This window comes from Corapipo altera, unplaced genomic scaffold (genome assembly GCF_003945725.1).
Source record: "Corapipo altera isolate COAL_440 unplaced genomic scaffold, ASM394572v1 56, whole genome shotgun sequence".
In the NCBI taxonomy this organism is placed as follows: domain Eukaryota; kingdom Metazoa; phylum Chordata; class Aves; order Passeriformes; family Pipridae; genus Corapipo; species Corapipo altera.
Genome location: NW_020884896.1, coordinates 8,794,860 through 8,866,230, shown reverse-complemented (window position 1 = coordinate 8,866,230; position 71,371 = coordinate 8,794,860). Strand labels below are relative to the sequence as shown.

The window sequence follows — 71,371 nt, the reverse complement described above, 5'->3', positions numbered from 1 at the left end:
CATAAGCATATGCAATATCATATAAATGCATGTGAACTATATATGTATATATACACACCTACAAACGCATTAGTTTGGTTTGATTATTTACTCTACAAGGATAATTTTTGATGAGGAGTGCTTGTTCTCCAAGAGCCAATAACACTTCTGCCAAGCAGGACAGTGAGTTATCTTGTTTTTGTGGTACATAGGCACAGGATTACCCATTAGATGGCTTGAACACATCTCATTGTGAGTGGTTGATCAAGCCCATTCTCTGTCCTTCTGCTGGGATACTTTTTTCTCTAGGCTTGAGCATAGCTGTACTGAGTTATTTAAACATGTGTCTAACTAAGCACATGCACAGCCCAAATGAGACTGGAATGGGACAAGTCTCTGAGTAGCTGCTAAACCAAGATCCTAATTTGGATCCCAGTGTCAAAAATATTAACTGGGTGACAGCAAATGACACTGAACAAGAATGCAATTCATGCCACCACCTGTAGAAAGCTGGGGGAACTTTGGTCTTTGATTTAGGATCGTATGTTGCTGGATGGGAAAATGGCACACAAATGTTCAGCTGACACTAAAGCAGATGAGAACAGCGGTGTTGGAGTTGGCCTTCTGTCAAGCCAAACTGCAGCTACAGATCCGGCATCCTGCCTGGCTTTCAGATAGGAAACCAACTCCAGACCTCGCAGCTCTGCTCCGTTTTTCTACAACTGGGGGGCTTTTCAGAGCTGTTAAACGTATACATGAGAACCGGCTCTTTCACTTCCTTTTCCAACACCCGAGGTGTAAAGAGGCCGGCACGCAGCCAAGAAATGGGGCTGAGAATCATCTGGGGGTTTCTGAGCATCTGACTGATAGATACCCTTACTTGTATCGAGCACTCCAGGTGCTGGGGCTGGCAGCTGCTGCTGGGGGCCAGCTCTCAGGTTCCTTTAGAGTGTTCTCTGTGCTATGCTCTGAAGCTGAGCTCAGTGATATGAGTGCTTTGGGAAGCTGGCGTGGAGGGACCTGTTCTGTGATACATGCTCTGTCACTTGCACCGGTACTCTGCCAGCCACACTTTGGGAAAGCTGCTCCTGGCTTGTAAGATGTGTATGTTTCCTCTCTGCCTTGCAAGTGTGTGCTTGGGACAGCAATGTTCTGGGACTGTGGGAGGGGTTTCTCCCATCTAATGGATGAACAGTACGGTCCCTTCACTTGTGATATTGTTATCAACGATTCAAAATGAGATAGCAAAAATACTTTCCATGCTGTGTAACTAGCTTCCCAGCAGAGATCCAGCTGCAGATATGATAGTCACACTCTTGTGCTTTCAAGGGTTATCAGTGTGGTTTTGGACACTAATGGAAAGACAGCACTGAGTGATAAAACCCCTCAAAACAACAGCTATAATAAAATGGGACTGTAGTTCTGTTGCTGCTATGAACTTGGTGTATGAACATGAGCAGGTCTTCAGGAGAAAACATCAAATTTCTATCCCCACATATGACAGTCCAACTTTTCAGATGTCATGACAGATGGTCTTTCAAATCCCTTTGCAGCAGGTGTGGCCATAATTCATAACCTGTCTTCCACCTGTGTGTTCATTTTCCCAACCCTTGACTGAAGTGTCCTGAGTCACTGACTCCTCTAATTTGATCCAACACTTTGTGCTTCTGTTCCAAAGCCTGTTAGCAGGCAGGCAACAGCAGCCAGCTTTACTCACGGAGTCCTTCTGGTTTGTGGGGAACTTTCATTTCTCTCAAAGTCAGACTGATGATTCAAGACTAATGAACTGCTGTGAATACTCTGCTTTATCAGAGGAAATAGTTGGAGGCTGAAGTCTTGGTCCCTAACAAGTCTTTGCGAAGATATTAACATGTCTTGCCAAGACATAGTAATTCGCTCGCAGCCAATGTAACATTCCTCAGAGGCCATAAGGCAAGACTCGAAAAAAAGATCACGTGGCCGGGTCCAAGCTGAATTAGCTACTCCAGAGAAACACCCCGAGCATGTGACTTCTTTGCAGACAGATCTCAGGTAACAAATCCCACCAGATTTTGGTGAATCCGTTCATCTATTCTCAAGATGTTTCATGCAAGAAAGAGAAGAATACATTTTCAAAAAAAGAAATGAAAAACTGTCCATACAATGCAGTAGTCACAGGAAAAGAAGTAACCTTAATGACTGGGGTTAAAAAAAAGGAATTGTGGAAGAGGACATTGCACAGCTATGCTTACATTTTGTTTGCTTGCTCTCCTGTGAGAAAAGTCTCAGGAGAAATAAAACAGAAAAATGCTACACATATTCCCTGTAACTGATTATGCAAAATACTGTCCTTCGGGGAGCTGCCTACAGTAGGTTAAACCCGACTTTCAGAAGATGAACAGCAGGTATTCAATTATGGCACTTGAGATCTGTGGGGTGGGGATTATGAGAAGATAGTGTAAGTCAGATGGCTCTTTGGAGACATGCTTTTTATTCAATGACAGGACAAGCCCTCACACTGGTACTCTCACAGGCACTCAAAGTATGTACAGCAAAGGGCAACACAAAGATCCCCAAACAAGCTTCAGCAACAGTGGAGCATGGTTTGGTCTGGGGGAGGATCAGTGCCTTGGATCCTGGGTGTTACCATCCCTGTGCCTCTGCTCAAATGCCATGCAGCTAATCAGTTGTGGGAATAGCCTTGGTGCCTTATAGTTGGGTTACCTCTGTGCCACATGCTATTGCTGGGCTATTTCTCCAGCCTGAAGGGTAGTGGTGATTTTATCAGCAGCTTCAGTGAAAACAGGCCAGCAGGCAGTGCTTTGCATCTCCTACGCTAAAAATCGTTACTTGGTTCACCACTCATTGTTCTGACAGTTGTCTCATTTATTCACTTTTTACATCAAAATCCATTCCTCTAAAGCTTATATTCAGCCTTAAGCTTCAGCATGTGTTAATAGTATTAATCATTCTGGAAATAGCTCTGTCTGCTCTGCTATCAGTAGCTATCTTGAAGACACATTGTCCCAGCTCCACATTGCTTCCTGCTCCCTGGGGGTGACTCTTGAGCAAATAAATAGGTGCACAGAAGGGGAGAGGGGTAGGAGGCAGAAGGAAGCAGAGGGGGATGCCCTTGGGCTGTGCATCCATATTTTAGAGGCTGTGCCAAGGTGCATTTATCTGCAGTGTGATTCAGCCACGGTTCTTTCTGGGGGGGATCTGACCTTCCCCTATGCATCCCATCTGTCCCGAAGGAGGCATAACACAACATGTTCGGGGTGGTAAACATCATCTAGGAACCTAGAAGCCTTCCAAGAAGGATCCTACTGTCACAGGCATCAGGGGCAGATGGGACCTGCAGATAGGAGAGCCGGGTCTTGGAAATGCTCTGGGATCCTGCAGTTCAAATAAGTGTTGATGTTGCTGAGTGACCTGCCCATATGGTTTTGCCTTTTTACTTGCCTGACTTCTATGTATGCATCTCTTCAGAAAAATGAAGGGTATTCCGAAGGACTTTGAAACCTTCTCCTGGATATATTAAGAAATAACACCATATGTGGAATCACCGGCAGAGAAATTCAACTAAGACTAAAAATAGAGGGTTTTTTTTACTTTCTTATTCAAAAAAAATGCTAATGTCCAGTTCTAGGATCCTCACATTTCTTTATCTAATGGACAGTCTACAAATAAAAGCATCCTCTGGGGGAATGTCATGTTCTTTTCACAATTGCCTGAACTCTTTTTTCCCTTCTTTCTGATTCTATAACATCTCACAGCTGACTATGGCAATTGTGGAAAAATACCAGTAACAGTAGTAGGGGTACAAGTAACACATTGCTACCTTCTTTGAATATAACTTAGCAGCTGAAAAACAAATGATGGTTACAAGAATATGACCAGTCCCCTGCCTGCTTCCTGGACCATGGCTTAAGAACTTCAAAATAGTAAAAAAGTATTTCACAGTTAATCAAAAACCTTACATTTATCAAAGTCAATAGAGGTGGCTCTGCCCATGATTGCACACAAAAAACATTCCAGCACAACTGGTAAATCCCTTCCCATGTCTAAGTTTCCCATATTTGAATAGTACAAAGTACTCACAGACCTGATTTTCCATGATCCACAGCAGGTGCCAGAAGAACGAATTTCCGCATAGGGCATTTGGTCAGGTATAGTACTGTTGTACTGTAAGTTGCACATGATGAAACAGTTATTGAATAGAAAAACATGAGGTCACCTTTTGCTATTGATAATCCATGAAAATGTAAAATACATGGGACATAAGCAGGAGTGAATCAGAACACTGCCATGATAATTGTTTAAGAAACATTATGCTTTTATTCACAAATCAATAGAGAAGTCAACAAGTTCATCTGAGATCACTGTGTATGTATTTGAGGCACTTCTGTAGTACTTGCATTTTAGAACACTAGTATCCCATAGCACATGTCAAAATATTGTACTGATAGTTGAAATTAACTTAATTACGTGACTTCTTTGGCACTGATAATTTATTTTGACTCTGTGGTCCTTGGAGTAATACTCTTCCTTCAATTCAGAGTATAGTGTCAGCATTAACAGTGAATCACAGACAAGAGAGAATAATCAACTTGCAGCCTCATCTCTTTTCTAGCTAACATTTTGCCATGAAGCACATTTAAAAAGGCTGGAAATGAACATAAAACTGAAAGTTAACTTAGCTACTTCATGGTTTTCACTACAGCAGCAACAATATCCGTGCCACTGAACAAATTTACTGAGGAAATGATTTTTGCTGTCAACACCATTGGGAAAAAGCCAAAGTCCCTGTTCAATTGACAGCAGTACTGTCCAAGTTAAACAAATTTTAAAAATGAGGATTTTGTGATTCTTTTTTACTCCCTCCAAAAATGTGGTGCATTTCTTGCATCACAGGCTACGACTTCCTGTTCAACTATATGGCTTTTTAACCAAATGCTTTCCTTTACCTGTTACTTGACATTAACCCACCACTCCTCCTCTGGATCCTCTCCTCCCTCTCTGTGCTCCCCTTTCCCTTCTGCTCTTTAAGTTAACATCACTTTCACAAGTTCCCTTTTAATCAGCCCATGCCTGCTGGCACGAGCTGTCAGCAGTATTCATTTCTCTAGGCTCTAGCCTTGTGTTGCATTGCCTTGGCAACAAGATTTAGCAGCAAGGCAACAGCCTTGAACTTGTCAGAGTCTGTTGCAACGCGCCGAGCATGTATTACTCTCCAGCACCTCAGGTTGCTATAACAACTACTAACAATAAAACTCATCTCCTGGCTTTAAATACAGGAACTTCTACAGTCTGTTTCCTGGCAGGACTGCAGCAATATTATGTGATTCCTGGCTGTGCTTGTTTTGCCTTCTTCTTCCTTTTTGCACATGATAGCAGCCTCCAGGAGCAAGGCGCTGAGGCATGGGAAGGAGCTCGGCAATGGGAAGCACAGCCCCTGACAGTGAGCATGGGCACTGCTGGTGCAGGGCTGGAGGAACAAAAGGCCAAGTGACCTCAGGGACAATGCAAGGCACAGAGCCCCAGCAGCAAACTCCAAATGCTCCAGACCACAGGCTGTACCCAGTGACACTCAGCACCTGGTTGCACCAGGCCTTTGGCCGTAGCATTTTGATTTTTCCCCCATTCCTTCAAAATACATCCTGAGTGGCTGGTAACAGCATCCTGGGGAGGACACTGCAGCCATCAGAGAGGCATTTTTGGTATCTATTAGCACAAAGTACTTCCTCCCACCCTTGCAAATATTCAGCTGGCAATACTGATGAGAATAAAGGAGCAGTGCTAGTGTGGAAAGACAGGCAAGGGACCAATGACTGTCGTAGAATTGTGTCTCTCAAGTTGGAAGGGACCCATAAGGATCACTGAGTCTAATTCCCTGCTCCTCACAGAATTACCTACAACTAAACCATATGACTGAGAACATCCTCCAAATGCTCTTTGACTCTGGCAGGCTTGATGTCATGACCAGTTCCCTGGGAAGCCTGTTCTAGAGATCAACCACTATCTCAATGAAGAGCCTTTTCCTAATGTCCAGTCTGAACTTCCCCTGACACAGCTTCATTCCATATTCTTGTGTCCTGTTGCCGGTCACCAGAGAGATCAGGACCTGCCTTTCTCCTGCCTGCTGTGAAGAAGCTGTAGACTGCAGGCTGTCATGACACAGATGTCACAAATTAGGTCTGAATCACTAGTGTTAAGTATTTAAAAAACGTTTTAGCAGAGACAAGACTTTTAGTGCCAGAGGAGCCCTTTATGATCTACATTTTCAGTTAATGAAAATGCAGAGTGAGGATGCAAACTGAGCCAGCATAAAATCAGGAACCATGGAAATTTCTCAGCAGCTCACCCAGTGCCCTGTCACACCTCCTTCCTGTACCTTCATTCATGAGGACAGTGCAAAGCATTCATCCTTTTCCTGTATGTCACATCCATGAGTATCTCGCGCAGACTTAACATCATTCTCACTTTTCCATACCACGTGTCATATTTCTTCAAAGAGACAGAACTCATAACCTGCGACTCAAACAATGGGAAAGCTTGTACAAGAATAGCTCAGGATATAGATCATGTCAAGTGTGCTGAGGGATGCAAACAGGAACAGAAAAGGAGCAGCAGATCTTTCCTCCTGTATGAGTGAAGCCCAGATTCTGCAGCCAGGAAGTACTGCCTGTGATACAGTGATTGGTGGGATGTGGGAGGAGGCTGAGCTGTGTCTGAGCAAAGGTCTGTTTGTTCAAATAGATTTTACAATGTAGAAATGGTGCTTTTCATTTTCCGCAGCACTTGCCAGCCAAAGGACAGTGGCTGCATGTAGCAGGAGAGGCTGGAAGTCTGATCACGCTGTTTTCTACCGACTGCCATCCTGCAGGGCCAGAGGCTGTGATCCCTCAGGGACCCCAAGCACAGGGCACTGCCTGGACCCACAGGGCTTTTAGAAATTACCCCAAACAGGACCCATGTGGGCAATGCTGCTGACAATAAAAGAATCAGTGCAGGGCAGAAAAGTTGAAGGCAAGGAGCATCCCTGGATATGCACAATCTTTCTACAATAATCCTTTTCTTTACCTCACTTGTTTTTTTGGGCTCATGCTTTCTGCTGTATAGAGTTTTGAGCAAACATTCCCTGTACTGAGTTGCTAAGAAGTTGCTAAACTTCTCTGAAGCTTCTCATATTTCATGTTTTATTTGGGGGGAGTTTTTCTCATACTTAATCTAGAGTTTTGGCTTAACAGATAAAAACAACTGATCAAACATAATGAGCCTTTGTTTTAAGGAAAACAGCTCATTTGAAAAGACCAGAGTTCAGTTCTGTAGTTAGATCTAAAGACACTAGTGTCCAAAGACCTGAAATATCATAGATGACGTCTCAGATAGTCCCAAACCTCTCTTAGATATGGGCTATGGATCACCATCCCTTGGGCATGGGAGTAAAAAAATGTGGCCAGGCACCAAACTAAAGCACCCAAGTGCTTTGCATGTCACACCGAGGTTGGTGTAACATGCAGGACATGTGCCAGTGCCCAGGCTTGTGCCCAAATGCTGATTGCAGCCTGGGAATGCAGCACAGCAAATGCAGGTTTGCTCCCATTAGGCCAGTTACAAGGACCTGGGCTACATTTTTAAGGTTTAAAGTTTCTACATTGGGCACACGTAGAATGTTTAATCCCAACTTTTCTGCTTTGTCCTGTTATCTGAGACAGAGAGTAACCCAATACTTCGTGTGTGGACTCCTGCACTCCCTGGAATAAACATCTGTTTCTTGTACTGTGATTCATTTAATATATTACACAGCTTGGGACACGAAATTATTTCAACACGATCCGGCTCAAGGGATTTTTCATCAGGTGAGTGGGCCTCACTTACAAAGGCAGTGACTTCGGGTGGGAGCTGGGGCTTGTAAAATGTGGCCATATATAAATACACATACAAATAAATGTCCACTACACTGAAAATGTTAATTAGAAACAAAATCCATGTCTGATCCCTCACTGGCAATGCCAGAGACTTGAGTGAGCACTGAGAGAAGTGCCACTAACCCAGGCTCTGGCAGGAACTTGCAGGAGGGCTCCCATTTGCCTCCCAAGCAGACAGCAAGAGGAGTGGGACCTATCAGACACCTGGCTCCATTAGTTTTATTGCTGGAGCAGATAAGGAAACATTGTGTAATAGAAATACTTCCCAGGTGTCAGGCCAAAACACAGACAGGTCATTGCACCTTGTTAATGTTTGTGCTAGTGAAGACTTTGAGGAAGAATGGTATTGTAGGAACTGAATAAAAGTCTCTGTTGTGCAATAAGCATGATTTTGATATTTAAATATGGACTATACCCATAAATGTACGCAATTCATCAGCATATACTTCCTTACCTGCATGGAGTTTTATGCAGGCTGAAGAAATGATCTCCTAAAGCACTTAACACCAGTGCTGTACCAGTGACCACTATTGTTTGTTTTGCATACATTAGATCTAGCTTTTTCCATCTCTTTCTATCTAGAACAGGCAAGGGAAAACTAAAGAATCCTGGAAATCACCACAGGTCTCACATTTTACTTGCAAACAGGCAAGTACAGGTGAGCGGGGATCTGTGAGCATTGTTTGGTGTTGAAATGGAGCCAGGCAGAAAATGCAGCAAACATTTCATTTTCATCCCTGTTGTTAAAGGTTTGCAGGCAAAGTCCAAACATCTGGTATTTAACTGAAAAGAGCAGACGTGGAAGTACTCAGATATCTACCTGGCCTGCTGCTGCCTCCCTTTCCTTTCCAAATGCAGCTGCCGGGAACCACCCAACCACGATCAAACTTCCAGTGCTGGCTGCATAAATTGTCCTCCCAAGAAAAACGAAGATAAGATCTCTAGATAGGCTTGTTTCTTCTCTCCCTGCTATCTTTTCCCCCAAACACACCATTTGTTGTTGCAGTTTCCAGTTTCACTGTTTCCAAACACACAAAATTTATTTTAAACGTGATCCAAGAGGACTCGTGCCACATGTTTGAAACTTTCATTTAACTCAGAGCTGAGAGCTGAAAACACAAACAATATTGTGCTGTTCTCAGGCCCTTCCTTGTCTTGGCACATTACAGCACTGATGATATATACCACCAAAACACCGGCATTAATTGTTGTTAGGTAATTTTCTAGGGTGGAATAGGAAGAAAACTGGACTTACAATACTTGCTCTCCCCTGCATGGACACAGGTGTGCCTCTGGGCGGGGAGGATGTGACCCTGCCCAGGCAGCACAGAGACATGAATGCAGCCAAACTCACTGAGGGTCTTTGTGAGTAAAACAACCTGCATGTGGCTGTTTGCAGGACAGCCCCTGGAAACACAAACACAAAGTGGGTGGGTTATTGTTCCAGCAATCCCAGTGCTGTTACACGGATGGGAGAGGCTGTTTGGCCATGCATGCAACCTTGTAAAAGTGTGTTTTGTACCTGTGTTGACAGAGAGGAAGTGATCCCTGGTCTTCACCTCCAACCCCTTATGTATCTCCTAATACATTTCCCAGCTTGGAAGCAATGCTGAGACTGTGGGACTGTGGGACCATGGAAAGGTACGGTCCAGCAGTGCTGGTGGCACTGGTCTCTGTGTCAGGAAAGCAGGGCTGAGAGCATCCTTTCACCTGTCCGGTGACCAGGAGATGTCACAAGCCACTGGCAGATACCACTGGCATCCCCTGTCTTCATCAACAGCTGTGTAGATGCTCAGCCCCCCGCTACAAATCCCCATTTCCTACTGCTGTTTTACACATCCTGCATCACTCTGAGGAGAAAAAAAATCCATTCTAGTCGCAGACCAACACCATGATCTCACCAAGGTGCCAAACAGCTTCTGCCATGAAAAGCCTGTGGGCTTGCTTAAGGTGGGCAGGGATCATTTTGGGAGATTACATTGCAAAGCAGGAGTCAAAATTTCACAGGTGTCCAATAGGAGAAGGTAAAGGAAATGAAAGTTACAACTGCAATAAAGGTATCATGGGTATAGGAGGGTTGATAAGATAAGGCAAGTTCTTTCATGGCTTATTTCCTGGCCTTGATCACTTGATACAGATCAAGATTACAACAGAGTAAATGGCTCTGTCATTTGGTGAGGTTGGTGTCAGGGAATTTTGGTTGCTACTCCTCAGGTCTTTCTCCCTTACCCCTTTCTTTTGTAATCTGATGCAAACACAGCATTATAAAAACATAAAAGATAGCCCAATTAGGACAGTTTAATTCAAACCAAGGTGTATTGAAGTGCTTCCATAAAAGATCTTTGCAGAACTTGCACCATTTTAATTGAGATCAAACAACCACTTAGAAAGGACAGTTCCATCTCTTTAAACATTTCAGAACATATTTCATAGACAGCATTGCCTGATAAATTAATTATTAAAGATTTTACATTATCTACAACAGCAAGTTCATTAGGACCACTTCAAAGCTTCCCAGAGACCCAAAATGCCCAGGAAACAAGCATCAAACATTTTGGCTTAACCGGAAAGCTCACTTTGCTTTCCCTTATTTAACTTACTAGTCATGTATTATTCAAATGAAATAAATAGTGCTGCCGCCCGTGCTTATCTGGGCAAAGCCTTTAGCAGCAATTCACTGGCTCATTCAGCCTGGGTATCCATCAGCCATGGGCCATATCTCAGCACCAGCCCCCCATGCAATCCAGAACTCCCTCAGGGCTCGTCCATGGGCCTAACACTGGTCCTGCTGGCTCAGGCCACCAGTGGTACTGGGATGCTTGCAAGTGTTTAGACCCAGGTCTCTGCAGACAGACAGGACAGCAGCCCACATGGCACAGTCACGGTTCCACCTGTAAAATGGCTGTTTACTGCAGAGGACTTGTCACAAGCACAGTCAGAAGGTGTCTGCAAAATGCTTTTTGATCTGACTACATCTTTTCTTATGAGATCATTACTCTCCTGGAATGAGGTTCCTATGCAGAATACCCGTCAGTTTGTCATTATTAATTCTACTAGGAAGGAAAGCAATTTAGTCTAAATTTTAGTGCTCAATGAGTCAGAACCAGTTAGAAGTCACCTCTGGGTACAAAAGCCTTCACAATGTGGCTCTGCAATACCAGGCGCTCAGTAGCAACTAAGAAGCTCTTGTAGACATCAATATTTTCCCTTCTGTTTTCTGCTTCCTTTAGCACATTTTTAGAAGACAGGAATGCAGACTTTTTTTACCTTTATTAAATAAAGATCTTGATCAGGAAGACAAAATGGGGACACATTTTGGTCACCACACAATGGAGTAAGGTGTTTTTGAGTGGTGGCTTAATTCATTTTAAATTACAAAGAGACATCAATATCACATTGATAGTCTGTCCACAGTGATGCTTGTTACTTCTGCCCTGAGCTGGGTCCAAAGTAGTGAAAGTTAATCAAATTCAATGTCCCTGTTTTGCTCTCCTCTTGTGCTGGGGTTGTAGGGTAACTAAAGGAGGCAGGACAGAGCTGCTCTCATGCTGTAGTTCTCCTTGGACTGGCTGCAGACAGGCAGAATGGTATCTCCAGACCTGGAGGAATTGAGGCAAGTTCTGAGAAGATGCTGAGCTTTCCCCTGCCCTGTCCTCCCTCTGGTACTCTGGGCTTTGCCAGCAGCTTGATTATTTCATGCTGTGCACACTCCCCAGGTCACACTCCCACACAGGAGAAGTATTTTCTTTCCTCCCTGTGTTTGATTGCCACTGCTCCCACGGTCCGTTAGCTAGCTCAAACTGATATAATAATGATTCACCAGCAAAAAACAATCAAACAATTTCACTGGCACAGGCATTAAGACTACCTTGTGTTTAACTACTGTCCTAAATTCAACCAAACTGAAAGCACTGTAGATCAGGAAGGGAAGAGGCAAGACACCCTTAGCTCTGCCCCTGGGAATCAAGCATGGAGAACAATGCCAAGGGGACAATGCCAAGGGGAGACCAGAGTCTTCTGTTCCCGTGGGTACAACATGCCCAAAACAAAAAGAACAGGAGAGGAAAAGGCATCCCCACTTGGAGAGCTGGAAAGGCATGTGACAAACATTTGAAAGTGTTTCAGACTGATCCTTCCCCCTTCCCTGGGCTGGTTCAGCTCTGGCAGGTGCAAGTCTCCACAACCCTCTATTAAGAGCCACAACCAAATGCAAAATCTAACCCCAAATTATTATTATTATTATTATTGTGAGTCAGAGAAGGCTGAAAGGACCACTTCACAACCCTGATTGGATTCAGCTGCAGAGTTCGCCATTGGCAAATTATCTCTGTGATCATCGTGACAACGTTGCAGGGCTTTTAAAATGTCCTGACACGTGCTTTAGTATAAGCATCGCTGGATTCTGGCTGGTTTCCAAGAAATGAATCTCCTCAGCAAATATTCTGCAGGGTGAGCATAATGTGGTCTGTAACACAAATGAAAAACACGGCTGTAGTTTACCCTGAGGGGGACACTGATGTGATGATCTAAATGGGCCTTTCTGGGCCAGATTGCCAGGATTGCAGGAATCCCTTGTGGGCAAGGCTGGAATATAGGGTGAGAATAATTGGGAAACAGCAATTAGCTTCACCCAAGGAGGTTAACGAGAAAAGAAAATTTCCTGCTATATCAGTTGTGGTCACCAGCCTCCCTCTCCTCTCTCTGCCATCCCTCCTCAGGGACAGTCTGCAACCCCAGCCCCATCCAACAACCCTTCCCAATGCTGGGATGCTGGTTGCAGGACAGACCTTTTATTCTCTTCTGTTGGATTACAAGTTTTGCTGTGCTGTGTTATGCTCTAAATTTTATTGCAGAGATCTATGAGACAGAGATCTGCAAAGTGGAGAGAGCCACAGTTGCTCGCTGGGACTGGCTGCAGGGGAGCTGGAATTGCTGAGCCTGGAGAATGGTCAGAGAGAAGAAGGAGCCAGACCCTTTCCAGATGTGCACAGTAAAAGGTCAAGGGGCAAGATGCAATGAGGAAAATCTGTTTGGATATCAGGAACAAACCTTTTTTGCTCCATGGTGGTCAGTGGTAGCATGAGGTGCCAAGGAAGGCTGTGCTTATCTGTTCTTGGACATCCTCAAAACCCAGCAAGACCTGCTCTAGCTTTGAAGATGGCCTTGCTTTTAGGAGGAGGGTTGGACTAGAGACATCCAAAAGCCTCTTTCCGCTGAATTATTCTACATTTATCTCATCCTGGTTTTGCTTTATGCTTCTCCTGGAAATACATGAATAGTTGGGGAGACACAGCCTGGCTCATGTTTGCTCACTAGATGCAGCAGCAAATGTTTGGCAGTCTGCAGGTAAAGCTCTGCAGGCTACAGCATTGGTGTGGACTGAGGGAGAGGAGGAGGAAGGGCAGAGTAGCTGCTGGCTGCACTTTTTCTCCTAGAAAAATGCAAACAGACTGAGGCCCAGGAACTGTTTTCATGAGCTGGTCATGTACCCACACAGTCTTTCCCTACCAGTGGGATGTTGGGTGTAGCCCCCAGCCTGTGCATCTTCAAGGGCCCAGTACTGGGCCCATGCAGCCAATTGAGCACCTTCTCCTCTACTGAGGCCCCAGGATTTGTGAGAGGCCCTGAACTAAGATGGGTCCCACTGAGCAGATTTTCCTCCTCTATTCACCCTTTGCAGAGCCACAGTTAACAGGGGTGCAGTGCTGAACCCCATGGGAAAGGGGTGGCTGCAGCACTGTCACAATGCTGGGGCCAGAGGGTCCCCAGGGTACACACTGCTGCAAGCAAACCTCTCTTGCCTGGACACAGTTACAAAGCACTTTTTTTATTTTGTTGTAGCCTTTCCTGGTGCTGATCTTCTGGTGTCTCCATTTCTGTAACAGCCTCGTGTTTCTCAGCCCACCTCTAAAAATCTGCCGGAGCAGAGCAGGGCAGTGGAAGGTATTTTCATTAGGGACACACATGGATAATGGCCAGATTTTCATAGAATCGTAGAATGGTTTGGGTTGGAAGGGACCTTAAAGATCATCTAGTCTCAACCATGGGCAGGGATACCTTCCACTAGACCAGGTTGCTCAAAGCCCCATCCAGCCTGGCTTTCAACACTTCCAGGGATGTGGCATCCACAGCTGCTCTGGGCAACTCGTTCCAGTGCCTCACCACCCCCACAGCACTGAATTTCTTCCTAATACCTAATCTCAACCTGTCCATCAGTTTGGTGCTGGGGTGGCAAGTCTGTGAATCCCCAGCCCCTTCTCCACCCGCCTCGGGCAGCTCCCAAATCCCAGCGGCCCGAGGCCTGCGGGGCGTGGAGGGCGCGGAGCCGGGTGCGCTCGCTGAGCGGCTACAGACACTCGCAGCCCCTAAACACGTATTTTTGGAAGTTCAAGAGCGAGGAGGGTCGCGGAGGCGAGAGGTGTGGGACAGGGGCTCCGCTCCGGTCCCTCCCGGGGAGGGGTTCGGCGGGGCTGCAGTGCACTGGGGCTGCCCCGGCCCCCGCGGGCTCAGTCGGGCGGCCACGCCGGGCAGTGCGGCTGCGGCGGCACCGTTGCGCGGTGCCCATCCCGATCCCGGTCCCGATCCTGATCCCGATTCTGATTCCGATTCCGATCCCGCTCCCGATCCCGCTCCCGATCCCCGTCCCGATCCCCGTCCCGATCCCGATCCCGGTCCCGCCCCGTGACGCCAGCCGTGATGCCACAGGGGGAGGCCCGGCCGGCCCACGTGGCGCTGACGCGGCGGAGGCGGGCGGGCCGGCGGCAGGTGAGGAGCGGCGGGCGGGGGCGGCCCCGGGCGGGAGCCCCGGGCTGGTGGCACAGAGCGGCTCGTGTGGCCGGGGCCCGGCCGCGGGGGTCAGCACGGCCTGGGCACAGCTTGCCCCTCCGACCAGTCCCTGGCCGGGTGTCCAGGCCCAGGCCCTGTCAGGGCATCCAGCACTGACAGCCAGGCCCAGGCGGGGTGTCCGGGCCCAGCGGCCCTGTCACTCCTGAGTGGGGCTGGGGGAGGCTTTTGGCTCAGGGGGCAGGAGCATCTCTCCTATGAACAGAGACTGCAGGAGCTGGGCCTGTTCAGTCTAGAGAAGACTGAGAGGGGATCTCATTAATGCATGTAAATATGTCAAAGGTGGGTACCAAAAGGATGGTGCCAGACTTTTTGGAGGTGCCTAGCGACAAGACAAGAAGTATGACCATAAACTAAAACACAAGAAGTTCCACCTCAACACAGGGAAGAACTTCTTTATGTTGAGGGTGGCAGAGCACTGGGACAGGTTGCCCAGGGAGGGTGTGGAGTCTTCTTCTTTGGAGTCATTCCTGAACTCTGGACATGTTCCTGTGTCACATGCTCTAGGTGACCCTGCCTTGGCACGGAGGTTGGACTAGATCATCTCTAGAGGTCCCTTCCAACCCTGACAATTCTGTAATTCTGTTTGGTGAGTGAGCAGGCAGATATGAGGGAGAGACAAGCAATGGGGCTTGTGCCTCCATATATAGCTCTGAGTGCTTGGGCTGCCCTGCGTGCAGCCAGCCCAGGCCTGAGAGGCCTGGCTTTGGGGTGGTGCTACTGAATCCTCACTATGCAAGCTTATGTGCTTATTTTGAACAAGGTTATACATAAAAGGGAAAGCGAAGAGGAAATTGTCACAAGGACGAGCATATATGAAGAAAACGGGGCATAAACGCTCAGGGTGATCTAACACGGGCACAAGCAGACCCAGCTGTAGCCAGACCTCCTGGCCTTGCCTCCTGTCCCTGCCATGGCACTGACACACACCTTGACAAATTGGGCCTGATATCCCCCAGCCCTCGCTGGCAGCCCATCGCTGTCCATGCATGTGGGAGGCAGGAGGGGGTGTCTGGTTCCTCTGGCAGCATTTTCACGATTGCTCTTTGTCCTGTGTGTCTGATGGAGTTGCTGCCCAGACAGGATCTGCTCTGAGCTCTTGCACAACTGCCTCCTGCAGTCTGAGTGAGTTGTAGATAATATATATCTAGACAGTGACAGATTTTGGGATCCAGCTCTGACTGTCATCATGCAGTGGTACTTTCCATGTTACTCCTGCTCTGCCTTGGTTTCCCCATGGGAAATGGGGAACAAATTGGCATAAACCAGCACACACTTGCAAGATCTAATCATAAGTCTTGACAATCAAATGCCTGGCCCTTGACGTTCCCTGTTGCCTCATGGTTCACCCTCAGTGCATCTCTAATCATGCCAGTAAACGTAGTGTTAATGCATTTTCAGCTCATTGCTAGGGGATGAGAATGTTTTATTGGGGGGCAAAGTTTGTTAGCCATTTCAGTTTTGCCCTTTGCTTTCTCAGGTACAGTGGACCTTATGAAGGCCAAGCAAAGAGCTGGATGGTATTTTGTGTGAGCAGAGGTGAGCAGCATCCAGATGTGGGGAACTACAGAGACAGGTAACAAGGGAGCCTGATACCTTTGAAAAAGTTAGGACACGGAAGGGGACTGGTCCTTGAATTGTTAGATCCTCTACCTTAATTCCAGCCATGTTTGATTTTGATCACTGGCATGAGTAAATAATGATTGAGAAGCTGTTTTAACTTTATAGAGGCTTATAATTATGGCCAAGGGAGGAAAAGTCACCTGTTAAAAGTTATATGAGGACCAGAATAAAGGGCTACCAAAGATCTGTGAGAAAATAGCTTCTCTTTCTCTGGAAACTGAAGACAATTTTTATTGTAAAGTTTGTGGAGGATTTTTTGAAAGAGTTTTCTTATACTGTGGGGATTATCTAAAATAAATGTCCTTCTCAATATGAGTTTCGTTGCTAATCTAGCTTAGTTTTGTTTTTAATATTGTAAGCAAATCTTTCAACAGGGAGAATACTTTTTAAATTATTTTTTTTGTCCTTGAGAGAATCTCTTGCTTACTAAGAAAACCATGGCTTTTCAGCAAGGAGCTTTATTAAAAGGCAAAGCCTTGTCATGCCTTGCCTGTTTATATGAGACTTTTAGATTCCTAGAGACAAAGCACAGGCCAAGAATGGAAGCTGTGTCCTTATGAGTTTGTAGAAAGAGATTCTTTTCTGCTGGCTAGTCGCTATGTTGTTGCTCTCTCTCCTTTGTGTTTTACTCTATCAGAACATAAATCAGCAGTAACGTTATAGAATGTTACAGCAGCTCATTGCAGAGGACAGACAGAAACAATCACAGTATTATAAAGTTCCGTGTAGCTTGCAAACACTGTATAAAAATATGAAAATTGTCCTGGAAGTAAATCTGAGGTGTAATCTAATCCCAGCAAAGGGACAAGATAATACCAATTTGAGGATTCAGTGCCTTTTGACCTTAATTTGCTTCATGTGGTCTGGGTTTTGAAACACAGTGTACCTGTGTGGGCAAAGTCAGTCACACACAAGTCTCGTGTGCTCTAAACTTCCTGTGATGAGACGTGTGAATGGTGGGCTTGGATTGAGATTTTTATACCTGAATGCATCAGATCTTGGTTCAGTTCTTGACTTGGTCACAGCTCTGCTGTGTGATCTTGGTCAAATCGTGTCTTCTTATGGCTTGTGAAGGGGAGGCAGCTCTTCTACCTTCCCAGTTAGATGGCAAACATCACAGGGCAAGGATGTACCTTATTGTGTTCTGGCATAAGACCATAATGTCACTTGGGACTCCTGGTAGTTAGGGAGATGTAAATAGAGTAAGTGCCTGGATAAGCAAAAAATGTTTTAGACTTGCATGCTATTTGCTTCTCCCATCAAGATCTGTTTGTAGACATGGCTGTGAAATGAGCTGTGAAATTAACTGGTCAGAATAAAATACTGCGTAGTGTGGCATTCGAGCAGCATACAGCCTGCTCACCTTGCCTGGAATGTGACAGTATTAAAGTTTTAAGATCCCAGCACACTCTTAAAAATGTGAAAGAAGTGGATAGAGAACTGGGAAGAGGCTCCCTTTGGGCACCCTTTGGAAATATGAGTGAAGAAAAGATGGAAAGAATCTCTGAGGAAGTTCAGGTTACTTGATTTTCATAGACTTTCTGGCCAGGCATCCTCCACAGCTTGGGCATTCTGCAGTCAGTGAGTGGCTTCCCCTGCAGCTTTCTCTTGTGCCAGCACAGCAGCACGGCCTGGTGCGTCACTGTGCAAGGTGCTCACAGCGGGCCCTGGCTGGAGACACTTTTTGGGTAGCAAACTGAGAGGCTGATGTTCACTGCAATGCCAAAGATGCATCCATTGCAAAACCATAGCCAAGGAGTGCGACTGGCCTGTGCCCTTGTTTTCCCCTGTGATCCCCACCCCTGCCTGACACCAGCTGAGATCTGCAGAGCATTTGCCAAAGGTCTTTAAAGGAGGTTCCCATAAGTTGTCCTCTGGCAGTCCCTTGTGAGAGCTCAGCGTGCTGTTCCTCCTGTTATAGTTGTGTTCTTCTAGATGAACACAGCCCAGAGGTGAATGTGGCCAGTGAATGCATCCCTCTGTGTCCTTGGGAGCAGATATCTTTTGTCTGAGTTAATCCACTCACCAGTCCACTATGAAACTCTGGGCTATAGTGAAACTTCTAAAAATTGCATTTGTAGTTGATCTCTTCCTGAGTTCCTGATGTCATGTCTTGCTCTCCCAGCAGCCTGAGCATATAAACCACAACATCTCTGACCCCAGAGTGAAAAGACTGGAAGTTTCTCTCAGTGCATGTCACAGGTGGAGCTACTTCTGATCTGTGGGTACTTGGAACCATCCACATCGCATGCCAAGCCCTTTCCTGGCTGTCATAGGGAATGTATGAGGTGCTGTGGTTCCTGGTCCAGTCCACATGCAAGAAGGGTTGGGCAGTGTGTTAAGCTCGTGTATCACCACAGGGCATGCCATCCTTCACCAGGTGGGAAAGATCCTTTACAGGGCCGACCAGCTGTGATTCTCTGGCCTTAACCTGATCCCTCATTCTTAAGGAAAATGAGTGAAGTGACAAGATGGGCAAAATTCTGATCTGAGAGGGATGATATTGGCACAGTTGTCCTCAAGGGGAGTTTCCAGTGGTGATGGTTCCTTGCCTGTGCATGTGAGTGACTTGGAATGGTTGGATAAACTGAGGTTTTGTGCTTTCTTTTAGTTGTAGGTAGGAAGATGAGTCCGAAAATTACAACAGAGCTGCTGAAGCAACTGCGGCAGGTGATGAAGAATCCCAAGTATGTCCAGGAGCCTGTCCAAGCCTACATAGTGCCCTCTGGAGATGCCCACCAGGTATGGATGGATGGATTGATTGTGGGAACGATCATGCTTTCCTTCCCTGCAAAAGGTAAAAGCCAGGGATAACTGAAATCACCCTTCGTTCACTTGCTTTAATGGTTACAGCATAAAAATCTGTGTAACCTCAGAAATATTCTGTTGAAAAATGTTTCTGGGGTCTGTTCAGGAGACTGAGGTTTTTATGTTCTTGTCCACTGGAGTGGACAGTCTACCAACACCTTCTCATCAGATTGTCTCCAGGGAACTCAAATTGCAGAAAAGAGAGCTTGCCAGAGCACTTGCTGTGGCCATCCTGGCTGTTGGGAAGAATGGATTTACTGAGTGAGGAACAGACATTATCTAGGCTTTAGTTTCCCCATTAGCATCTCCCGATCAACACATACTCTTAAGTGATGAAGGATTAGTTGCAGAGTTTTCCCTTTACTAGATCAAGTTCTTACTGGAATTTGCTGCCTTATGCTAAAGCCCTTCAGATCCCACATGGAGGAGCCTTTGGAGAGGCAGGGAAGGAACAGGCCACAATGATGCTTCGCTTTCCATGCTTCTCTGCATCATGTTCTATGCTCTTAAGATAGGAGGGAAATCTGGGCCCAGGGTGGTAACCCGTGGCAGTAACTGTGATGTGTGCTGCTTCCACTGTTAAGATTTTTGCACTCTGTGACATAAATTTGAAATTGCTGAACTGCCTTTTACCTCCCCTGCTGGCTCATGTGCTAGTTTTACTCTTCTGTTCACTCTGTTAAGAGACCCAAGAACTGCTGAGGGTTTTTCCCACCTCAGCCATTTTCAGGAAACAAAAGACCTGAAGCTTTCCTGGCTCACACCCAAAGCTCCCTTTTTCCCCAGGGTGCACAAGAGCAAAATGCAACTGATTCGGAACCTTTGCCCTTGACTTGGCACTGGGGTGAGCCGGGTCCAGACTTGCCTGTGCCCTGGGACCATATGTGCAGCATCATGTTTCCTCTTAGGGAGATCCAAACTTGGGCAGGTAGGGGGAAGGCGTTTTCTGCAGCTGCTATTGTCTGCTGCATTCCTGCCTCAAGCTGCCTCTGTCCATATATAACTCCGGTTTCATTTCACTAGACATTAAATGCTGTCATGTGAGTTGAAGAATGTGACCCTCAGGACTTCTGGGTTTTTCTGTTGCTTTCTTTTCCTTGACAGAGTGCAGTTAAGCAGAGAACCCCATGTTGCTATTTCCTGCCAGGCAAGTTGGTCAGGTTTCTCTGCAGAGCAAATCTATCTGAATGGAAACGATTACTGAACACTGCTGATCCTGGTGCCTCCTGACTAGCTGGTGCAGGATTTCTTTTCTGTGAGGTTTGGGAATTGGTGCAATTTTTGCCATTGACGGAAACCTGTTGATCCCAGAACAGCCTTACTGATTCCAGGTACACTGAGATAACCTGAGATTTGTAGCTTCCCCATGTTCCAAGCAAGGGTTTGTTTGCTGTGTGCAAACAAGAACTTTACAGCCCCACAGTCAGATTTTGGTCTTGGGCAGCTCCTTCCATGACTCAGAACATTGTTCTTGGGTATTTAATGATACCCAAGTGTTTGGTGGCCTAAACCATTTCCTCCCCACAGCCTAAGCAAGCTGTGTATTGCCGTCCTTGCCTCAGCTATTCCTGAGGCTGTCCCGGGATCCACATCACAGAACTTGTCAACAAAGAGGGCTTTCCCTCCTGTGGTGTTGCCACAGGGTTGGACTGGGGGAAGCTCTATTCCCTTCTGGGTAGCAAAGGAACCCTGGGATTGGACTGATGCTGATACAACTCGATGCTGCAACTTGCTGACTAATTTCTCTTTGTAACACTGGGATTGTTTGAGCTTTGAGTTCTGTCATGCTTTTAATACTGGTTTTCCTGCAAGGCTAGGAGGCTTAGATTATAATACTGCCAGGAATCCTGCCACCGGTTGTATCCTTTGCTTTCCATGTTTAGTTGTGTAAGGAACTGAAAGACTTGCAGAGCTTCTCAAATGCAGCTGGCTCTGACTCTGGCTTAACCAAAGCCGCTAATACCTTGGATTTGTGGCTCTTGCAGTCAGCCCTGGATGTTGTCTGGCTGCTTTAATTTTTGCAAATTTTGATGCTGGTGATAAGAAGTCTGAAGAAACAGACTGTTTCCTTGGAGACCTGGGTGCTCCAGAGGCAGATGAGAAAGGAGGGCAGTCCCAGTCAAAAGTGGGATGAAGTCCATGCAAAGAGTCCCACTTCCTTTCATGAATGCTACGTGGATCTTGTGTCTGCAGGTATCCAAAGATGACAAAGGGGTGAAAAGCCATGTTTTTGGGAAAGAGGCATGTAAGTCCTTTGTGGTTTCGTTAAAAATGTCTGTCAGAGCTTTTGGAGTGTTGCAGTGCTAAATGCAGGATCCATTTTTTATGTTGAGTCATGCAGTTTACATTGAATCTGGAGTTTGCCCATATGGAAGTATTCAGAGATTGGAGGAACTTCTTAATGGGAGGGAATGATGTTTGGATTAGAGCTTGGGTTTGGAGCCAGTTACAGCTTAACTGGGGCTGGCTTCTACCTCCAGGCCTTGACTCAAAACAAATTTAGTCATATCTGACTGGTCTTCCACATCAAGGAAGCACCTGCCCAGCTCAGGGCCCTATGTTTGGGTTGGCAGAGGTGCTGTCTTCTGCTCAGGGCTGGCTCCTCTCACATACACTTGTGCTGAGCTGAGGAATCAGCAGGGCTATAAAGCAAGAGAGAGCTTGTGCACAGGTTGTACTGACCTGTTCCAGTTCTTACCAGTGCAGTTTGGTTTTTGGCAGTGAATACTGACCTCCCTGCAGGTACATGGCAGTGTTTGTTCTTTAATGACACCAGTGTTGTTAAAGCTAAGGGTAGCGAGCTGCACTTTTCATTGCTGATCTTGGTTGACATTCGGCTAGAATAAGCTTTAACATGTTAATGGCTTAACCTTGCAGGCTTTGGGGTTAAGCACCACTGATATTTGGGGTTCTTTCTGGCTTAGATGAGCATTTTTGTGATGTAGCCTCAAGTTTTGTCTGCTGGACTGACAGGTGTGGTGAAAAGCAGATGTAAAAGCCTGAGGAGGGCCAGGTTGAAGGCCATCAGAGCTGCAAGACAAGCCCCAGGGAAATACCTTGTTCTGACTGTGCTGTGGTCTCTGCTTTGTTTGGTGTACACAGGTGTTCCCCTGGTAATTTTAGCTTGTGCAAAACATGGGTTCATCTTTGCACCGTGGGGGTTGCTGCTTGAAACAGAACAGGTGGGTGTGCAAGAATTCAGGCTGACAGATGAATGAAGCATCTTTCCCTTCAGATCCCTTATACTCCCTTTTAAAGCCCATTTGCCTCATGCCCTGGATTTGGCTGTGGATGGGACAGCATGAGGTAATTTCAATCAAGGTCTTTGCTAATTTGGGTCAGCTTTTACCAGATCTAAAACAGATACACTTGTTTTTTTCTTTTTATATTTTTTTGAACTGTTTTCGCCCATTTCACAGTTTTGTGTTGCTAACCTATCCTATGTGAATGTGAGATTCATGTCTGCACAAGCAAACTAGCCTGTAGTCTCTGCTATGTCGGTCAAGAAAAATGGAAGAGAAATCACTGCTCTGTTTTGGAATGTACTTAGTGATATGTCAGGCTGAATAGTTGTTAGGAAATGTTGAAATGGGGAATCCTCATCGCTCTGCCTTCATGTTCTGTCGTGCTGCTGTGAAATGGGCAGCGGGGAAACAAACACTTGATTCTTTTCCCTGAATGACTTTGTTCTCTCTGTCTGCTGATGCCTTTGTTATTATTTTAAAGGGGGTTAGTGGTGAGAGCGTGCTGTGTGGGGCTGAGGCAGAGCTGCCCCATCAGCTAGAGTTGTGCCAAGGGCAGTTCTCTCTTCCCAAGGTGGGTATCCTGACCCCTCTCCTCTCCACAGCTGCTGAGCATATGTCACAGCTCAGTGGGGCTGGACAAGGAAAGGCATGGGAAACTAACTGGTCAGAGATGAGGTTATGCATGGTCTCCATACCCCCCTCCTTTCTGCCAGCTTTCACTAGTGTTTGGATGAAATGGAGGATTTCTTTGGAGCATATCCCAGGAATCTTCTCTGGCAATTGAGAGCAAAAGCTGCTCAGCCAGATCCTCTTTTGGGCCATGAGATTTGCTGTTGCAAGGCTCCATTTCAAAATGATAGTGGTGAATGGTTGGTAGCTGCTGCCTTGGGGCTTCTCCCAGGAGGGGAGAGACATGGCTGTTCTGGAGGGGGTTTGATCATGGCATGATTTGGAGCAGAAATAAAGAGCTGGTCTCAGGTGCTGTGATTTGTGCTTCCTCACTGCTGTGCTTTGAACCCTCTGCCTTCTTCAGAACAGTGAAGAGTAACAGATTTGAAGGGAGCATTTTCTAACAACCAGGTGATTCTATCACAGTAGGAACTAAAACTGCCTGAGAATTGGGCTATAATTTCTTATCTCAGTTTGTAAGATGTTTCTTTTGCCCCAGCACAGCTGGGTGCAGAGAAGCTTTATGGGCTGAGAAACAGATTTGGGTTTCTAACCATTTGTAAGGTACAAATCCAGGGGTTTTGCAGCTCAAACATTGGTGCTGTCAGCCTGGATTAAGCTAATTTGCTGAGTTGCACTAGTTAATTAACAGGCCTACTCAGCAGTTCTGACCTCCAAACTTGCCAGAATGGGGTCCCATAAAAAAGGCTTGTAGGCCACATAAAGTTACAGTTGTTCTTTTAATTTTGGCAGCTCCTGAGGGTATCAGATGTCTGTGCATTCTCAAGGTCTTCTACAATACTGCCAAGGGATGTGCCCACAATCACAGCTTGTGATAGGTTTGGGATGAGGATGGACTAGTAGCCTTTGATTCCCTATCATCCATCAAACCATGTGCTGGCGTTTTTTGCTGTAGTCTGATTTTGAGTAGGCAAGGGAGGAGTGAGAGGATCAGCATCTATTTTTGAAAGGTCCTAAGGATTAAATTTTTTACAGTTTTACCACTTTGATTATTTTCTTTCAATGTCATTGTTACGGAAAGGAATTCCTGTAAATGCAAGTGAGGGGACTTGGCTGGAGATAGTCGATTTTACAGATTTTATGCACTGATTAGTCTGGTCTCCAAGATCAAGGAGTGCCTCTGGTTTCTCTTCCTTTTGCATTGCAGCTTCAAAGGCATCATTTGTTTGTTGCCCAAAGGGGAGGCTGAGTGTGAAATAAAGGTCTGCAAACTCTGAAGCACTTCAGTGTTTACAGATGTTTGTGGGAGAAAAGTGCTGCAGCTTAAAAAAACCCACCAGTTGAACATAAATACAGTATAATCACAGATGATTAAATGTTCCAGTGGAGTAGAGCCTAGGATTTTTTAACTCATTTTGTTCTCCCTGCGGTGTCCTTTAGGAGAAAAAGCTTATCAAAGTATTTGTCATCAGCTGATCGGGTTTTTTTCCCCTGCTGCTATAAATAATTGCTGCCTCTTTTGTTTTCTAGAGCGAGTACATTGCACCCTGTGATTGCAGAAGGGCGTTCATCTCTGGATTTGATGGCTCTGCAGGTACCTTTCCAGAACTTGAGTTCTTGCATAATTCTCCTATAAAGAAATAGTTCCATTCATGGCATAGAGGCAGGATGGAAAAGGAAACCTATCCAGCTTGTTTGGACTGTTTATTCCCATTTCAGCATCTGTAGAATTATGTCTTGGCTACCCTCTGAAATTATGTAATATCAGCAGAATAACAAGTTTTCAGAAAATGTTTGACCCCTAAATGAACCTCTCTTAAAGTAAAATCCTGTTAACTCTTTAATGTGGTGCTCATAACCTGCGGTCATTTCTTTTCATGTGCAGCCAGTACGAACAGATTTTTATGTTGCCCGTTTGGGCTGGGTGAATAGTAGATGGACTTTAGTTGGCCTTTCTGTTTAAATAGACCCAGGGCCAGAAACACTGCATTTGGAAACCGAACACTGTGGAAAAGTTTGCTTATCTTGCCGAGACAGGATGTTTTCTTGGCTGTAGGATAGGTCTGTGTTTCAAGAGACCTAGTTTTTACCCTGGCTGTACCCTAAGCTCTGCAAATTACTCTGCTTTGTGGTTGTTGGAAAGTCACTTTAGTCTACTGAAGTCTTTTTTCTCCTCTAATTGTAAATCAGTTTAATAAATACCAGTACCTATGTGTTTGGAGGGTCTGTTCATCAGTTCCTATGAGCTCTGGGATCTCATGTGGAAGGTGATAAATCCAGGGCTGTGTACTGCTGTTGATGGCTAACATGAATCCTGTATTAATTTCGTGCCTTCTGCATGACCTCTTCATAACCTTCCTCTATAATTTGTGCCCTTGTTATATGCTTGGAAGGTCCATTTTCCCAGCCTAATGCTCAGCAAATCAGTGAGGTTTCACACAAGGGTCACCTTGTGTTTCTTGCTTCATCTTTTTGGGCTGAAGCAGCTTAAAATGTGGTTTGTGTTGGGGGAGTTTGGTAGAAGACAGTGAATTCATACTTGGAAACTCTGTTCTGGTAATCTGGGCTTCAGTTTCTGGTGACAGAGAGTATGATCAAGATGCAGACACAAAGGACTTGGATTCAGTTTCTGTTTGTGCATGGTTTGTTTTTTTAGTATTGCCAAGAGCAAGGCAGCTCAAGTGCCTTGCTGAGATGTCACTGCCCCTCAGCTGTCTGCTTGCATCCCTCCATCTGGAGTCACTGGAATGGGACAGACTCTGGAACCAAGAGAAGTTTGTGTTCATGTTTCCTGTTCGGCCATCTCTGCTAGAGCTGTGACATTTGGGAAAGAGGTGCAGCTGGCAGCTGGGAGCGATACTCATGTCTGCAGGCCTAGTATCAGCTGTTTCTTGTGGATGGCCAGAGCCCAGGCTTCCTCCCCAGAAGAAGATGGGATGGAGTTTAGGGATGCACAGTATGTGTTACTGTGGCAACAGCCAAGTGGAGACCACAGTCTGTTACAGAAGGTTTGGAAGGCCCTGTTTACTCAGTTGCACTGACTGGCTGAGGTTTGCTTAAGTCAAATTCATCTGAGGCAATTCTTTAGGGTGCATCCTTGTACATACTGTCTCAGATAGGATTTGGAAAGTCATAGTTCAGAGGAAACAGTGAGTACTGAAATAGGACCAACTTTTGAACAGTGAGCAGAGGTGCCTTTTAGGGAATTAGAGTGCATTTCAGACACTGTCCCTGCTGTCTGTATCTCTGCACAGTGTCTGCACACTTCTGAATCACTCCACCTTTCTACCTTCTTGCCTAGGTACTGCCATAGTCACTGAGCAGCACGCGGCCATGTGGACTGACGGACGCTACTTCCTGCAGGCGGCACATCAGATGGATAACAACTGGACACTCATGAAAATGGGTATGCAGGAGGCTGGGATACTGCTCCACTGATAAACAGAGAGCAGTCACAGGCTGTTTGGTCACTTCACACATGTACAGTTTGGGCTCTTGAGATATCCCATCGTGCAGGGACTTAGGGACATCTTGGATACACTGCTCCTGCTTTAGTGTCCTGTGACGACTGTTGCCGATGGGTTTAGACTTTTGTTACTAAATGCATTAGCTTGGACTTTTTGCACAGTGTGGGAATGTTTCAGTGTGACTGCTTCTTTGAACCTCTTTTTTTTTTTTTTAAATCCTGTTAGGTCTGAAAGATACACCAACTCAGGAGGATTGGCTAGTGAGTGTCCTCCCAGAATGTTCCAAGGTGGGAGTGGACCCTTTCATTATTCCAGCTGGTTGGTTTTACTTTATTTTATAATTCTGGGTTGGGCAACTATATTGGCTCTTTGCTTCTCTATCTAGCTGTTGTATGATGGTGTGCAGCTAAACATGTTCCAGCCCAGATGGGATGGTGGGTTAAACTGTTACACAAAACAGGTTGGATTTTGGTATAGGCATGTATCACGAGAGCTCCACAGCAATGGATTGAGTCCAAAACACAAGAGATGAGAACTGCTTTCTAGGCTTGCAGTGACCTTACCTGAAAAGCAGAATCCCAATCTACCTCCTTTTGTCTGTGCTTTGGCTTGTCATAGGCACTTCAGTACAAAGCTGCTGAATGCCTTGGCCAGCATGTGAGCAAGAACACCCTGGCAAAATCCACGCTGCTACTCCTGCTTGGTGGTCTCAGCATCTCTGCAGCTTCCCCTGTAGGAAGCACAGTGAGAGGTACCATTTATATCAGAGTACATATCTATTTGTGCTTCAACACATGGGGCCCAATGCAAAGGTCACTGGAGGCAAGGAGAGATATTTGCTTGATTCAGGTGGGCTAAGGATCCATCTCCTGGCTCTGTGGAGGCTTAGATCTAGCTTAGATCTAGCATGGTTCTGCACTGGGGTAGAGGAACACCCTTATGGCAGCTTCTGGGCTTCTTCCAGGGACTTTTGTCCAGGACTGTGACTACCTGACAGCACTGGCTGTAGTGATGTGTTTGTATAACTGTAATTGCAATAGATTTTGCCTTTTTACTTTTTTTTTTTTTTAAGGGAATGGGAAGAAGAAGAGTCTGGAAAGAAAGGAGGAGACTCAGATTCTTGAGTCTGCCCTCTGTGAACAGGGCTATTCTTGAACCTGTGTGTGTTCTTTAAAGCCATCACTCTTGACTTTTTTCCCTTTGTCAGACCAGTGGAAGAGGATGTCCAAAGTCTTGAGAAGTGCTGGCCATGACCTTGTGCCTGTCAAAGAAAACCTGATCGATACAATCTGGACAGATTGTCCTCAACGCCCCTGCAAGCCTCTCATCATGCTTGACCTGAGTTACACAGGTGAGAAGCTTAACTCCCAACAGACGTGAGTTGTTTCTACTGTCCTATCCCCCTTCTGCTTTCCTCTTACAAAGTAGTGAGAAAAACAGTAGTGCAGCACAATATGATCCACTATGAATAGGTCAAGAAGATGATTGAACCTCAGCTAACAACCCCTTTTGTCCTCAAAACTCCAAATAACTATTTGCTGGAAGTTGGGTGATTTCAAAACAAACCATGGGTGTCTGGAGGGCAGCTTGTTTGAGATCGTTCCCATCACTTATTAGAATGGAGCGAGGAGTGGAAGCACAGTGTGTTTTGGGTCCCTTCACAATCCAGTGTGTTGGTCTGTGTTTAAGTGATCTTCCTCAGTAAAGTTAGTGACTGTAGCTTTTCAAACTGTGTTTTGCAGGGGTCAGCTGGAGAGACAAAATTACAGCCCTCCGTTCAAAAATGGCTGAGAGGAAAGTCATGTGGTTTGTGGTAACGGCCTTGGATGAAGTAGCATGTAAGTCTTTGCATGTCCTTTCTCAGTTCTTCCTACAAAGAAATGTTTCTTCCTGCCTTGGAAAGGAAGAACCATGCCAGGGTGAGAGGCATTTTTGACAGACAACTTGTTTGTGAGACATCAATTAACTTGTGTATCAATTACAGTGGTGATAACAGGTCACAGGCAGTGTGCCTGTATTTCTGCACAGTGCCTTATTACACCAGTGCAGCTCCTGAGTACCTTTTTAGCCCAGGAAATGCAGCAAATCACCTTTGAAAAGCAGCCCAGGCAAAGGGAGAAGAAGGTTATGTATAAAGCCTGAGGCAGTTTGATAGAAAAAAAAGAACTGTGAGGTTTTCTGCCTGTAAAATATCCTGATGCTGCCTCACCCAGTGGGAAGATGGAGACTGTTTTTTGCTGTGAAGTCTGGGCTATAAACAAAGCAGTGCAACATGTGGCTTTGTATACATAAGGCAAGGGTGGGGTACACAGCATTCACAGTCATCTTCCTAATTGTTACAACTTCTTAAGCCAGTCTTTACCTCTCCTGTGTTCAGCAAATGCTTTGGTTAAAACAAGTAAGTCTGGGCTCAACTTGTGTTTCTTGATCATTTCAGCCTAGGGTCTCACTGGAATCCCCTCTGTGTTTGGGGCCCCAGGATGGCTAGGTCTCCATACCCTGGCTCCCAGCCCAGTGTGTAGGAGGGGAGAATGGCCACAAAACAGAGTGATTTCCCCAGAACTGCTGTTTCTAGTGCTGTGTGTCCTTTGTGCAGAAATCACCAGTGCACAGACTGGTGCAGTAGAAACACAGCACTGGCTGTGTCAGCGCTGCCAATGCCTGTGCCCCATGTCTGATCTGAAAAGGTAGAAATGCAGGTGGTGTGTTCCCAGCTCCAGCACTGCCACTGCCACATCTCTGGCGCTGGGTGAAGCTCTCCTGGATCTGGGACACCGAGCAAAGAGGTGTTGTGAAAGAAGTACTTTGGAGAGTGGTGAATATGACTCCTCCCTGGGGAGGCCTGCATGAGCAGAGATTGTGTGTCTCACCTTTTCAGGCACACCTCAAATTAATGATAAATTGGTGCCCTGAAGTGGTTTCAGATTAAATGTCTCCAGGAAAGCCAAGCTTGGTTATGAATCAAGAGTTTTAAGATGGACCAGAGAAGGTCATGAGAGAAGCTCATTGTCAGGTGCCTGGTTGATTTCTTATCCTAAAGAGGGGAGGGGAGAAGTTGTCTTTAATTTTATCTAATTCAATTCACTCTAGACAAGTTCTGGGGACAGAAAGAGAGCCACAAAGGAGACTGTTGCCTCCTTACTGCATTGGGAGTCGGCTGAGCAAGGAAGTTTGTACCCACGCTGTAAAGAGTTCTTTGTGGCTCTTTCCTGCATTCAAGTGACCTACTCCTTCCCTGGAGAGAATTAAACTCTATTTTTACTTTCATGGCAGAATTTGCACAGTTCAATGAATACAGTGCTGGGTTGTGATTTAGGACATGTTGGTTCTTTTCCCAGCTGTCCTGCTGGCTGGCCTTTTTGGCTTGAGTAACTCATTTCAGCTAATTGGATACCCTGGAGTTTTTATTTGACCCTAAAATCAGGAGTTTGGAGATGCTGAACATCTACTTCCCCTCTTGACTTTGTCTGGAGTTGTGGGGGATAAAATATTTGTGAAAAATAGCTCAGACTATACAGTCTGAATCTGAGATATTGTAGGCACCCAAATGAGAGGCCTTTTTGGGGTATTTTATTCTTGCCTATTGTGTCTTGCTCTTCCCTCAAGTATCAAAAGAAGAACTGGAATGAAATGATAACTTGTAACTTTGAAGTTTTCTGACTGTTAAGAAGTGAGCTTTTATTGCATTGCACAGACCAGAAAGGGTCAGACGCTACTTTTTGTACACGTATTCCTGTCTTTTTTTGACTGTATCTGCTTTCTTCCAAGCCAGCCCTCCTTTAGAAGTTAAACACCAGTTTTCTTTCCCTATGAGTGTTTAAACTGCAGTTCTGGTGCCATCTCCTGGCAAAAATTTAGGGTTGCCTGGAAAGCAGCAGGACGTGGGACAACTGGGTGGGAGCTGGACCCACGGCCTGTAGCCGTGACGTCTCACTGCTTGACTGTTTTGCTGAGATTATTTTTGGCTTTCTCTGATGTTGCAAATGACAAACCAGGACTTTGATTCTTGGCATTCTTATTTTTCAGGGCTTTTCAACCTCCGAGGCTCTGATGTTGAGTACAATCCTGTATTTTTTGCATACGCCGTCATAGGAATGAACACAATCAGGTGCTTGTATTCCCTTCTTCAGTTCCCCAAGATTCATTCTTCTGTGGGAGAGCTGTTCTGGCAAAGCATTTATCTTATGAAATGCCTGTGCTGGGGTGCCTTGGTGTCCTTTCTGAGCAGTTTTGTCCTCAATGTTAATTACTCTTCTGCCCCGATCAGAGCTAGAGAGGCAGTCAAGAGCTCTGCTGTGCTCCTCAGCACCTTGGCTGACGTGCTGAGTGACCTTGGACATGATGGGTGACCCCTCTGTCTGTCACCCTGAGATAATGTGAAGGGCCCTTGGAGCTCTGGGTGAAATGTGAGTAAGAGCCAATGCTGGCCTGGACACTGGAAAACTTTTCACTACTGTCTAATTGCTGAGTCACTTCAAAACTGCAGGGACTGTGTAGGAAAGTTTCAGGGCTGGCTTATGACAGAGGGCTTCTTTCCTGTGACTGCCCCATATATTGAGCCTTAGCAAGCAAAAGTCTTTTAGAGGCATCTACAAGCTGCCACCTAGATCCATCTAAGGTGAAACCTGGCTGGATGAATACAGGTTGTTGTGTGAAGGTTGAGTTGAACTTTTCAATTCAGTGTAAGTGAGAACAAAGTGATACTTAGAACAACACTAGCTTTTCTATTTCCAGATGTTGCCCTTAAAAATTAGACTGGCTGTTATGTGCCTCTGTTACTCTCCTATTTCAAACACAGTGGTAGGATGTAGCCATTTTGAATATATCATACAAAAAAAAAGCTATCAGCTCCTTTCCTCTCAGCAGGGTGGCACATCTTAATTTTGAAGCGGGATTTAAGCTGGGTGAAGGCCAGTGGTTAAAACAACATAGGACACAATATAGCACATAATTCGTGAACTTCTTTCTCCCTGAAATGTTGCCAGAAGGGTTTCTCATTCCTTCCTTAACTCCAGCCACTGTCAGATGTGGTCCCACTTATTTGTTCTATCTGATTTGTTTCTCAGGCTTTTCATTGATGGTGACCGGATGATGGACCCAGCTGTGAGGGAGCACTTACAGCTTGACTCCACCCTGGAGCCTGAGTTTAAAATCCAGGTGATGCCCTATGGATCTATCCTGTCAGAGCTGCAGGCTGTTGGTGCAGGTCTCTCACCCAAGGAGAAAGTGTGGCTCAGCGACAAAGCCAGCTATGCTCTTACTGAGGCCATTCCCAAGGTCAGTGGCTCTTGCAAGGGAAAATACTTTGCTCATCCTGGTTAGGAATGGTGTGAATGAGGGCAACTGACCACAGTTTCCCCTCTGCAAAGCACAGTGCAGGCTGGAGCTTGTGCTGAAGGGACCCAGCCCTGCTGAGGTATTGAGGGGTTGTTAATCCTGGGGTTGCTCTCACTGGAGCTGCCCTTCTAACTCGCTAAGCCGATTTAGCCAAAGAATTGTCAGCTTAAGAAAAAACAAGTACAGCGAGAGAGGGGAGGGAGAGAGGGAGCAGGGTGAACTCGGGTCATTCTGACCATGGGTGGGAGCATCTGCCTTACATGGACCAGCAGTAAGAACTGGAAACTTGAAGAAACTGAAAGTTGAGCAGGACCTCTGGGAGGGTGTATTTGGCTTGATCTGAGTGTCTGAAGGTGGTTGCCCTTATTTAGTTCAGTAGCTTGAGGATATCAGGCTTGTACTAAAGGCAGGAGGGACAAGGTGACAGTCATTGCAGCAGGGAACCTTGTGAGGACACAAATAACCTGCAGGCATTGGTTGTCCATGCAGTGAGTGCATCTGCTGAGGGACAGTTGTAGCAGCAGAATAATTTCTGTACAGCCATACATGCTATATCTTGCTACCCTTGTACTTGAATTTGTCTGTCTGGGACTCCCACAGTCCACCTAATATTCCAGTAGCCATGAAAGGAGATACCTGGGTAAGAATACAGCAGCAACTATGGACAAATAAGCTGGTTTCCATGCATCTTGTGTACATCTCTTGTTTGCTAGAGATCACATTCTCTGGAATGCCATCCAGTTTACAGTGATATCTAGTAACTAACAGATACTGTGAATAAATATTGTTTTTGTGAGTCTATGGAGGATTCACGATAAATTTTTGTTCTTTTAACTTCACCGTAGAAAGCCCTTTGCTGTAAGTGTAGTCCATGGTCTATTCCCAGCTTGGGTTAGTTGCTGTAGATGATTTATGTAGAGCATCCCATCTGACCTAGATTAAGGAATGTAATGAGTTGGAGTGACATTATTTACCCCGTGAGCTCTGGAAATTTTGGCTGATACTGAGTCATTACAGTGCTACATGCCCTCTGTATGCAATGGGGAGAGTCCCTGCCTCAGGGAGCTCTGTGCAATAGAAAGCAGAAGAAGAAGACTGAAATGTCTTGATTAAAAACCACTTAGAGAGTCACTGAAAGAGCCAAAGTTTTCATAGTTCCTTTCTGGCTCTCCACCACTTCACACCAGCTGAGAACTGGCCTTCAGTGCTTTGAAGAACATTAGTGCTGTAAGTCCATCTACTGTCTGTCTCCATCAGAGCCAAATATTGACACTGGCAAAAATCCAGTCCATTATTAAACACAGATCTGCAAACCCTTTATAGATTTGCTTACAGCTGCATGTAAATATGCTTTTCACTGAAGATTAATGGAACTACCAGTATCTGTAAAAGGCAAGCCAATCCAAGAATCTGACCATTTATCCTGTCTTTGATAAAAAGACTTTCCTGACTTTTTTGTCAGGATAGTGATTTCTTTTTTACTTTGCATTATGACAATTATGTAATTGTCTTGCTGTTTTTAAGACTTTGGGAATTGTGAGCATGTAGGATTTATGTGAAATTGGTCTTTGCTGAGGCTCTACCGGGCCTTTCCATGAATTTGAGTGATATCTGTTTGTATGCTGATGCATTGAAAATAGGAAAAAAGCGTGTTGCTTGGGCTGTGCATCTGTAGTGGTCATCCCACCTCCTGATATATGATGGGTAGAGCAGAGAACTGTGGGGCAAAAGGCTTGGTTCTTCTTCCTTCTTCTGATGCCAAGTGTGATGAGGCTTGGGCAAGTCACCTCAGCTGGTGTATTTCTGAAGACATGCTCAGAACCAGACAAGCATTCCTGCTAATCTGAAGACAGCTGATGTTTGGAGAAGTGTGCAGTGGTAAGGGATCACTTACTAGCTCTTAATGCAGGGTCACCCCATCCAGGCACGGGAAAGCTTTGTCTCAAACCACTGATATAAGCTCCTTTCAGAATGGGCAGCATGTAAAGCTCAACTTTGCAAAGGCCTTCCATTTTTCTTGAGGCCTTGATGTGTTTGTCAGAGCTGCTGATCATTAACAGTGGTGATTGCTCAGTGCTGGAGGAGACAGAGCCTTGTGGGGCCAGCCAGATTCAACTCCAGTGCTTGATACCTGGGCTGGGCACCCTTTGCTCCCTGGCACTTGAGGTTGACAGTCAGGTAAGTCAAGGTGACTTTTAGGTTTGTTTCCACTGCCCAAGTTCTACCGTAGTCTCTGGGATTTCTCATTGACTGTCTCTGGGCCTTCAGTGTACATCTGACCAACAGGAAACCTATGGCTCAGACATTTATTTATATATATATATATGGTACTGAGGATATCCAGATCTTCCCCCTGCTTAATGACTCTTTAGTTCTTTGGATTTCCCTGTGGCTGTTCTTCCTTCAGTCAGGGACCGTTTTCTCCTCTTTACTCCCCAGTGCACTTAGCTGAATACTAGCAACCAGTATCTCACTGCGCTGAAGGGTGAGAGAGGCTGCCAAAGTACAAATTGTGGCCAGGCTGCATTATTAAATCTGTAGGATTATGTAGTCTGACTAATCCACAAGTAATCCCTGTCCTTCTGCTGCAGGCTTACCGATACCTCACCCCATATACCCCCATCTGCATTGCAAAAGCTGTGAAGAACGCGTCGGAAACAGAAGGCATGAGAAGAGCACATGTAAGTGAAGCCTTGAGAGTCTCCTTGCACATGGCAACAGGTTTGCTTTATGTTTAGGGAAAGAAATTACATTTTTCTTTCAGTTTTCATGTTATGGATAAAAAGCAAACAAGAATTTGGATGACAGGATAAAAAAGGCTTTCTGTCAGACATCCACTGCTGTTGAAGCAGGTTTTTTGCTTGTTTTGCATTCCCTTGAAGAACAACATTTGCAATAGTGTGAGGAAACAGCCTTGCTCTGTTGGAAGACCATGCAGACTTGAGAAGTGTTGTTTGGAGTGTGGGCCCTTAAAGGGATGTTCTTTCCCCTTTGCTAGTTCTGTTTTCTTTGTCAGTGGAGTCTTAAAATTGTTATCACTTGAATAAACAGAGCCTAAAGAACACAGAGACATTCTTCGACACATGGTGCAAAACGCAGGCCAAGATGTTCAGAAGCAGCCAGTGTCCTCAAAGCTCTCTGTTTTTGTCTCATCATCGTGACATTCTGGAAACAAGGTTGATTTCCCAGGAAGCTTCATATTTTCAAGCAAAGAAGCTGCCTGTGAAATAGGTTCATGGTGGGGCTGAACTTTTCTTTCCTGTTAATTTTTAAGCAGCAGTTTTCACAACAGGAGAAATGTGCCAGTTAACGCAGGGTTGGCAATTTTGGGCTTGTCCCATATTTTCTTTTAGGTTCTTGGGAACTGTTAGTTTCTGTTTCAATGCTTTTTTTTCTCCCCGTTAGTTAAGAGGAAGTAAACATAGTTGTACTGAGCAGAGACACTTTGTCACCTGCTAGCTGAGGACAAAGTTGTGCCTTGCTCTTGTACACGTGCCTCCTGCTTCTTGCCCCTGCATGCTGCAAACATGTAGTAAAAAAGGAACAAAAATGGGGGTCATCATGCAAGAGAACCAGAAGCTGTGTGACAGAGGCTGTGTGGTGCCCATGTGCCCAAAGGACATGTTCCCCTGTCACATCACCAGATGTGTTGTGTGCTTACCTTCTGCTATCTGAAATGCCAAATCGTGTGTTGAAGCAAAAGAGTCTTGAAAGTCTTGAGTGAGGTAAAGCCAGTATTTGCTGACTACTTGGTAATTCTTCATGGTCCCAGCAGTAAACCTTTATTGATGTTTATTTAGCTGTCCAGATACATTTCCGGTGTTAATTACAGGATGCAAAAACCTGAAAATACCTCTTAGATCATCTCTTAGTTTGTGTTTTGGAAACTTGCAGGTTTGTTTTGCATCAAAACCTGTTTATACTGAGGCTCGATAAATCTTTTTTTCCCCTCAATTCCCTTTTCTTGTGCTTATTTTAACATAGATTAAAGATGCTGTTGCCCTGTGTGAGCTCTTTAACTGGCTGGAAAAGGAGGTATTGTATTATTTTTTTAACTTGAAGGTTTTATTGGTGTATAAAATTATTCACTGGCATAAAATTTTTGCTAGTCTTTATAGTGCTTTTGCTAAAAGTGGGGAAACAGCTGGGGGTTCATCTGGTGGAGTTTTTTTGGGGTGATTCTTTTTGGTGTGGATTTAAATCATTCTTTTATCTAAACCTGAATGAATTTTTTTGAAAACATGCTCCCATTCATTTTACACAGACCAAAGCTAGAATAAGTGAGGAATGACCTAAACAGGCTTAGTGTAGCGTTGATAGTGTCTTGTGCTTGTTTGGTGGTGTAAGTAATGAAATAATATCCAGCTTGATAGAATACTTTGGAATTATTGTCATGATAATCAGGGTTGTCTGGCAGTATGAACAGATTTGGCATTTATGAATGGAGAGGTGTAGTGGAAATGGGATAAAAACAAATTACTTGTGTATTCATTGGTTTAGAAGTACACAGTGAAGGTGCAGGGTGCCCAGTGTTACACAGCAGCTTACTAAGCTGCACTCCTTCTGTGCTACTGCATGTCTGAGTCCATTGACTTTATTTATGGAGATAGCTTGATGACTTCCAGAAGGTGCCTTTTTACATGTCTGAGTACCTCAAGAAGTCTGCCTCAGGGGTTTCAAACCTAACTCCTGCCCCCTTTGCCTGTTATCCTGGGCAAGTTGTGTCACAGGTTTTAATTTATCAAATGCCTAAAGTAAAATTTAACATACTTTGTTTTTCCTGCAACTGCTTCCATTTCTGATTTAAAAGCATAAAATTTCTAATACCATGGGCTATTTGGAGAGAACTGTTCAAGCTTACTGTAACCTGTCTGTGAGATGTTGCCTTGTGAGATGTTAGCTCTGTACATATCTCAGTGAAGTCAGTACTGCACTAACTGCTCCCTACTCAGGATTCAGCAATCCTGCTGTGACCATCTCTGCTTCCTGCTTTTCACATGCCCTGCACAATATTGCTAGGTTTGTGTTTGTCGTTACTGAGGAATGAGGACAGAAAACCTGGAAAGAGGACCCTTCCAGACTGGATTTCATAATGCACAGACAAGCCCCAGTGCTTAAGCATATAGCATTTTCTTTGCTTGTTGGTGTACTAATTCAACCCGTGTCTTTGCCCACTAGGTTCCAAAGGGAACAGTAACAGAAATAATAGCTGCAGACAAAGCAGAGGAATTCCGCAGGTAAAAAGTAAATCCACTCTAAGGAAGTTTTCTGGGTGGTGTTTTTATCCTTTGTTTTTTATTCTTTAGAAATCCATCTCACTTGCAGGTATATTTTACCTGAGGACAAACCATTACTACAGGATTTCTTTGAAAACTTGAAAGAGTTGTGAAGAATTGGGTGTTTTGGGAGATACAAGTCCCAGCCCACTGGATTCTATCTGCTTTTCTTTTGAGATAACAATGAGGAGTGCTGCAGGTTAGGACACTTAAATACAAGAGAGTTGCTTTCTTACCACAGAGGAATTGATGTAAAAGTTAGATTTCCTCCTCTTCTGATGGAGAAGGAACACCATCTGTATTGAGAGGTACTCCCGTGTGTAGATCAGCAGGTCCTCTAAAATACCTTTGAGTAAATAAGTAGCAAAGTAGAATATGTTCAGCACATCTCTTCCCTGGGTAGTTTGGGTGGTGAATTTTCTATTTCTAAGGAAAGAGTAGAGATGGAAAGTAAGTTTCCATGTGGTTGGGAGAAGAGGGCTTCAAATTGTACAGTTCTTCTACCTAAATGTGCTGGCCCAGGCGGCTTTCATGGCCAAGGTGATGTGAAATTGAGGATGGGGGACTCCAGGTGCCCCAAGTGCCTGGTGTGCTCCTCTCACTTATGCTGTAATGATCACAATCTTTTCTTTCAGTCAACAGAAAGACTTTGTTGAATTGAGTTTTGCTACCATATCAAGCACAGGTCCAAATGGAGCCATCATTCACTACAAGTAAGAGAAACACAGTCTCCTTTCATCTTTCAGCAAACAGAGCTGGAATGAGTGTCTCGCTTCTTCATGGAGTCACAACAGAGTACTCCAGGGAGATGCTGCTTCCTATCTTTCTTTATTCCAGATTTACTAAATAAGGATCTTTCCCTGCTGGCAACATGCATGTATTGTGATGCTGATCTGCTCAGGGCCATAGAAAAGGGCTATTTTGGAGCTAGAAGTCTGGGAAGGACAAGTATAAAGTGCAAACTGTTCTGAAATACATCCAGGAACAGATGCTGAGGGTTTTACTGGAAGAAACAAAGCTATTCTCTGTACTGTAGTGCTATTTGCAGTATACAAATACTCCCCTCAGTATGATCCCTGTCTCAGCATGTGTGGGATTTCCATCACTGCCACAGAAAATCAGAGCCAACACATCCAAGCTTGCACTTAATATAGTTTCTGAACTGCAGATGTGGGCTGGACACCTTAAAACTGTGGAACAAAAAAACTTTGTGTTTAACTGAACAGGCCAGTTCCTGAGACCAACAGAACTCTGTCTGTGAATGAGATCTACCTCCTGGACTCGGGAGCACAATACAAGTAAGTGGGATGAATGGATTTTCTGCTCCCAGTGACCCCCTGCAGGGTCAGATCACAGTTGCCTTGGCAAGCAAGGCAATGTATAGTTTTGAGCAGGACAGCAGATGAGGGCTGACAAGCCTTGCTGGGGTAAAGGACAAAATGTCAAGGTGCAGTTCCCGTCTGAGTCCCATTCCCATTGGGATGGGAGCTGTGCTTTAGCTGCTGCTGTGTTTTTCTGTGTGTTGCAGCTCTGCACACCTGGCACACTCATATTAGAATTGCTATAACAGGGAGCAGGCCTGACTGCCCTGGTTTAGCCTTGGACTGCCTACACAGCAGCCTGCACAGCTGGGTGAGGCACCTACCCTGCCAGGATCTGCCCTGGGGGCAGATTTGACTGATGTTAAAGTTAGAACAAGGTGAGGCAAAAGAGCAGGACAGCACTGTCCTTTCCAGAGAGACTCATCCCATCTCAGTTTGTTTGGATCTTAAGTTTGCTTGTGGGAAGGCATCATGGTTGAAGATTCACTCAGTGCTGTTTTGACAGTGCCATTCAGTGGCCTCAGTTCCTTTTCTGTGGAACTCCATAGAAAACTGACTCCACAGAAAATGAGAGAAGTGATGTTTTTAGCCAATGTAAATAGATGAGAAGTGGCTTGTTCAGGAAGATACAGGACAAGCCTGACTTCTCCTTTGAGATGAGCTTTGTCTTTAGAGCTATGCCTTTTTGTTATGTCAGTCAGGAAGAACTTTGAAAAAGAACCATACAGACATCCTTTGATAAGATTTTTACAAGGAGATCTTTTTTCCTCCCCTCTGATGGCCTAATTAATGATTTCCTTAGTGCCACTATGAAAAGCAGCCCTTTGAATACAATATAATCTGGACGTCAATGGCACTTACCACAGCATTGTGACAGGGATGCTTTGCTTGTTCCTGCTGAGAAGTTAAACCGTGAGCTCTTTGTGACCATGGCTTGTGTGTGCTGGGGAAGAGCCCAGGGACAGGAGTGAGCGTCTCAAAGAGAACTCGTTATTTCAAGAGCCATTGTGTTTTTGACAGCAGGCTCAAAATGCTGCTTGTAGAAGGAACTTTGAGCCAGTTTCTGACATCTCAGACTAACCCCTATCCAAATGCAGGATAGCTTGTAGAAATCTTAGCACAAGACATCCTAAGGATGAAAGGGATTTTATACCCTCTTACACTTCCCTTTCCTGAGAGGGTAGCCGTCATTTGTGCGTAAGTATGTATTTTTAAGCAGTTGATGAATCATCTTCCGTACAAATAGGCTAAATTTGACCTGTTCTCAATGGACAGGTACCAGTTGCTGAACCTCAAATTAGCATCATTTTTATGAGCAGTTTAGATCCTAATTTGCAAGAAGCTTTGGGATGCTTATGGTTGAAAGATAACAGTTTGAACTGTAAATCATTATTGCCGCATCTAGGGCATTGTGTTCAGGAATTTTTGAGATTAAGAACTGTTACATCATCAGGCTTGTGTAGCACAGAGCAGATGACTTTATGAGCTTGGTTGGTTTGCTGCAGTGTGACTGGATTTTCTGTGTATTCTCACTTTGATCTTTCTTTTTCCCACATCCCTTTGCTTTCTGCATCTTTGTTTGCCTCTGAAGAGATGGTACAACAGATGTGACCAGGACAATGCATTTTGGCACACCATCAGCCTACGAAAAGGTAAGTTGGCATCTCAGTGTGCTTTGTGATCTGACCCTCGTTATTAGAGATACTTAAATTAGTAATGTGCCCTCTTGCTATATAGTCAAAGTGCTTTATCAAGTATCATTTATTTACTAGTATGTGACAGCATTTGGATAAAGACTGAAAAGGAAACTGTCAGACTTTGGACTTTCAAAATATAAAAGCGATTTAGAGGATTGATACTTTTCTATCTTAAAATGCACAATTCTCATCTGCAAAATGACATGGCTCATCTAAGAAATTATAAAATCAGCAGGCTGAGGATGAACATTACTGGCTTGTCCAACATGGGAGTTAGGGGGATGTAATTTAGTGCAAAGCTCAGTATCTTATGCAAAGCTCCAGTTGGTGTGTACCATATAAAAAATCAGTCTCAGACTTCCCCAAGAAGGTCTGTGTTGGAAATTCAGCAATGTAATTTTGTTTATTTTAAATTGCTTCTTTAATTAAAACTAATTTCATCATTATAGTTCACTTAGTGACAAAAATATGCTGTAGGGTATGCTCAGGAAGTAAAAGTACAGTCATAAAGAAAATCAAGCATGTAGGTCAGGTGAATCCTGCTGCTAAACCTGCTACCTGAGTTTATGACGCACTTCCATAATTACCGGAGAAGAATCTTCAGAGTAATTTAAACTTTCTGCTCGTGGTTTGCTTTGGCATTACCAGCCACAGGAGAGCATGAGCAAGTTTTTCCGGATCCTCCACAATTTGCTACAAGATGCAGTCTTTCTTTCCATTCCTGGGGAATACAAAGTTTTTGCTTTCCCTGTTTACTTATGGCACGCATTTCTTTGACAGGAATGCTTCACCTATGTCCTGAAGGGACATATAGCTGTGAGTGCAGCCATCTTCCCAAATGGAACCAAAGGTGGGTTGGTGAGTTGGAGTGTTTTGACCACAGCAGTGACCTCTGAAGAACCATTAAGTTGTCTGAGAACAACATTATGATTGACAACATTATGTTTTAGGCAAATGTTGATGTAACTCTCTATTTCCATCACAATAGTTTGGATTCTAGATTACTGACGCCTTCTCTCTCATCATCAATCAGTGCTGGAAAGTCTGAGGGGGAAAGTCTGAAGGGTGTTTGAAGTGCTCTGGTTCTAGGGTGATAGTGACTTTGATCAGTCAGTGGCACTCTAGCCCATCTGTGGCCTTTCTGTGCTTGGAGGTTGTCCTTATTCTTTACTAATGGCCCTGTCAAAGCAAAGTCACTTTCCAGCTTCAAAAGGACTGTCTAATTCTCTTCCAGTTACTGTGAAATCTCTTGTATCAGTGGCAAAATGACACTCAAAGGAGCTGTTTTGATTTTGTGCAGGAGTAGCTGTGACATACATTCACCTCTGGTGAATTTGTTGCAGAACTATTTTCTACCTGGTCACACCTTGTACAAAACCACTTCATTTTAGAGTTTTCTTCAGTTTGCATTCTTGGGTAGGCAAGTTATAAAAGCAGCTGCATAGGGGTACGAGAAACCCAAACTGAAACTGAAGGGTGGCTGAACTTGGTATATGGGCTTGGTGTTCACATGCAGGTAACATAAATTCTGTCCCCTCTGGCCAAAGCAGTCTGAAATGGTTGGCCATCAGGCAATAAGTTGGGCTGATTAGTTCACCAAATACAATTGGCAGGTCTCCTACTTTGAGTTTAATTAGTGCAGCTCCCTTTAAGAAAGGTACTGAGTTGTCTGTGGGACACTTAACCACTAGATTCTTTCCTGAAAACACCAGTGGAGCAAGCAGCAATGTTTTTGTTACAGACTATCTTCTGAAAACCTCTGTAACAGGAGAGAGCAAGGCTCTTTAGCTGAGAAAGGGCTTGAATGTCAGACTTGCCAAACCCACCGTATAACTTCTAACCATTCAACGACTTAAATTTCTTTGGTTGGTTGCGAGGCTCTTTGAGGAGGTGGTTGTAGGTTTTTTTGTTTGTTTTTGTTTGTTTGTTTGTTTGTTTTTTTGCATGTTTTCCAGATTTGAGCCTTCAGTGTGATTATCAGCCTCTTTGAGGGAGCCTCACTCGATTAAATTCTCTCTCTCTGTCTGTCTACAGGTCACCTTCTAGATTCCTTTGCCCGCTCTGCCTTGTGGGATTGTGGTTTGGATTACCTGCATGGGACAGGACATGGAGTTGGCTCTTTCCTAAATGTACATGAGGGTCCTTGTGGCATCAGCTACAAAACCTTTGCAGATGAGCCCTTGGAGGCTGGCATGATCGTGTCTGATGGTATTTAGCACTGGTGACTCTCTGGTTACTTGGGGGGGGACCAACTTTGTTAAGATGCAGAGGGAATAAATTTGATAGTGGTGTAAGGGAAAGGTCAGATCAAAAGTTCTGGTCCTGCCTTCTTGTTATTTTAATTGTCATTTAAGCTCTCTAGGTAAAAAGCTTCCTTTTAGCTCTTTCACCTTTCATGAAGCACCTTTACAGTCAGGTGCTGCAGTTCTCCTTCCTGCTCTGTACAGTGCAAACCTCAGGAGACCTGTGCTCCTGACCAGCCTGGCTCTGGCATGCTGTGGAAGAACTGGCTGTGGTACAAGGTGGACACCAAGCTTTCAGGAGCTAATCCTGTCTTTGCTATGGGCTATTTGAGACAGCTGTTAAATCTTTACATGCCTTATTCTTCCAGTAGTAAATTAACAGCCCGCTCAGAGATCTACCTTCCTTCAGAGGTGCAAAGGCCTCTCAGGGAGTCAGGGGAACACTATCTATAAGAAGTGTTTTGCAGAAGGGGTTATTTACCCACCTGCCTCTCATAAAGACATCAGCATTTTCAGAGTTTCTGGTATTTGGAACACATGTATTCTGTGCTCTCTCTTGACTTGCAAGGAGACTCTCTGAAGCTCGAGGGCTGTCTGTCTTGTTTCTTCTCTCTTTGAGAACTTCTGCTGTCACCTTGCTCGGGGCTTCCGTGCAGGCAAAGTAGAGTCAGAAATTTGTTTGCCTCTGTGGTTTCTTGATGTCAAGATTGCTTAGTGACTTCAGTGGACTGAAGCCATAGAGGGGAAGTTTGGCCATAGGGAATAAGTACTTGTACAGTGCAGCCATGTGGCTTAGTTAATTACTGTCTGTTTCTGCAGAGCCTGGGTATTATGAAGATGGGTCCTTTGGGATCAGAATAGAAAATGTTGTCCTTGTGATCCCTGCTGAAACCAAGGTGAATGACCTACTCAAGATGCACCTCTCTCCACAACTTGCTGGTTGTAAAACTTAAAGTACTGGAACTTGAAGTGGGACCATGCTGCAGACAGTTGAATCCTACTCAAGATTCCTGGTCTCCAAAACTCCACATTGGTGAACACTGATTTTAAGTCTCCCTTGCTACTGGGGACACAGAAGACAGTTATAATTCTGCAGAGTTTCCATACGTTGAAATGTGTGTGTGTGAGTTGTTTTAATATCTGGATATGAAAGATCAGCCCATTGGAGTCATTGCTGTAGGGTTGGTTGATGTTCTTAAGGTGGGATTTTCCTCTCTGGTAGGGAGTCTTCAGTGGCATTTGAAACAAAAGTACAGACAGATTTTGACACTATAGTTGCCCACCTGGCTGGGTTATGCTTTTAGAAATGCCAAACTGAAAATGATCATATAATCATCAAGCTAAAGTCCTGTACAGCTGTGACCTTGCACATGGCCCTTAGAAAGGGACCACTGAAAGAAATAACTAAGATTTATATCAAGATTCTTTGTTTGAGCTGGAAGAAAAATGCTACTGTAAGTTGCTACTCTCTCATCTGAATGTTTCCTGGGTGGTTCTGTAGTGATGACACAAACCAAGGAGCAAGTGTGATCTGGCTGGAGCTGTTTCTAAAACTGTACAATCCCTTTGTCTTTCTGCTGCAGTACAATTTCAAAAACAGAGGGAGCCTGACTTTTGAACCCTTAACCCTGGTTCCAATACAGACGAAAATGATTGATGTTAATTTGCTGACTCAAAAAGAGGTGAGTAAAACAGGTTTGCATTGCCACCTTTTCACTGGAACCACCTTGTTCTACAAGGGCCACTGCCTTAATTTGCTTCTCTCGGACTATCATGCTGTGTCCCCAGGGACTATGTGATGACTGTCCCATCATGTTGTCTGTATCTGCTTGTGACCAGTCTCATTCAGCCACACCCCAGTTCAGTACCTGTGAACTCTGAGCAAACTTCTGTGATACCTGCTCTGCAGCATTTATTTCCTGAATAGCTTCATACTCTAAACTTTCTGTTTAGGTCTGTCACTACCTTCTTGTTTCATCCTGGTTTTCTACCATACTCTTTATGTTGCCTTGACACATCGCCTTTTCATAATTATAACCCTGTTTGCATTTCCATTTGCTGAAGGGGGCTGTGAAGGGTACCAAGATCTGCCCTAGGATTACCTGTTCAGATCAATAGGGCAGTTTGTCCCTCAGGAGTGCATTGTCCATTTACAATTTTGCAAAGCTTATTAAACTGTGCCGAGGTAGCTATTTGGACTTGCTGGAGGCAGTGATTTGCAGAGACTTTTACTTGTCAGCTGAACTGAACCTTGGCTCCTCTGAAAACCGAGGACAAATTGCTTCAGTTCCTACCCTTGTCAAATTTGCAAGTCACTTCCGTATAATAGACGTCTGTCTCTTTGGGACAGGATTCCATCCCAGCCTAACAGCTCAGGCCCCAAGAGCACAGGGGCCTACAAATGCCGTTGGCTGCGCATAACTTGTAAGGACGTGAAATCTTCTGAGTGTTGTACCCCTCCCTTTCTCTAGTGTAACTGGGTGAATGACTACCATCAGAAATGCAGGGAAGTAGTTGGAGCAGAACTGGAGAGGCAAGGCCGGCACGAAGCTCTTCGGTGGCTCATCCGGGAGACGGAGCCTCTCATCAGAGTCCAGTAGCACCACAGTTGTCTGCGGTGTGCAGAACACCAGGACCGCTCGGTGTCCCAATAATCTACATCTTCTTGGACCTTGGCACCGCTGGGAGGATGTTCTTCAATTAACCTTTGGAAATCAGGAAGGGATTTCATGTAGTGTTTCTCACCCTGCAACATGTGTGGGTAGTGTGGGGGTAAGGAGGGTTACTGTCTGAAAAATTTTTTTGGCGGGAAGAGTTTGAGCATAGAAAGCAAACAAAATAAATGAGCACATTGCCTTTGAAACAGGGGTCTTATTTCAATAATGGTTCTAAGAGGCAATACTGGAATATTTTATACTGTCTGGTTTTTCACTGTGAAAACTCGGTATTTTTGCATACTTGGGTTCCAGTTGCTAAGATGTTACACACACAGCAGGACTGATTACTGAATAAAAGATTCCAACCCGCTATTTGCTCCATCTGCCTTCTCTTGCAGTCAGTCACGTGTTGGGTTTGACAGCCTGAAGAAGGGCAAGAACCCGATCATTCCACCCTTACCTGTGCATCCAGCTCAGACAGGGAAGAAATATATGTATAGGACTGCCATGTGCCAGGCTCTGGGCAGGTGTTATGGAGAGGCCTAGCAGGAGCAGTCAGTTCTGCTCTGTGACAGGTCCTGGAAGAATGTGGAGACACTCGGCAGAGGTTTGTGTGCACAGAGCACCCAGGCCAGTGCTTCTGTCTATTGTTATGGCTTACTGAGTGCTTGTATAGCCCGTGGCAGGGCAGGATGCATGGGCAGTATCATGGAATTGCAGCTCTTCCTGGACACAAAGAAATTATTAGTTAAAATAAATAAATATGCATACAATGGACAAAGGAAGAACTGCGACTTGGGTTCAGTCAGCCCGGCCGGTGCCGTGTAGTGCGCAGGGACACCTGGTGGTTAAGCGAGGTGATGCAAGCTGAATGCTTTCTGAAGTCATTCTTAACATTTACACCTCAAAACTCAAGTTCAATATTAGATGTAAAAAACCCAACTCACGCAGCAACTCAATTCCTGATATTTCAAAGAAATTTTCTGTGCAAATAGAAATGTTTCTGTACATAATTTTCTTCCCCTCTTCCCCCAGGAATTTCTGAGGAAATACTAATCTCTGCTAAACGGCATGAAATTAGTATTTCCCTTGAGTTCTGGAAGCTGAAAGCAGGATCATGTAGCCAAACAGAAAAGTACTGAAAAACAAAACAAAAGTTCCTGGCTTCCTAGCTGTATTATCCAAGGAAGTGATAAAATAAAAGTGCAATAAGTGCTTTAAAAGTTCATTTTCACACCCTAGCCTCTGAAGCTGGGTACAGGTATTTGAATATTCAAGTGGTTTCCCACCAGCTGGAAGCATTAGCTTTCAGCTCAGCTGTGCCTATGGAAACCCTGCTCACACATCAACCAGTCCAAAGTGTCTCACGAGTATGTGCTATCAATTAAAACAGACAGGGGAAGATGTTTCTACAAAAACTGCCTGTTGCCTCTGTGGGTTCTGGCTGTGCCACAGGATCAAAGGAAAACTGAGGGATCTCTAAACAGGTTGTACTGTGACAAAGTGTGTCTTTCCCAGCAAAATGGATGTGTGTGCCTTGAGGCTGAACGGTCAGAGAGTTGTCAGCCAAACGCTGCAGCCTCTCCTGGCTGCGTGGGTACCCTCAGAGGCTGGAAGGAAGGCAGCTGCTCTCCAGGGCGGTGGTGGGAGCTCAAGCAGAAGACTCTGCTGGTCGGTGCAGACCTGTGGGGGGAACTGCACCATATGCTACCCCAGATGATCCTGAGAATGCCATCCCAGGTGTCCTGGCAAAGAGCCAACCTGGGTAGGTCTCTCCTTAAACTTAAGGGCAGGTGTTTCCCACAGGAAGGTGGAAGAGGAGGATTTCTACTAAAAGGAGAAACTTTTGTCCTCATGGCCCAAAACCACCATGGCTGGTGTAGACACTTAAGTGGGAAGGGGGGACACAACACCAAAAGCAATTTGCTGGGTTTGAATGGCCCTCAATTCCCTCTTTACAGTCAGACACCAACCTGGGACCATTCCCTCACACATCCCAGAAATTCATGGCTCATTGCCATCCCGAAATTTCCTCCAATGCACAGGGCCAGAGATGGGGCAATCCAGACTTGTCTTCCACTCTGGGCACCTGCCCTAAGAGCCTGAGTAGATACCTCCCCCCCATTCAGTCCCCAGCTCATCCCTCTGTGCCACCTCAACCCTGTGGGCTTCTGGTGCAGGGAATGTGACCCCACTGTTTGGTCACAGATTGGAGATCTTTACCCCTTGCTCAGATTTGGCACCTCAGCAGAGGGAGATGAGAGGGTGTTTTGCAGGGCAGGGTTGGCTGACACACATTCCTATCTAAGGTGTTTCTCTCTCCCTATTCACTCCTTGAAAACACAACTGCATTTGATATCCTTTCCTGTCTTGAGTTTCAGGTTTCTGGTGGAAACTAAAATCTCTTTTTTTCCCTTCTTCTAGGTTTTGATTTATTCCATCAGTGCCTGCTTTCCCTGGGTGGTCTCTCCCTTCCCCTCACCTGGTGGAAGGAAAAAGTTAAGGAAAAGAGGAGCAAGGAAAAGATTGATGGAAACCAAGTTTGTGCCAAGTTTGAATTTTATTTTTATTTGAACCATTCCCAGAAATAACCACAAAATTATACTGTTGAAGTGAAGATAGTAATTTTATTTGATTAAAAAAAAAATCCATAGAGGCTTTTGTTGTTGTGGGAAGGAAGGAGGGAAGGAAGGAAGGAAGGAAGGAAGGGAGGAAGGAAGGAAGGAAAGGAAGGAAGGAAAGAGGGAAGGGCATTTTTAATAACAGCATACTTAATTTTCTAACTATTCTGTTTTGCAGTACTTTTAATCTAGTGGGCATCTCATAGCTTTAGATCATGCTGCAAAGCACAATTTCTGCTCCTTAGGCAGCCTCCTACAGGGGAGCTTGTGGGGTAAGCCTGTCCAGTCCTATCCCTTCACCAACCCAGGAACTTGGTGGATAATTGTACCTCACCACCACTGCCACCACCATCTGAGTCTGTTTCTACCCATGGGACAGGGTTTCAGCAGATGCAAACCATACTCAAGGTCCATGTGGACACCCTGATTTACATCACCAGAGCACTTCCCTCTCTGTCACCTTCCCAGCTGTTTATAAATGTTTGTGATAGAAATCTCCAACTACACTGTAACTGTGTTTAGAGGCTCTGGAATTCTCTATTTCCCTTGGAATAAAAATGTTACAGCAGGAGAGAGACTCTATTTTGCAGTGAAGGAAAAGCCACATCAGCTTTACCATTCCATCACAAATCATGATGCATGCATTGGCAATGTGCCTGTTGGTGTACAAGGCTTTTGATGCAAATAGATAATTTCTCCTTGAGCAGAAGGATTCATATTCATTTATCACCAGCAACAAATGCTCCTTCCCTCCATAAACCAGGTGACTGCTAGGCTTCTCCACAGTCACCCCTCCTTCCTCAGTCTGTGGGTATTACCTTAGGTGTGCCTCGTAGCAGTAAAATTCAGTTGTTTTTTAATTTAGATGGCTCATAACTCACCTATAATGAAACCCCCACCATTGTTTCAGTGAAGCTTTCAGAGTAAGTTTTGATTTAACCCAGCCCAGCCTTAGAAAGAAAAAGAAAACTTCTGAGAACACCATCACTGAGGGTCTCCTCAGCAAACCCATCAAACCAGCCTGATGTTCAGGCTGCACACAGTGCTTTAGATTCCCAGCAATGACAAAGGGCTGGGGTGTGCCATGGGGCACTGGTGCTTATTCCTGTGTTTCCTTCAGCAGACAGTGACAGTGAGAGCCAGATGGTTAGAGCAGTCAAATATTAAAGCTCTCCTGGGGATCGAGAGATACCATCCTTTTTCCTTTGCCACTTCCCTTCCTGAGGGGTCTCCTCTGGGTAGTGTGAGCATTTTGGAAGATGCTCATGGTACGCTGAATGAGGTTCCTTGGTCATTCAGGCAACTGTCAAAAACATCTGCTTGCGGTCTGGATGCCTGGAGAGGACCTGTCTTTTCTCAGCGCCATCTTCTTGCACTCAGTGGGGGTGATTTGGCTGCTGGTGCTAAGGATTATTGACATTTATTTTTGTTGAACTTGTAGCAATTCACACCTTGTTCTTGGAATTCTGTGTCTTCTTTTTGGAGAGGAAACTGCAGGCCTGGACATCTGGCAATAGTATCTGGAGATCAGGAGTTAAATAACTTGCATGGTGTCACTGCCCTTAGCTTGTTTTACATGATTAGGATAAAACTCCCCATGGCTTAGGATGTAATAAGAAAAAAAATGAAACAAGAGCCTCTGGAGGGTAGAAATATGAACTGTGTTAGTGCTTAATTAAGTTGCCTATTAACTGTTGTGTAGTGGCCTGGAAGAATTTTAATGTACCAATTAAAGCAAGGAGCTATCTCCTCAGCTTTCCACCACCTCTGGGGACGCTGTCAAGAATGAGGAGCTTGCAGATCAAGTGTTGTTTATTTTGCTACTTCCAGCTTGTTAAAAATTCTTCTAAATTTGGGATGTGGCAGATGCCCACAGATGTGTTTGCTTCCGCAAGGCAGTGGAGCGATGTCTGTCTGATGAAGATTAACATGAGAAAGAAACAGGGCTGTAATGTTGTCTGACCCCATAAAACCCCTCCTGTTTCTTACAGTTCCTCTGTGTTGCTGCAGGAGGAGGAGGGGGCTGGAGGCCTCAGGGCAGCTCCACGCTGACAGTAAGGGTGCATTGGTTTGGCACATACAACCTGGACAAGTGGTGTGAGCTCACAGTGGTTTTTTGGAAGGGATGTGCCACATTATCCTGCCTGTTCTCTGGCTGTCCCACCACCATGTCACACCACCTTTCAGCAGTTTCCCCCTGCTCCATCATAAGCTGTAGGGATGGGAGGTTCCCCTCCAAATGGGCCTTGTGCAAGGTGGTCGGAGAACATGGCTGCTCTGATGCCTAAGATCTTAAGGCTGTTTTAGTGCCAGCAGACAGCAGCCTAAGACATATCAACAGAGAGAATTCAATTCATTCATTCAATTCAATTATTTCATTTAAATTTCTTATATTTTACTGGCCTGAGGGCTGGTGAAGGTTGCAGGGAAGTTGGTTTGTCGGGGATGCCCACTGCCATGCTTCTGGAAGCATGGGCTCCTGGAGCACAGTGTTGCCCTGCTCCCAGGATGCACTGTCTGCAAAGCAATCTCCATGCTCAGATGGCATTTGAATTAAAAAACAAATCCAATTCCACCCATTATTCATGTACCCGCCAATTGCTTGCTCTGGCTTCTGGTGTTGGGGCAGCGTTTTTTGGATGGCCTCTTGTGCATGTGCTTGGCTATGAGCCCTTTCTTGCAGCAATCAGAGCCTGTGACTTCCCTGCACAAAGCTGCATAGGACTGATCTTGCTTAAAAAACAGTCTGGAGCCAGCATATTGGAAACATCTCCCAAAACGGAACATTAACCAACTGCAGGGGGTTCTGCTGTGTGCCTTTGATATCGCCTCATCACCCCAGAATCATGTCAAGCATCCCTGGCTGGGTATCTCCAGAACTGGAGCAAATTCCCACCCGCTGCACCCTGTCCCCCTGTGTGTCCTCTCTCCTGCACAAATGCTGCTCTCCCCTCTGCCATGACTGGGGACTCAGAGAGTGACTTTTCCTTCCACTTGCATTTGGAGCACATTTTTCAATAAACACCACCACATTCCTCTTGAGGTTTTAATACAAAATAAGCTGGGGGATTTCAGGCAAAAGTAGCCTTAGTTTGAAGCACCACAGTCTTCTAGGAAGGGATTTAAGGAGCTTGTAGTGGTTGTGAGAATATCTCTGCTTCAAATCCAAGCAGGCAGCTCGGTAAGTGCAAAGTTGAGGAAAATGTCCTCTTCTCCTTGTATTCTATTAATATTTAGGTCTGGGCTTCAATTATTCATTCCTTCAGGGTTGCTTTTATCATCTCAGTGCTACAGAATTAGCTTGTGCACTGTCTCTGGGCACTCAGAAAAGACCTTTTTGTAATATTTGTGAAATTTCATGTCTAAGAGGCCTTTTGCAAGCAAAATATATGCCATTATTCAGAAAGAGCAAATCTTCCCCATCCCCACCCCGGGCTTCTTTAAGACCATACAGAACTGAGCCTCAGCAGATATACAGGATCCAGCCTTGGCTGGAGATGGGCTAATCCAGCACTGCTTGGCTAGAGATTGGGTCCATTATTGCTTTTTTAATACAAGAATGAGGAGATATTTGATGATATTGGATAGACCCAGACCAGTTCCATACACGTCCACCACCCTTGGCACAGGCAGCTCGTTCATCTGAGCTGTGGACAAATCGAAGTACACTGTGACTAAATGCTCTAAATTGTTGACATCTGCATTGTAAACACCTGACTTGTTAACAGCCCATCTTCCTGCTGGATCACAAAGCCTGACAATCAGTTTGCTCAAATGAGCATAACCAGATAACATGTTTTTGAGTGCAGCTTGATCAGGGAAGGGTCTGGGAAGAATTCTGCTTTATTTGTCCAAATATTCTTTTTATTTAATTAAGTAAAGCCAACCATGAAATTAGCATTCCCTTTCTTCCTTCAGGAACCTGAATGCCACTGGGAACTCAACACCTCAGCAGTCACTGCAATTTCAGAGTTGGTCAAAACAAGGGAAAAACATAAAATTTTTTTTCCCCCTGTCTTTTCAAAATATTTTGTGGGGTTATTCTGTTCTGGGGTGAGATCATAAGACTGTGAAAAGTTTCACGTACCAAAAACATGGAAAAATTATTGAGCTAAAAGAGTCACATCCACTGAACATTTTAATTTTTGGTGTTATAGAAGAAGTTTAGTGAATATTGGCTATTCTAATTAAACATAAAAAATTGGATTAATTTTTAAAGTAAACCAAAAAAAAAGAGCTAGAAGTTTTCTATTTAGAACTTGTTGGAACCAGGCACTCTGGCAGTTTTTGAAACTTTGAAATATTTTTGACATAAACCTGATGAAACCTGGACTTAATCTCCTGTGCGGGCTGAATTTTGAAGAACTTGAACTTTTCAGATAAGAAACACAAAAGCATAAAATACCCCTTGAAGTCAAACATTTTGCTGAAAAACTGCTGCAGTGATTGCACTATTTCCGAGAAACAGGCGTAGCAGCTGAAATGCATCCAAGTGTGTGTTCATCCTATCAAACAGGGCTAACACCTTGAGTTTGCTTTCTGCAGTCAGTGGAGACATAGGTAACCCCAGAAATGATGTAGCAAACACGTGAGTTGAAGTGTCCTTTTGGGGTTCTGGACTTCTCTGTTGGCTTGACAAGCAGACGAGGCTTCTTTCTCAGCCATCCCAGGCACATGTTTATAGCTAGGTGGAATAAATAAACCTTGTCTTCAAGTGACAAGACTCTGGAGTGAAGCACAAACCTCTCCTTGGTTTCAGGCAATGCTTCCCACTGTAGACCTTCACTGACCCCCTCTGGGCACAATTCTGAGGTACCACTTCTGAAAGGCTCACACCATTTACAAAGTTCTAAATTATTCAGATTTAAAAAATGTTTCAATTTCAGACCAGTGGCACTGGGCAGCTCTGAACCGATCTGGTTTTGAACACAGCTGGGTGAGAAATGCTGATCCAGGTGAGCAGCTTGATGGACTGTGCTTGTAGCCAGCAGCTGTTTAGGCATCATTGCTGATGCTCAGACCTGCTATGGCACCTGTGGGCAGAGAGCACCATGTGCCAGCACAGTGAGCAAACTGCATCCTGCCCCAGCTGCCCACAGCTGACCTATGGTAACAGGTGTTTTGTCTAACCTCTTGTCCAGATTATGGCAAGGCAGTTTAAAAGAGCTCAGCCCCCAAGGCAGAGGCATCAGGTGCTGTTACTGTCTTTGGGTTTCCCACAGGGGAATAAAGCCAAATGTTTCTGCTTGGCAAAGCAAATAACCCTGGGCATTGATGGTTCTGCACTTCCTTTGCTGAAGGCTGTGGGTACCTGTACCTCCACACCTCGCAGCGCAGGGGATGGGATGGAGATGTCTTGTGCAGTTTGCCTTGCTTTTGTTCCAGGATGGAGGTGACAGGAGCCAGGTGCCTGGGCTTTAAAAACAGCTCCTCTTTACAAGTACACTGTTTAAAGATGCTTGTTGTTATTACCACAGGAGCAAAGTTGGGTGTTTCCATAACAACATAAGGTGAACATCATATGTTTGCCCCACAACAGGCACCAACACAAACCTCTTCCTGGGCAGGAGGCAACAGGCAAGACTGTAGCTGTTTTGGGATAATCAGCCCTTATGAAGCCAGGCTGCAATGTAACATCTCCTACGAAAAGCTCCCATGAAAGCTTGTGATAGTGTGAGCAGCCTGATGGAGAGATACCCAGCTGCCTCACCCTTCCTCACAGGGTCTTCCACCAAAAGCTGCAAACCTGTTTTATATTAAAGGCTCAGCATGGCTACAAGGAGGCTCAGTGGGACTCAATTTTTCATTGTGAAATATCGATAGAGACAGCTCTTTTTGCATGCTGCCTCTTGCTCCTGCAGCACAGGCTATAATTTCTTGTCAGCTCTGGATTCTGCAAGCAACCCCAGCTGAGCACCAGGGAGGTGCAAACATTAAATAGGGGGCACCGTGGGCCCTGAGACAGGGGTGGAGAGTGGGAATGTTAAGTGGCAGTAAAAGCTTACAACCATAAATTAATGTTTCTTTTTGCTATAAGCTCTCAGTAAAAATAAACCTTGAATGCCAGCAGGCATAGCTGTAAAACTGCACGGATCTTGCTTTAATTATCACCTGAGCACCCTGTGCTCTCTGCTGCTGTCTCAGGGTTGATGGCACAGCGCCCATTCAGCTAATTGAACAAAAGGTGGAGGTAATGTGAATCCAACACTCTAGCAAGGGGTGTTGGCTCTGTCAAAATGTGGGTGGTCCCCAGGAAACAGCCTCATCCAGGAGCACCGTCAGTCCTATCAAGGTAGCCTGCTATGTCCTGCCACTCCTACTCTGGGATGAAAGATGGGCTCCAGGGCAGGGATCACCCATCATCCTCTGCCTGTATTCTTCCTCCTGAGCCATGCCAGACATCTTAAGAACAGTTGGGACACCCACTTTTTCTTGAACCTGAAGATATGAAGTTAATCTTACAACATGTGTGAACACAAGCTGTTGTGCAAGACCTGGATAAATGGGAAAGCTCTGGAAGAAGTAGGAGAGTTTTCTGCAAGAGAAGTACTTATAATAGTACAGCCTGTCTAGAAGATGTTCTAGCTCCATTTATCCAGTTTTCTGTGTACAGAGGAATATCACTCAATCACAGCTCAGTCTTCGTAGGCTGAAGTATCAGGGACACAGCAGGAGAAAAGTGTTCCAAATATAGGGTGGAAGAACTGTAAAAATCCAGAAAAGTTCCAGCTGTGAATCAAGGGGAGACATGCAATGGCACCAGATAGGCACCAGAGTCACAACTAACCTGGTAATGACCCTGCAGTAGACCAGCTTCTCATTACCTTTAAAGAACAAAGCAAGTGAGCTTTATGCTGCTACGCCCAAGCATTTGAAAGTCCATTTCATAAACATAGAATTTTTAATACAAGCCATCCCACCATTAATAACAGTCTACCAGCATTACAAATTGTGCCGCAGATGCGTGGTTTTGCCAGCTTTGAAACATCAGCAAATTTAGTTTTAATCTGCTGTACAGCTAGAAATAGGATGACACTGTTTTGCATTCAGTACATTTATTGAGATGAGAAAACCAGCAGGCATTAATTTAAAGTGATTAATTCAGGAACATGCAAATGTGAAGGCTGTATGGAAGCAACAGACCATGTGTTGCAGAACCACAGTTCAGTTCCTTGGTTCCCCTGAGTTCACCACCTCAGAGCAAACCCTCTGCACACAGAGGGAGGGAGAACACAGTCTGAAGCAAAAGTGCTGATTCCAATGGGGAATCCGGGATGAGATTTAGTTTGGCTCTCAGGTACCTGGGTGGCAGAAACACAGCAAGGAGGGAGATTTACAGGTGGTGGTGGGCAGTGAGTTGGACATAAGCCTAGCCAGGTGGGAAACTGTGGTCCAGAGACTTCTCACACAAGAGGTCTGAAACAAATCCTACCCAAAGGGGAGCTCCTTGTATGAGGCAGGCAGTGTGACCTACCCCTGCTGTGTACATTGCATATTGAAAATGACTCTCAGCTATCTGTGACATTTTCACAGCACTTGACAGTGTGAAAGTGCTTTTAAAAGAGAAACAGCCCAAGGAGAGGAGCCTTTCCACAGCCCTCCTCATTTGCTGGAGAACAGTCAGGGGACCTACGTGAGCTCTGCCCTCGTGAATGGGGCAGAAGCAGATTCAAGCCCAGCACAAATTGCTCTCAATTACCATCTGCTCCCCAGGCTCAAGATGACTTTTGGGAAGATGACAACCATAAGTCTCCTTCATCCCACTGGGTACCCCCCACCAAGCTGCAATAAAGAAGCCACTGTATTGATTTGCCTTCCTCTTCTGAGGACCAAACCTTGGCTTGGTCTGTAACACACACAAACCAGCTGGCAAAGACAAACTGGATCATTAGGGCAATAAAAACAGTGAACACATAGAGAAACGTGAAAAAATGACCCTGGGATGTGTTCATATTTTATGCAATTGCTGGGATAAAACCTTGAGTCTATAATATTAAATCAGCACTTCAAAGGGATAGCTTATGCTAATTTAATTAAAGGCAGCATCCTGGCTGAATTAAGGAGCTGAATTAATACTGTGCACCAACCCCTAATTTTACCTGCCATGGGTGTGCTTACTCAGTGTTGTCCTGATGTGCTCACAGTTTGTTTCTTCTGGACAGGATGAGTAAAACCTACCCCCTACCTGCCTCCCCCCCTCCAGTTAGGCAGGGTCAAATTTTACACTTCTAAGTTCCAAAACTCACAAATTGTTTGTAAATACCATCTCTGGGCACCTGGGCACTAATTTATCCACCTGTGCTAGAGAGGTGTGAGTCCTTGCCTTCCTTGGCTTCCCAGGGAGAAAAAAAGAGAGAGGTTTATCAAAGAAGCCTGAAGTAAAGTGCTGTGAACAGTTCCTCCCCTACCCTTTCCGTAAGTATGAAACAGGATTGAACTCTTCTGGAAAACAAATCAACTTGTTAATGGAGTTTGAGACATCGTAAAGGTACCATAAGCCTTCAGCTTCACACTTCATACGTTTACATCCTAATCTTGCTTTAGGCATATTCTCTTCCTTCATGTGCATGGGAAAATCATCCTTCAAGAGTCATAGTAGGATGTCATGTTGGAAAGTTTGACCCTTACATAGGTGCCAAAATGGAGCTTCACTAGCTGGCTGGCAGGGCCAGGGGATGGGGAAATCTGTCTACCATTTGGGTGGAGAGATGCATCCAGCCACTGCTCTCGTCCCTTCCAACTATGTCTTCCCCACTCTCGGCAATTAGAAATTATAGGGGTGGATGTTCTGGTTATTTATACAACAAGGACATCTTAAGTCCTCAAAGAAGAAACAAACACCTCATATCCTTATATGCTGGACCTTGGAAAAAGCTAAATGACTCTTTAGGAAATTGTCTCTGGGCACAACTCAAACCTCAGCCAAGCTAATGGGAGAGTTTTGGTGAATCTCAAGGGGATATGGATCAAATGTTGGATGCAGAAAAGAGCTTATGGCTTCTTTGTGCAATACATTGCAATGTGCTGAACTTCGAGAATGTGTTGAAGTCCCTCAAAGTTTCTTGGTAGCAACAGAACTGCCAGAAAACTTCTAAGATGCCATGTCCTCACTGCTTCTACTTTGGCATGGCAGTGTTTGTGAAACAAGCTTGCTTTTCCTACCCAGCCTGCATTATGAAAAGGGCCAACAGGCAATTAAAACATCATTGGGTAAAACCTGGTATTAGTCCGTAATACTGTTTTGATGGTTAGATCTTCAAATCTAATGTAAGAAATCTTCAAATGTAAGAAATCTTCTTACAAGGAGCTCTTCAAATGCTTTTGCCCTTTGAAAGTTAGGCATAGAACTTGAGTCCGTTGAAGATGGAGTTACTTGGGGCTGAACTTGCAGCCTAATTTGAGTCCATCAGAATCAGAAGCAATTTGTTTGTCTGTTTGCTTCAATGGGGCACTGTCACTCTGCTTCAAAAGTGCTTGGGGGTTAAGGGTGCCAAGAAAGTGGAGTTTCATTACTGACTGTGGGAATCGTGGAGGGAAGTGCATCTCTGAGGGCATGAGGATTGCCTTCCTGGGGAATAAGACTGTCATTATAAACCAGACTGGGTGCAGTTTTGATGAGAAGAAAGTAAAATAGGAAAAAATTGCAGTATAAAGTTTCCTCTTAGTGCTCTTTTTCCAGGCAGAGGAAGCACTAAGCATGAGTGTACTAAATGGGCAACTGAATTCTAAGACTGCAGTAATACCTTCTGCTGATAAGTAAAAAGAAGAGAAAAGCATTTGCTGGATGGTACCTGTTACTCCTCACTGTTGGGCTAAAAATGGCTTATGGAGCATGTAAGTGCCTTTGCAAAAAAACCTGCCTGGGTGCAGAGATGTCTGTGTTCTGCAGCAGAGTGAGATACTTGGTCACGAGGCCAGATCTGCCCATTAGCTGTGAACATACTGAAAATGGAGAAAAGTATCCAGTCCCACATGAGGTGGCAAGACTGAGCTCTCAGAGAATGCAGGTGTCATTGAGAACAGTCAGTGAGAACAAGGGATCGTTGCCACCATCCAGGATATTAAGATGGAACTTTTCTAGTGTGTCTCACTGCTGAAACACAGCAGATCCATTCGTATGGTCTATAGAAGAGATGCTTCAGTGTTTTCTGAGCCACCATCCTCAGTGTTTATAGAACACTCTGTGCTGCCTTATAGCACTGTCAGAAAGCTGGCATACTGCCCTTAGAGAAGGTGTATTTACAAACATCTGTATTCTGCAAACATTGGACTAAGAAGTAGACATTTCTTCTTCCATTAAAGCTGAGCTCCTCAGATGATAAACACCTATTTATGAAAGCTGGAAAAAACTAATATGCCAAACTAGGCATGAAATCTGCAATACTTGGGACTTGGATTTACACTTAGTTCTGCTTCCTGCCAAAGGTGTGAATGAAGCAAGTTAATAAGTTAATAACTTACTTGCCTGAGGAGTATGTAATGTCAGACCCCCAGAGGAGTTGGAAGGACTGCTCTCACCTCTCAGAATTTCCCGCTGGCTACCAGTTATTCTTTTATCATCACACTTTAAAGTGAAAACACTCTACATTATTCTCTATGACTGTGTTGCAGAACACGACTTGGGAATGACCTGAATAGGAAGGTCTGACAGATTGCTTTTTCTAAAGGCTCTTTAGGGAAAAAAATAGACATGACCCTCTGCTAAATTACACCTGTGTTAAAGTAGTGCACTGCCACTGCTATTGACAGCACTGCGTCTGGCTAAATGAGTGTGGAAGAAGGACTGGGACCAGCATCACATTATTTTCCACTTAGCAGAATTGCTACCATCTCCCCTGAGCCCAGAAGGTTCTAGAAAAACTTCTTTGGTTCTGACCTTCTTCCCCCAGGTTTGACAGATCATTAGAGATAGTGAATTGGCTATATCTTCAATCCAGGGCTTTAGGGCACTTGGAATGTAAATAATATTCTAAAGATGATTTCATTATTTTGGACTACATTGGTGGGAATGCACCGTAAATGGTTTGTGAGAAAAAATTTTAAGTCAATCTGTTGGGTATGGGCTGATGAGCTCATGAAAATGACTTTTTGTCCATCCTCTACCCCCTCCACTAAGTTCATCCATCCTTTCCATGTTTTGCCTTTTTTTCCCAAAATGCTGTCAGCGTGGGAATTTGTAATTTGTGGCTGGGTCCCTGTTGAGGGGAGGTACTATAGATTCATTTCCTTAAGGCTGGGGAGGAATAGTATTTCCTGTTCATGAAAGTTCAGATTACTTGGTAGGCTGAAAACCTGAGTGCAGGCAGTGCCTTATTTTGTGTTTGGGATGTGAAACCTGCTGATCCCCTCCCTGCTCCAAGGTAGAGGAGAGGGAAGGATGCTGTGGGGCCACACTACCACTTGCACTGCTGTAGGGGCAAGTAATCCCATGGCCCTGAAGAGGGGGCTGTCAGCACTGTTGTGGTGCTCTGCTGCCTGACCCAGTGGGCTGTGCACCACCATGGTATCACATCCCATGTGGCCACCAATGAAAAACCCATCTTAAAATATAGAATCATAGAATTGTCTGGGTTGGAGAAGATCTCTAAGGTCTTGAGTCCAGCTGTTAACCCATCACTGCCAAGGTGACGACTATTACCCTAATCACCACATCTACACTTTTAAATACCTTCAGGGATGGAGACTCCACCACTTCTCTGGGCAGCCTATTCCAATGCCTCACCAACATTTTGGGAGGAAATTTTTCCTAATACCAATCTAAACCACCCCACTGCAATTTGAATCCTTTTCCTCTCGCCCTATCACTTGTTCCCCTACCTGGCTACAGCCTTCTTTCAATTGGAGAGGTGTCCCCTGAGCCTCCTTTCCTCCTGGCTAAACGCCCGCAGCTCCCTCAGCCGCTCCTCACGACACACGTTTTCCAGATCCTTCATTGGATCGTTTCATTCGTTTCTGGACACGCTCCAGTACCTCAATGTCCTCCTAGTAGTGACGGACCGAAAACAAAATCCAATGTTTCTGTGCTGGGCTGGCGGTGTAAGGGCACCCCGGGCAGGGTGGGGGGTACCCCGGGCAGGGTGCAGGGCACCAGGCAGGGCTCTCCGGGAGCCAGACCGGGCAGCTCTCGGTTTGGAGAAAGGAAAGAGGAGGAGCAGTCCCAGCTCTACTCCAGCCGCCGCCGCCGCTTCCCATCAGCAGAGGGACCCCTCGGACCGGCCATGGTGCTCGCCAGGGTGGCGAGCAGGGAGAGCCTTGCGTGGGCGCGGGGATTGACTGCGCTGCCAGGAACCCCCGCGGCTTCGGCTGACCCGAGAGAATGGCAAACAGCAGGCTCGGCACGGAGATGCCAGACAGGCTGGATTCACCCCCCCTTCCTCCAGCCCCGCGCCCGTGTGTGCCCGTCGGGAATACCTGCGGATGCCAAGTGTCCCAAACTCCGCGTACATCACCCGCTCTCTGCCGGGGTGAGCCAATGTGGGAAAGAGCTGTGGACGAAGGGAAAACAGATGAGGGAGAAAAGAGAAAGCGAATAATCAAAAGTGAATAATCAAGTATTTCCAGTCACTTGCAGTTTGTTTAACACCTTTTGTTGCTGACAAGTGTTTGAAATTATGAAGGTTAAGGAGTCTTGATAAAACTAACCCCTGTTGCTACCAAACTTGTTCTGCAGTAGTGTTATTCATGATTTTGTGAGCACCAAGACACAAATACGGACTGATTACATGTGGATTTAGGTGAATGCAGGAGTCTGGTCTCTTTGCTTGGAGAACATTATATGCCTCTACTATGCTGGTGCCTGAGTGAGTGTCATCCCCATCTCCATTTCCCCCCTCCAAAAAAAGAAAGAAATGTCCCATCAATGTCCTGGAAGTAATAAATAGAATCATAGCATCATTAAGACTGTAAAAGATCTTCAAGATCATTGAGTCCAACCATTATCCTAAATTAGCAATAGGAAAAAAAGCAGAGCAATCAGAGGGCATCTGCTGCATCCTAAAAAACTGCTGGGTATCACTATGCTAAAAGCTGCAATTATTAATGTGACAGATAATGGGGTTGACTTGAAACCTTTGGTGAAGTCTGTAATACTTTTTTTTACCCCATCAGGTTTAAAATTTGGATTATGGCCTTGCAGAGAGCAGTTTTCCTCAGATTGAGTGCAGCTCCTGGTTTCGAAGAACAGGAACTCCCCAGCTTCAGCCTGCTCTGAGAATGGCCCTTTGGAGAGGAGTTTGCTGGGCATCCGCACGCACAGTGCAGCCTGATGGCTGTGTGCTCCAGCTGTGCCAAGAGCTCCCTGGGCACCCCTATGAATTCTGCAGTTGAAAATGCTTCACAAAGTTCTTGTCTTTCTGCTGTCCTTCAGAAACTGCCAGTTGGAGAAGGAAGAGTTTTTAGTGCATTGAACAAGATCAGTTCAGGAAGTCAAACACTTTTTTCAGTTTGTCACTCCTCTCTCTTCGCAAAGGATTTCCTTTCTTTCATAATTGCCACATGCAGTGTTGTAGGAGTGTCTAGGAGATGCTGAACACAGGTAAATAGACCGCAAGCCAGAAGCTTTATACCCAGCTGAAGGGGAAGAATGGGTCCCTGCCCCGACTGCTTGAGTCATCTGTATTCATCTGTGCTGCAGTAATCCTTCCTGCAAAGCCCAGCCATATGCCTTTGGTACAGCTGCGTGACTAATCCTTAAGTAATCGTTTATTTGGGGAATGTCACCTCTGGATGTGCAATTTATTGGTCCATAACAGTACATTTTGAAGGGAGCAGGTTGAAATAATCCAATCAGCATTTCGTGAAGGGGGATATGACCCCTTCCCCTTTTCTCCTTGTCCCCAGCAGAGTACAAGGAGTACATGGTGTGCATGTGAAGAGATGGGGATCTCTGTTTCAAGGAGATGAGGGGTGTCTGAAGGCTGATTGCAGAGTGAAGGGCAGACCTGGGAGGAAACACAGGGAAACACAATATGGGAAAAGCTGCTTTGCCTGGCTGTTGGAGCTGCCTGCTGTAGGGTAGTAGAGCCCCAGAGTGCTTTATGAAGAAATGATAGAAGCCATATAACTGTGCCTTGAGTGGAATGCTCTGTGGCTTGAGAATATCTGGGCTTCTGTGTCTGAGGCCGTGTCATGGCCACACTGTGCTGTATGAGTTATGTGCAGCATAAGCATTTCTAGTACTCCTGAAATGTCCAGGTCATGATCCTCCGGGTGCAGAATTCTCTAGTGCTGGTTTTTCATGAGCTTTGGTGGCCTGGAGAAGTGTAGTTGGGCTTAGATGTGTCCATCCTACTACAAGCTGGTATGTTGTGAAGGTCAAAGCACAGCCAGCTAGTCATTAAGGGTGCTCTCAAGACTGACAGCTAGGAAGAATGTTGTATCTGGAACCAAATCCCATCCCAGCAACCCCCATGCAGTGGATAACTTACTTTCTCAATATGTGGCTCCTGAACATAATGCTCCAACCTTCACATAAGGAAATGGAAAGAACATTTTCAGTCTGAATTCCTCCTGTTTTTTCACTTCATGTCTTTTTTCTCCTCTTATGAGTTAAGAACTCAGTAGCTTGAAGAGGAGGGTGCTGACAGTCTCTGGGGCTGGTTTATTGCCCTGGCCTGCATTCCAAAACATGATTTGAGTTGTTGATATAACTCAGGGAAAATTCAGCCCATTGCAGGACTGGTTGCTATGACATTTTGTAGATCACTATATCAGGAGCTATTGGTGCAAGAGTAACCTACATTCTGATTTGTGTCTGATTAAAGCCTTTTTTACAGGAACTCTCTATGTTTGACATGAATATGGATGATTTGGGCTTCACAAATCAGAAAAATCTCCGTTTACCCAGTGGTAGTAAAGTATAACTCCTGTGGGACAGCTCTGGGGTTATTATGCCTTTTAAGGAATAAGTTAAAAATAAAGTTATTTTTAATTCATCTGTTGCTTCCTTTGGCAGTAATATTAATTACTTACATTTTGGTACAATGACGAAGAATTTCTAGGTGACAATTTGATTTGAAAAGTCAGAGGAAATGTTTCTAAAAAAACCGATTCTCGCAAAATGAAGAGAGGAGTGGGCTAGCTTTTTCCTTTAGTGTGTGACAAAGAGGTCAAAACTGGGCATTTCCAGACAAGGCTGAAGGTATGTTTCTGTCCTGCTCACTAAAAATTGGAGATGGTCAATGGGTCATTGAGCAGTTAACCCAGGGGCATTACATATAAGACAACTTTGCTGACTTTCAGTCAACTTCCTTAACACTGCTGTAGTGAAGGAAAAAATAGCTGGTTCAAATGAGGACCAGAATCTGGATGTCTGGTTCCAGGAGGATTTTTAAGGCAATGCAAATGTTTCTTTAGGCTATTTTTTTACATTCTAGTTCAAACTGCTGTCTAATCCTGTCTAGCATCTGGTGCTTCAGAGAAAGGAAGGGAAGAATGAAACGAAACCTCCCTGTAGACCCAGAGCATTCAAGTAAACTGCAATTTTTTCCTGTCTCAAACAAGACTAGCAATCATTAAAAAGACAACTCACAGAAGAACAGTGAGGGATGTGGTCATTTGCATGAAGTTATCAGTATGTCCCTAGGTGTGCAATCTTCATTTGCAACGCCTTCCATCAAAAAAACAGCCCAGTGGGGTCATCATGAGGTCATTGACATCGGTTACTTTTCCCAGCTGATGCTACTACCTATTTTGACTTTGCCCTTTGGCTTGCCTTTGGCACTTGGACTGTATTAACCACTAGCAATATGAATCAGTGCACAGCACTGACGGTCTCACGGCCACTCAGGCAAGCTGGAGATGTGCCGAATAAATAATCAAAGTTACTAATGAGACCGCATAACGCTGGGGGCTTTCAGGGAACTTTCTTGCGATGTGGTTGTGTCACAGTTGTTTGAGAAGCAGAAGAAAAACATAATGTTTGTTACAGGAGACAAAAAATCCAACTAGAATATCTTAAGTCAAGTGAGTAGCAGCTATGGTATTTAGATTTTCTTACCACACCGTTTATGATGTTCATTATTTATGATATTATTGTTGGAGCTACTGTGGCATAGAGAGAAGGGCAAAATGATTTTTATAAGGAGAAGTAATAGCTTTTAGCTGTAAAAAGAGCTATTAGCACTATCTAAAAAATCTTTCTTTTGTTGTTTTCACATAGGTGTGCACATCTGGGAAGTGATTGTGCAAACTGCAAGCAAACCATCTGCTTTTTTGGCCAGAGGAATTCTTCACTGTAGATTTTGAAAGCTATAGGCTTATCTCCTCCAGGAATTTACATGAGTTAAAACATCAATTATCAGCTGGGACTTGTGGCAAGGTACACTAAGGAAAACACTACTTCTGCACTTTGAATTTACTAGGAGAGTGGAAAGAAAGAAGGTGCAGAGCTCACATGCAGCACTGGGAACAAATTGTCACAATCCTCAGCAACCTTTGCCACTGGAACCTGCTGTCCATCTTTCCAGATATAACAGCTCACTTAATGTAGAGCAAACATGCTCAGGTCTTGCTATGACAAACTACCCCATAGCACATTTAGCCAAACAGCTAATCCCTGCCTGTCCTCAGTTTTTTCTGTAGGTTATTGCCAGAGGAGGAGGAGAGAGGAGGAAGCTTGTCCTTTTCTGGCCTGTGCTGTGGTATATATTTACAGCCTCTTGGTCTCTCTCCCCACTCAGAACTGAAGGGAAGGTGGAAAATCTGATTTGATAGAGGTAACTAGAACAGTTTGTCAGGTAAAGCCTATGGGTCAGCAGGCACACTTCACTTGTTCTCTGCAGGAATTTTTTATCACATTTTGACTATTTCTGAAAATCCGTTCTCCGTTTCCCATATTTCTAAGTACTGAGTTTGGAATTTTTAGTCCCCTTTAAAAAAATCCAACAAAAAAATAAAGAGATGTGCTGTATTATCTCTTCTCTCAGCCTCTTTCATTTTGCAAAATTTTGCTTCAGTCACAAGGACCACCATTAGTCCTCACCCACTCTGCTGGCAGCCTGCTGCAGCTGCAGTACTGTGGCTGCTAAATCCACCTTGGTGTCTCTATGTATTGGGAGGGATGGAGGACATAGAACATGGGACATCCTTGATTCCTCACAGCCCTGGTCTCAGAGGACCTGGATACCATTTTGCCTGGCAGATCCAGGGCATGTTGCCTTTGGGAACAGCTTGCATAGCCCAGACAAGTGAGACACAGCTACCGATCACTTTAAAATCCTCTGGCACCTTATGCAGAAGTCAATTCATTATGCCCCAGCCTCAAAATCATTAGTCAGCAGTGGCCATTTTTTTTTCAATTATGGGGTTTAAGGGATTATTGTGAGTCATTACCCTGAGGTATTAATAGTTGCATTGCTTCTGAAACAGTTCAGGTAAGGAGGTGGTGCAGCAGCTGCACCCAGGGCAGCCGGGAGCTGGGAGCACGACCCTTTCTTTTAGTCTCTAGAGCAGAACTGAAAGGAAAACATGCCCTTGTGTTAAATATTCAACTCATTTCACAAGCTTTTCACTTTGTCTCTCGAGGGGTCAATTAAAGCTTCACGGTCTTTCCTGCCACACTGGCAAAAAAAGATCTTCATCTGCCCTTCCTTTGATTAACTATGTTGTTATAAACAGACGATGCAGCACAAGTAAGGGAAAATAATATGCCTTCCCCCCAGCTGAGGTCCTGGTAAATGAATCCATTAATTTGAACCAGAGCACCCCTGTGCTTGAAAAGGTGCAAAGCTGGCACACGGCTAAAATCCTGCTGAGGTCTAGGTGTTTTGGGGACAAGTAGCCTCAGATACAGGAAGCCACCCCTGCACACACGAGCTTCACACATGCGCCTGGACATCGGCTTGCTGAGATGTTTTTCTACTGCAGATTCTTCCCCCAGTTTGGCCTCTTAGTTCCACGAAAAAGAGGCTTGTAGCAGGCATTTAAATTTTTATGAAGTGCTTGCTTTATTATCTTAATAAATCCTTGTTTGGTTTGCAGAATGCATCCCCATTGAAGTTAAGAGTTTATATGAAAATTAAAACGGCACTATATCTTCTTAATTAGACAAATGTATAGATAAAAAGAAACAAATGTCAGCTGGCAGTGGAATTTAGCTTTGCTGGGAGGGTTCTTTTTTATTTGTCTCCCAAGATGTTTGCAGAGTTTAATGCTGGTGCTGCAGGCATTCAAAGGGACAGCGAAACTGTCCCTTATCAGTAGGCAAAACACGGGCACAGCCCGTTCTTCTGTGTTGTGCATCTCATCTGTGCTGAATTATTTACTTCCAAAAATAAGTTACATAATTGTTATCACATAAAAATTAAGCAGATTTTATTTTTCACAGGTAAACAGCCAAGGCTGAGCCCATGAAGCCTTTGCTCTGGCACATTTTTTAAGGTATACTAACTTTCAGGCTTAATTGGCAAGAAATCGTGGGTGAATATTGATCAATGAATTTTTTATTCAGATTGGTTTTGGCTTTCAGAAGCAAGACATTTAAGAAGCAGGTCATTATTATTTCTTACATCTCCTAAAGACTCTAGCTGTAAATCAAGGGGAGTTATCCAATGTTCTCTAAAGGCACCTCTTTTTTTTCTTCTCTGAAAAGATACAGGAAGAAAATTTTAGCTGAATTGTGGGAATAGTTTTCTTCTAGCTCAGAGGTGGTTCCAGAGGTGGTGAATCTCAGGCTACATTTGCTCTCTTAGCTACACGTGGCAGAATAGTTTCTGGTTCTCAGAATGAAATATAGTAGGAGAAACTACTGGATTATAAACTCTTGCAGTTAATGGCTCTGATGTCCTGGGCTTTAATAATGGGTTTTATGCCATGTAATGGGTGGATAACTGCTACTCTACAGTGGGTCTAGTGCAGCAGAGATGGTCCTGGCTGTAGGGCTCCTCATCTTCTTTCTGTGATAAAGCAGGAGGCATCAGCCTGGAGATCTCCTACCAAAGTGTTTCAAGACACTTGGCTGTGCAAGGAGAGCACATGCTTCATGACCCTGCCCTGAAGTGTGATGAGACCTGGCAGAGCTGTCACTTCAGTGGCTGAAATAGAGGTAGAAAGCAGATAAGCAAAAATGTAATACAGAGATATTTAAAGATATATTCTTGGAGCAGATCAGATACTTTCTGTTTACTGTACAGCTTAAAACACTCTAGCCAATGAACTCTGCTTGAAAGATTTCTCATCTTCCCATGCTTCTTTTAAATATTTTCTAAGGGAATTTGTTCTGCTATTAAAGGGAACATAAGAGACTCGAGGAAACTTTCACACTTATAGAACAAAACCAAGACCATCAAAATAAAATCCTTGGTCAGGGCAGCCTTTTTGTCTGTGGGAAATAGCAGGCGGGAAGTTTAAAGCAGTCCTGATACTGGCAGAGGGGAGGAGACTTGCAAACTTCACTGTGCCATGAGGTGCACTGGTAAATTATCAGCCTCTTGGGAAGGGGAACCAATTCCACAAGCAAGGCAAAACTGAGGGCAGGTCTCGTTAATCTGCCGATGTGTGGGTGCTCCTCACTTTGCTGATGAGTTCAGCTGCTGCCGAGTGGTGAGTAGGGGCTGATGGCAGCTGTGCCCTGGCACAGCGCTGCTGTTGGATGTGCTGCTGTACTCGGGGAGATTGTGCAGGGGAACAGCCCAGCTCAATTTTTGAAGCATTGAGCTGTGACCACTTGAGCTGGGGCTGGGCAGGAACAGAATGTATTTGCTGCCTGAGTTAGCTGACCTTCATCTCCCCTGGGAAAGGTAGGATGAGACAAGCAGGCTTCCTAGGGAGAACACCCTTTTCCAAGGGAGAGATTTCCTCTCCAAGGCACATGGCAGCAGCCATCATTAGTTATGCTGCAAGTGTATCTGCAAATGCAGAGATTAATTCTGAATATTTTATGGCTTTAATTACACCACCCTGCATGTGATGCAGAGAATAGGTTATTAGGCTGCTGGATGCTAATTTCCTTCTCGGATGAGGTTTTTTTTTTTCCTCATGCTTTTCCTGCTTTGGATAGCAAAATATTCCATGCAAGAAGGCAAAAGTTCACAGCTGCGTTTAACTAGCAGGTAGGCTCAAAGCAAGATCTAGCAGAGCAAAAGGTCTCCACTCTTTTCTAATATGACTCAATAACTGAACTATCAGCAGTATATGGCTTTCAAAGGGTAGGGAAGGAGTATTTATCAGAAAGTCATTCATATTTACTGTCAGAGATATTCTTCTGCAGTTTGATCAAACAGTTCTTGGAGTCCCTGGATTTTGGTCTAACACCCAGGATACACAGATAGTGTTCAAGAGGGGGTAATTCAGGACGAGGGTGTTGCCTAGCCCTTCTATGTCTGCTTCAAAGGCACCAAACTTACTGCTGTGATGTGCTACTAGACTCACTCCTAGCAAGAACAGTCAAAGCCTGGGCATTGGAGCTACATGTAGAGCTTGGTTTCTACCTCTGAAACAACAGCAGTGATATTGCAGCTCCCACAGACATGGTCTGGACTATCTCTTCATGCTTTCTAAGCTCACCTGCAGGCAGGTCTGTCTGTCTATGCAGGCAGGTCTGCAAATCTTTGAAAAGTCAGGTCTAATGAAACAACCAAGACACTATGATTGCAAATCAGAGGTTTGATGAAGAGTTTGTCTTTTCCCATCTGAAGCATCTGCTTGCCTCTCCCCTGGTATCTTTTACCAGATCTTTCAAAGTCATTTATTTTGACAGTCTACATGATGATATGATATAGCAGAGGCTGTCTGCTCCAGCAAGTAATGAGTTCAGATGTTTTGCTTTGTATATGGATGCAAAAGGCCATTGCCCTTAGTTGGCCTATCATCACATCAAATCTCATAAATAAAATAGAATTGAATCATAGAATCATAGAACTGTTTAGGCTGGAGAAGACCTCGAAGATCATCATGTCCAACCATTAACCCAGTGCTGCCAAGGCCACCACAAAACCATGTCCCTAAGTGATACATCTACACATCTTTTAAATATCTCCCAGGCATGGTGACACCATCACTTCCATGGGCAGTTTTTCTTATCCCTGACAACCCTTTTGGTAAAGAATTTTTTCCTAATATCCAATCTAAACCTACCGTGGTGCAATTTGAGGCCACTTACTCTTGTCCTATTACTTGTTACTTGGGAGAAGAGGCTGACCCCCACCTGGGTACAAACTCCTTTCAGGTAGCTATGGAGAGAGATAATTCCAGGTTCTGGGCCGCCTGAGAGAGGCTACACAAGCACATTTGTTCTGTAACCTCCAGATGTTAAAACGTACACACATACATCTTTGGGCAGCCATGGACTGGGGGATCAACCAGCTCCCCTAGAGCATGGTATGTGCTCTTTGCCCATGTGTGAGTGCTTGAGCTGCTTTCTTCTCCAAAGCAGGTTATGCTGCTGTACTGTGCTATTTGAAAGGTCCATGTGCTGCCCTGGCAGAGGCTGTGATTCAGAGGACATTGCTTTCAGCCGTGAGTTGCACTTGTCTGAATTCAAAGGAACTGGTTATGGCTGGAAAATAGCTCTCCTCAGTTCTATCATTTATCAATGATGCACATTGCACTTATCTTTGGGACTGGATTTATAGTCTGATAAAGTCAATGGCAGTCTCTTCATTGCCTTAAGAGGATTTTTGGGTTAGTTTCACAATTACCACTTGGTACAGTAAAGGTATACTGCCCTTGAAAGTCAAGGAAAAATAACCCGTGTTAAACTAAATTTTACTCTCCTAAATGTTTTGCATTCCTTTTATGACACCATTTCCCATAACTGTGCTGTTTTAGGGAGTCTGTTTTGTAATTGTGCAGAAGACATAGTTCTTTTCTTCTCCAAATAACTTCAAAGTACACCTTTTAGTTGTGTTTTTTGCTCTTCATCCAGTGCAGCTGAAGGCTTAATGCATGTCAACCTTTAGCAAATCTGCCTTTTTAAGACCTGTCTGGCTTCCTTTGTGAGTATTCTTTGTGGGGCAAAGAAATGACACTATTCTTATATCACCTTCCATAGGAGGAATTTCTATAAATTATGGGTTTCCTTTCCCTTTCCATTAAACCTGTGTGTCCTCAGTGTGAACACTGAGAAATTTTGTGTGCAAATCAGGCATTTCTTATTCACCTCTTTGAAATCCTAAGTCTTTTCCCTTTTCCAAATGGTATTTTTTCAGGAGTTCTTTACAATCATGTATGAATTAGCTGTGCATTTGGAAGGTGAGTTGAAAAGCTTTTAGAGCTTAAATCTCTAACAATTCTCAGCCTGAGGTTCTAATCATGGTTACAGTGCTGAGGGAGGAGGGATGTCAAGGAGTGTTAGCAGAAACCTGGGAAGTTTTCTGAGTAGGAGCGTGAACCACTCTCTTCCTCCCATCCTTCGTCTTACCTCTATAGGGCTTGCTCCTTTGGTGTTCATGGGAAAGCCCTGATTATTATTTCTTACAAACAGGGAATCAAGGTAAGAGCAGCCTTTGTCAGCCTTCCTCATTCCCAGAATCATGTAGTTTCTCTTGTTTGTTAAAAAAAAAAAGACTGTCTCTCCCAATAACTTTTCCTTTCTCTTCATCGATCTCCTGTTGTGGTACAGCCACGGGAGAGGAACAGCTGCACTTGTATTGCTACAAATCATCTTCTCATATCTTGAAGATTTTCCCTTCCCAGCAGAAGAGATGATCTCCATCTATGCTTATCTTTAATCTCATTCCATTGCCTATGATTCCTTCTGTGATTTCATTAAGTGTCCCTTATGCTTATCTTGGAGAAATTTAGAAAAGCACAGAAAGATCTGTGTGATGAGAAGGTGATGAGAAAGTGTGCTCTCAGAGGTACATATCAGGTAGGGAAGAAATAATGATTGCAAGATATGTGAATACTATTGCTATGGGGGTCAGAGTTAAGGTTAATTAAATGTCTTCATTGTGCATTGTCTTCCCCTTAAGGTGTTTGAGAGCCTTCTAAGAGAACCATTAACTCTGAGCAGCCACGGTTTTTAATGAATATTTTTATTGATTTTGCTTGCAACAGGTTTGCTCTTAACTCCCCTCTATGTATTCTTCATGTATTTTGCCTTGAAACTATATTTAAATTTTCCCAATTCAATATTACTAACTGGTACATTTTAAATCAGATATGGCATGTAAATATGCCTACTTTTTAAAAAGAAAGCCTTCAAAGTGCATATAATCCTTTTTTTTCAGTCTTTCTACAAACATGATATGAATAAAATATTCTGAAAATTACATGCAGCCAACTAATGTGGCTCCTACTGAACTAGGCAATTAAACTATCTCCATATGAATTGCTTGGTGATATGCAAAAGTATATGTTTTAGCATTTCCTACATTATACGAGATTTAATATAAAAAAGAACATTTTTGCATCTAGATAAAGATATGAAAATTGTTGGGTCTCTTGTTTATAACCTCCATGTTACTGTGAGATATTTAAGCGGATATTAAGTATGAGCATTTGTGATTCATTCCTTCTATATCTACAGGCGTTTCCTTTCAAAATACCTGCTTCTCAGCTTGCATGAAAACTACTGTGTCGCTGCCATGGAGATGAGAAATTGTGAGAATTAATGGAATGATGAATCTCCATTGCTTGAAGACTTTCAATCAAGGCTGGCTGTCTTGGAAAGTTATTGTTCTTTTCGTAGGAGGAACTAGAGGAGGTAGTGGCCTATGGCTTTCTTTAAGGCCCTTTTCTGGCCTTAGTGTGATGACTCTGATGCAAATTTCTT

General features: G+C 44.5%; 1 protein-coding gene across 4 annotated transcripts; it reads left to right on the top strand.

Annotated features, from left to right (window-relative positions):
* The first annotated feature begins 14,211 nt into the window (after positions 1-14,211).
* Positions 14,212-45,418, top strand: XPNPEP1 (X-prolyl aminopeptidase 1). 4 transcript variants are annotated; one of them, XM_027648111.1, is made up of 21 exons: positions 14,212-14,300; positions 16,213-16,308; positions 18,967-19,097; positions 24,569-24,632; positions 26,340-26,444; positions 26,731-26,823; positions 27,713-27,856; positions 28,248-28,343; positions 30,532-30,613; positions 31,572-31,782; positions 34,434-34,523; positions 35,827-35,877; positions 37,021-37,079; positions 37,754-37,831; positions 38,345-38,416; positions 40,032-40,092; positions 40,918-40,987; positions 42,172-42,345; positions 43,200-43,276; positions 43,964-44,062; positions 44,852-45,418. In XM_027648111.1, the coding sequence occupies exons 2-21, from the start codon at positions 16,287-16,289 to the stop codon at positions 44,978-44,980; spliced, it is 1,908 nt and encodes a 635-aa protein (XP_027503912.1). In that variant the 5' UTR covers positions 14,212-14,300; positions 16,213-16,286; the 3' UTR covers positions 44,981-45,418. The 4 variants fall into 4 exon arrangements, with proteins under 4 accessions (XP_027503912.1, XP_027503911.1, XP_027503915.1 ...); XM_027648110.1 differs by lacking the exon at positions 14,212-14,300 and adding an exon at positions 14,588-14,654; XM_027648112.1 differs by lacking the exon at positions 14,212-14,300 and adding an exon at positions 14,991-15,014.
* Positions 45,419-71,371: the final 25,953 nt, after the last annotated feature.

Coding starts and splice junctions, on each gene's coding strand:
- XPNPEP1 (XM_027648111.1), top strand. CDS start 16,287: ATGTGGGGAACTACAGAGACAG. Junction 16,309..18,966: donor GTGGGGAACTACAGAGACAG/GTAACAAGGGAG, acceptor GCTTTCTTTTAG/TTGTAGGTAGGAAGATGAGT. Junction 37,080..37,753: donor AAAGCAGAGGAATTCCGCAG/GTAAAAAGTAAA, acceptor CTTTTCTTTCAG/TCAACAGAAAGACTTTGTTG.